Here is a 68,850-nt window from a genome sequence, read left to right as displayed (position 1 = left end):
CTGTTTCATGAAAGATGCCAAACCAAAAGAGCAAAACCGATAATAAAAATGACTTGCAAAAAAGCACAAGACTCTCCACACAGATTTCATCAGAGGCAAACTGTTCCAGTACAGAAGTCTTGCTTTGAAATATGTAGTACTCTGTTTTTATGACTCTTTTTATCCATTTTCCCTGTACATGGTTTTAACATTTTTCCATTACACCTCAATTTAATTACTGTAGTGACCTGGATTTTGTAGCATAAAAATTCCTCTGGATTTGTTTTTTTTTTTTTTTTTTTGAGACAGAGTCTCACTTTGTTGCCCGGGCTAGAGTGAGTGCCGTGGCATCAGCCTAGCTCACAGCAACCTCAAACTCCTGGGCTTAAGCGATCCTCCTGCCTCAGCCTCCCGAGTAGCTGGGACAATAGGCATGTGCCACCATGCCTGGCTAATTTTTTCTATATATATTTTTAGTTGTCCAGATAATTTATTTCTATTTTTAGTAGAGACGGGGTCTCGCTCAGGCTGGTCTCCAACTCCTGACCTCAAGCGATCCACCCGCCTCGGCCTCCCAGAATGCTAGGATTACAGGCGTGAGCCACCACGCCCGGCCTCTCTGGATTTTGATATTTGTTTTTTGTATACTGTGGTTTCCCCCCCCCCCCGGCCTTAAGGCCAGCAAGTTCATTTCTGAATGCCCCTCCTATCAGAAATAAGCTCTTCTAATATTTCGTCTTGATTTTGGAGCATTCAGTCAGGTAAAAAAAAGAACTCATATATCTTACTAGTTTTTGTGTATGAACTATTCACATGGACCATTAAGTTGCCTTATAGATCTTGGAGTTAATAAGTAGGCATTTTGGTAACTAAACCAGCAAAGGTCTAACCACAGACCGACATGAACTTGAGATGGCTGCGCAGGGCCTCAGCTCAGGTCAGCCTCAAAAAAAAAAAAAAAAGCTATTGATATTATAGTAAGAATTCTGCTTCTCTTTTTTCTCTCTTCTGAAAGCTTCAACAGATAATGTCTGTACCCAAACGAAAGAGAGGGAACCCACCCCAAATCATGCAGTGAAAATCCTTTGTTCAGAGGCCAGACACTAGATAAACCCAAGATCAGTGTTTATAATCAACTTGAGAGCTCAGTGTTTGATGCTCAGTATTGAGAGGCCTGTTGTTTTGTTGTTTTGTTTTAGTTTTTGTTTTTGTTTTTCAACCATAGCCAACCGCAGAAGCGTTTACAAACTGGAGAAAGAAGAACAAATCCCAGACGGAATGTGCATCGATGCAGAGGGGAAGCTCTGGGTGGCCTGTTACAACGGAGGAAGAGTGATCCGTTTAGATCCAGAGACAGGTAGTTCCATGGCACAGTGAAAAATCATGTCTAGGAAACACGAGACACTAGGGACCGGGGAAACCTCATCACTAATGAAGTGAGAGACAAATGCAGTGGTCTCAATTGAACAATTTCAGAAATAAAGACCACAGCTACAGCCCCAAACTTATAGTCAGAACTTCTTTTCCTATGGAGGTCTTTTTGCTCAAAATAAATTGTCAGGGAAGATAGGTTAAATATTAGATACCTGGATGAATTCTGACCTCCACGGTGTTCTTAGAACTTCCCTATTGCTCCACAAAGGGTCCAGATATGTTGCACGGGTTGGAAACTGCTAGAACTGAACTTTAAATAAAATATTTGGTGGTCTAGGGAAAAGACTTCAAACTGTGAAGTTGCCTGTTGATAAAACAACTTCATGCTGCTTCGGAGGAAAGGATTACTCAGAAATGTATGTGACCTGTGCCCGGGATGGGTTGGACTCCGAGAGTCTTTTGAGGCAACCTGAAGCTGGTGGAATTTTCAAGGTGATACAGCTATTTCTTTTATTTTGGTGGTCGGGTGGGGAAATCCTCTGTTAAGTAACAGAGTGATCGGTACTTTTGCATACTTCCAAAACATAATTCTATTTAGCATGTTAAGCTTATTATCCTAGACTTAAAAACATTTTATCTAGATTTTCTAGACTGTAAGTTATCTGAAGTTAAGATAATGTGTTTAGCCTACTTTGTACAATACTTTAATTTTTTTTTTTTTTTTGAGACAGAGTCTCGCTCTGTTGCCCAGGCTAGAGTGAGTGCCGTGGTGTCAGCCCAGCTCACAGCAACCTCAAACTCCTGGGCTGAAGTGATCCTACTGCCTCAGCCTCCCGAGTAGCTGGGACTACAGGCATGCACCACCATGCCCGGCTAATTTTTTCTATATATATTTTTTGTTGTCCAGATAATTTGTTTCTACTTTTAGTAGAGACGGGGGTCTCGCTCTTGCTCAGGCTGGTCTTGAACTCCTGACCTCAAGCGATCCGCCCGCCTCAGCCTCCCAGAGTGCTAGGATTACAGGCATGAGCCACCGAGCCCGGCCTAATTTTTTATTTTTTATTTTTTTGCTTCAGTAGTATTTGTTGAAATTCTTCAAATCAGTAGAACAAGCTTGGAAAAACAGTATATGAAGCATGTTTATAAGATCACTTGATTGTTTTGATATCATAAGAATACTTTCAGGTTTTTAAACATTTTTTGCAACAGAAAAAACGCTAATAAAAATTAGATCTTTTGAGCTTAAAAGAAATACAGAAATGTGGAAAGCCCTTTTTTAACAGATGGGAGATGATAGAAATAAATTCAGGTTTAAGTCCAAGTTAGTTGTAAATGGTTGCTAGCTGAATTATAATCTACGTGAATGATTGGGTTGGATCATAAATACCTAATCAAGTAATTCCTTTTTATGATAGGGAATAAAACAAGGATAGTAGGTGGCTAAGTATATTATTATGAATCATGAACGTGATTTTGAAGAATGCTTGTGAATTACCTTTTGCCAGAGTTTCGTTCTTTTCTGTTTTCAACAGATAACTGGTCTGGGAGTCAAAGGAATTGCCCCCTACCCCTATGCAGGGTGACAACAGGTCTGCTTTGCTGCCAGAGGAAGCTTTGAAGACAACTAGAGAATTCTGGGGCTAGAATTTCAATCTAGTTATAAAGAAAAGTGAAGCAATCATATTATTAACAGGGTTAAAATTTTAAATAATTTACAATTTTTAAAAGGCAGAGCATTTTTAACAAGAGGTGACAGGTGGCTTTGTTAACACACTATAAGGCTTCGGTAAAAGGTACTACAGAAATGCAAAAATTGTTCAACTGCCAACCAGCCTCTTGATTCCTTGAAAATTGCTTTGTGGGGGGCGCATATATCTCTTCTTTATTCTGCATTTCATACTATACCTAAAGCTTCAAAAAAACTAATAAATAGTAACCTGGTAATGACCTATTACAATCATGGTCCTGTTTTCTTTTCATCACAATCTTATAAAAATATATCATAATGCTTAACCTACTTTGATATTACACTTCCTATGTTATTTTACAAACTGAAAATACTGCTGGTGGATGAGGCGCAAATACTCTGGCAAAATCAATGGTTCCAACTGCCACCTAGTGGACATAAAAGAAATATATCACTTTGGGAAGAATATTTTTTTAAATAGCTTTATTGACTTATAATTGGCATATATATATATATTTGAGACAGGGTCTTGCTCTATCACCTGGGCTAGAGTGCAGTAGCGTCATCAGAACTCACAGCAGCCTCAAACTCCTGGGCTCGAGCTATCCTCCCACCTCAGCCTCCTGAGTAGCTGGGACTATAGGCATGCGCCACCACGCTGGGCTAATTTTTTCTGTTTTTAGTAGAGATGGGGTCTTGATTTTGCTTAGACTGGTCTCAAACTCCTGACCTCAAGAGATCCTCCCACCTCGGCCTCCCAGGGTGCTAGGATTACAGGCGTGAGCCACCTGCCTGGCCCCACTATTTCTTCAAATACTTTTTCTGCCCCACACTTCTCTCTTTGAGGGACTCCAGTGACTTGAATATTAGACTTTTTGTTGTTGTCCCACAGGTTCCTGAGGTGCTTGTTGTTTTTCAATCTTTCTCTGTTTTTCCAGTTGGATAATTTTTATTGATATATCTTCAAATTCACTGGCTCTTCCCTGTCATCTTTATTCTGTTATTGAGTCTATCCAGTGATTTTTTTTTTAATTTTATCTTTCAGCTCTAAAATTTCCATTTAGTCTTTATGTCTTCCCTTTTCTATTCCAATACTTTTCATTTTAATATTTGTTTCAAGAATTTTCATAATTGCTCAATATTTTTTTTTTTTGAGACAGAGTCTCGCTCTGTTGCCCAGGCTAGAGTGAGTGCCGTGGTGTCAGCCTAGCTCACAGCAACCTCAAACTCCTGGACTCAAGCGATCCTCCTGCCTCAGCCTCCTGAGTAGCTGGGACTACAGGCATGCGCCACCATGCCCGGCTAATTTTTTCTATATATATTTTTTAGTTGTCCAGATAATTTCTTTCTATTTTTAGTAGAGATGGGGTCTTGCTCTTGCTGAGGCTGGTCTCGAACTCCTGACCTCGAGCAATCCACCCGCCTCAGCCTCCCAAAGTGCTAGGATTACAGGCGTGAGCCACTGCGCCCGGCCAATCAATCATTTTTATAATAGCCACTTTATAGTGCTTATCAGATCATCCCAACATCGCATCATGTCATTCTGGACATCTCTTGGTTGTCTTTCCCCATTTGAATTTAGCATTTCATTGTTCTTTGCATGCTGAGTAATTTTGGGTTGTATCCTGGACATTTTAAATATTACAGAATGAGACTCTGGGTCTTGTTTAAAACATGTGAAGAATGTTGATATATTGGTTTTAGCGGGCAATCTATATGGTTATGTTCAGGCCACAGGTTCCATCCTATCTTCTGTGGGTGTGGTTTCAATGTCGCTCAGTTTTCACAGGCTTAATAGTGTTATTTGGGTCTGTCCCATGTGTACCACCCAGTGGTTAACCTGGGAGTCGGACAGAGGTCTAGCATTAGTCAGTTCTCAGTCTTTGGTATGTAAATCAGGATCAAATCTATAGGCACGTAGGTCAGGAGCTGGGAAAAGTGACACCATAAAGTTGTTTATGAATGCCTGGGCTCAAACCCAACCTACAAAGCTGTTTTTATTGGAGCTCTCCAGGGAACATGGTGGATATGAAGCCCCAGGCTGGCCTCCTCCTGCCCACCTCCAACCCTCACCGCAAACCACTAGCTGTCTTACATCGACTGGGTTCTTTCCCATCCCCATTTCTCGACTGATGGAGTTTGGAGAGCAACAGGGCTGGCACAGGGAGGTTCCCAGGGCTCCAAAAAGGATATAGAGGTCTTTATCGTGGACCCTCAGAGAACCAGGCATGATCTGAAACCTAAAATAGGGCACCTCCCCCTCCAATATAGCTGGCCAGCCTCCGAATCCGGTCACTTCCAGCCCATTTCTCAATCCAGGTAGGTGGGAGAGTAGTGGAATGGCTAAGGAGCTACAGGGACCATGGTGGAGAGTTTTGAGAACTCTGAGGGGGGATCTCCAGGGATTTCAAGTGATCCTAAGCCCGCAGTGGGGCTCTCCTGCCCTCTCTGAGTCCCCTGGGTCTGGGAACTCAATCTAGTGGGACACAGGCTGTAGCCCCATTCCCCAGTGACAGAAGCCTCCCCGATGACAAACATAAAACACCCTGCACTATCTGAGTTTTCTCTGGGCAATTGCCTAAATAACTATCTAGTCAACCAAACTTCTTTTTTCTTTTTTTTTTTTTTTTTTGAGACAGAGTCTCACTCTTTTGCCCTGGCTAGAGTGCCGTGGCGTCAGCCTAGCTCACAGCAACCTCAAACTCCTGGGCTCAAGTGATCCTCCTGCCTCAGCCTCCCGAGCAGCTGGGACTACAGGCATGTGCCACCATGCCTGGCTAATTTTTTCTATATATATTTTTAGCTGTCCATATAATTTCTTTCTATTTTTAGTAGAGACAGGGTCTCGCTCTTGCTCAGGCTGGTCTCGAACTCCTGAGCTCAAACGATCCGCCCGCCTCGGCCTCCCAGAGTGCTAGGATTACAGGCGTGAGCCACCACACCTGGCCCAACCAAACTTCTAAAAAGAACATCTGGTTGACAGTGAATCAAGATATCTGGTCACCCTGTGAACCGAGACTTAAGGTCAACTCCCAAATCAGAACATCTTGTCAAATCACAAAGCAGGCCATCTGGTCAACGTGACTTACCAAAAGGCAATCTGCCATAGTTCCTGAGGGTCCCTGCACATTCTTCGGCGTGCCAAGAATGCAAGGCTCTGACCATTCTTTACATGGCCCACTTCTCAGTGAGCTGAGATAAAATCTCCTTCCAGACAAAAAGCAGGCTTGTTACTGCTCATTATAAAAGCAACCAATCCCCCACACTCAGCGCCCCTCTCCTATAACACAGCCCATGCGTGACCAGGCATGCATCTGGAGCCACCCGCATTACTTCCTTGAGACTGGGGGGCATGGAGAACCAGTCCAAACATCATGCTATATGCTCCGGTGTTGAGCCTAAGAATACTGAGTTATAGAAATGCCCCCTGTATTTCTGGAGACAAGATTTGATTTCAGAAGTCAAATAAGGCTTTGCCTTAAAGAAAAAAATGTGTTAGTTCAAAAGCTGCCTGTCTCAGGAGGGCGTCTCCTTGGTCAGTAATAGCTGCACTTCAAAGAGACAGCTGTAAACTGGGCCTATGGTTCTCACCTGTTTTGAAAGACAAGGCAGGCCTCTTCCTAGAGCCATGGGTTGCCGGAGCTGACAAGGACCCCCGGAGATGAGAGCTGATCAGAGAGATATGCTAATGGCCAAGCCGGGCCCAGACGGAACCATGCGGTTAAAGTAGTTAACACAAAGCGCAGCTCATGTTGACTTCTGAGATCATCTCTGTCTCCAAGAACACAATCACCGGAGCCAAGATGGCTCTGTTTTTTGCTAAAGTAATAGCCTTATCAGAAAACTTAGAAGTTTGCCCTAAGAAGATTTTACAACTCATTGTTCCCCTAGTTAGAGTTAGTTAAAGGATCTGTAGTAGCCTTTTAGAAGACTTTGACCCTAAAGCAAACTGCCTGTTAGTATGTAAATCCCGTTGCCCTTGGCAACAGGAGCTTGTATCTACCCTATATCATACCTGTGTGGATTTTAAGTTTTGGATATATTTTTGGTGGGAGGAAATATCCCCATCTGGATACCCTCCTTTATCTATTTTCATAAACCTTTACTTTATAAACTATATCTTTGGCTCTGTGTATTATTATTATTATTTCTGTTTCCTACTATTTTTTCATCCTTTGCGATGACCCCTGCCTGAGAGACCTGATCGGAAGAAAAAACCTCTTTGCTGGGAGCGTAGCTAACTCCCTGCAAACTGGCGTGGTCAACTTAGAGACCTGATCCGAAGAAACAGAAAAAAACCTCTTTGTGGGGAGCGTAGCTAACTCCCCGCACTCCGGCTACTGCTTTTGCTGGAAATAGTAAAGTCCTTTATCGCTGACTGAAGAGTCTCATGTCTTCCACTTGCATCCACGAAACAGGTTAGCTTATTAGCTTGCAAGTAGGGTAAAATCTCAGACCTTTTACAGTTCGGGACATTGATCCTCACCCATCAGACATTGAGTCCAAGGTCTTTGGGCCAGGCATTAACAGCAGACTCCTCATACCAGGCACTAAGTCCGTCTTCCTCCTGCCAGATTCCAACTCCCAACCTATGCTGCCAACTACTACTTCCCCAATTCCCAGCCCCAAGAGGCTGACTCCACACTAACAGCTCTGGAGCTTAAGTCCCCCTTTTGCTACCAAGACTGAGTCCTGACCTCTCCTGCCAGAAATCAAATCAAGATCTCTGCCTACAGAGGATAAGTCCCAACTTATGCCACCAGCACTAGGTTCCCGGATTCCCCCTTCAGAGGCCAAATCTCTTTTCCCCCTCCAGATGCTAAGTCCTGATTTTTCAGCTCCAGAGTCTAAGTCCCCACTTCACAGTCCTGAGATGAAGTCTGCAATTTTCTTTGCAGTGGCTAAGTCCCAACTTTCACAAGCCATCACTGAAGCTGTCTAACCACCCAACCTCACCCTGGGCATTTCATGACCCCATTTCTCAGGCAGGAGAAAAAGAGGGGGACTGGAGAGGTAGCCCTGGAGACTGCCATAGAGGATGCAGAGTCCTTTTGGAACAGAGCCTAGGGAAAGCAGGAACAAATAAGGTGGTTCCTGCTCAGGGACCACCTATCCTCTGTGTCTGGTTGGTCTTTATTTATTTATTTTTTGAGACAGGGTCTCGCTCCATCACCCAAGCTGGAGTGCAGTGGAGCGATCATAGCTCACTGCAGCCTCCAACTCCTGGCCTCAAGCAATCCTCCCACCTCAGCCTCCCAAAGTGCTAGGATTACAGGCATGAGCAACTGTGCCTGGATGGGCTGGTCTTTAGATAATGACCCAGGCACCTGGCGGCCCCATTTCTTGGGTAGAGAAGTTTGGAGAACAGCAAGACTGACACGGGAAAACCCCAGCTGTCAACACCAAGGGTGAAAAGGCCTTTTTAGGAAGGGCCCACTGGAGAATAGAGGCAAACCCAAATACCAGCACGTGTTCCCCCAACAGAGTTAGCTGGACGTGCAACCAGAGTCTGGGCACTTGGGGTCCCTATCTCTTGGGCAGGGAAGGAAAGAGTTGGGGAGAATGGCACAGATCAGGGATTCATGGCAAGTGCAGTGGCCTTTCAGGAGGAACACTATAGGAAACCGGGGATCTGAAGCCCCCCTACATACTCCATGCAGCCAGCTGGCCTTCCAATAACTGCTAGGGACTTTATCCCAATGTATGATGTGGAGAGATTGACGAGTGGTGCAATCCCATGGGATGACACCAGGGGCCAACGTGAAGGATGCAGAAAGCTTTCAGGGAGAACTTCTGTTGAACAAGGGCTATTTGAAATTCCATCTGAGCTCCATCCTCTTCAGCCATCTGGCCACCTGACATTGTCCTAGTCACTCTCTGATGCCATGGTCTAGAAGGTTGATTGACTTCCTCAGCCTCCGGGGGCCTTCACACAGGGTGCAGAGGCCTTTCTGAAGATACCCTGTAGGTACCGAGCTCTAGCAAAAGCCCCAGAGAAAGCTCCTCACACTTTAGGAAGCTAATTGTTTGACCCTAGCCCCATGGCTTTCCAGCTCCATTTCTCAGCAGGTGAGGTTGGAGAAAAGTAGGACAGACTTGTTAGTCCTTTGGAGGCTTCCATGGAGGATAGGAGGGTAGGCTTGCTGTGACCCCAGGCTCCTTCCTCTGCAATTGGTGGGACCAGCACCAGCAGCCTCTGGGGCCTCTGCAGAGGGTACAGAGGCCTTTTGGAGGGATGACCCAACATGCAGGGCTGATCCCTACCTCCAGAACAACTCCTCCAACTGCAGCAGGTTAACCATGCTGCTTCAATCCAGTGACTTCCCAGCCTTGGCCCTCAGCTGGGAGAAATCAGATAGCACCTGGAATTATTTGATGAGTCCCCGAGGGGCTCTGCAGTGAAGAAAAAAGCCTTTTGGGGGGATTATAGTAGACCAGAGGGCCATCCACAGCCCCACACTGTGGTCCCCCATCTACAGATAGCTAGCTGTCTCACATAGTCTGGGTTGTCCTCCAACCCCCATTCTTAACCTGGGGAGGTCAAGGAGGGGAGGAACCAGCACCAGAAGGCCCCAGGGACCTGTGCTGAGGGTTCAGAGGCTGTTTGTGGGGAACATCTCTAGGAAGTCCATGGAGGCCAACACAACCACAGAGGGTTCAGAGGCCTTTTAGAAGAAGTCTTCCATGGAACTGGGGTGATCAAAATCCCCAGGATATGCTCCCCCAATCCCCACTGTAGCCAGCTAGTTAATCAACCTCAAGTAGGGAACCCCAGCCTTATTTCTAAGCCTTACCCAATCTTGACCCTGATCCTGAAATCAAACAATTGAACACTGACCTCAACCTAAACTTAACCCTAACACTGACCCTAACCATGAACCTGACCCTAACACTAATCACAACCCTAAACCTGATTCTAAACCTGGCTATAAACCTTAACCTTGAAGCTAACCATAAACTAGATCCTAAACATTACTTGATCATAACCCTGACTCTGACCCTAACCCCTAACCTAACCCCAAACTTGATCTTTTTTTTTTATTTCAGAATTTTATGGGGGTACACGTTTTGGTTACATAATTTGCTTTTGTACAGTTTGAGTGAAAGTTACAAGTGTACCCTTCACCCAGATAGTGTGCACTGTATGCAATAGGTGTGAATTTACCCATCCCCTCCTCCAACCCCCACCTACGTGATTTCCCTTGAGTTTTACTTCCATATGTGCACATAAGTGTTGATTGATTAGTTCTAGTTTAGTATTGAGTACATGTGGTATTTGTTTTTCCATTCTTGTGGATAATGTTGAGCATTGAAATGGCCTCCTCAAAAATGGTCACAAGGATTTCTTTCAGAGCCTGAGCAAAAGCAAGACTTCGTCTCTACAAAAATTTTTATATGTAATTCTGTGCTTTTTTGTACAGACAGCTTACTTTCATCTTCATTTACTCTAACTCTCCAGAAGATATTACTTTTGAGTAAAATTTGTAATTCTGAGTATGTTTTCAAATAAAGCTCTTAGTTCTACCTAGATTTACTTTAACTCACTCTCTCTCTCCAAGGAATGAGAGATGGGAAACAAAAGGGCTGAAGACTGATGGTTCAGAATAAGCTCAGAACCTCACATTCTTTGCCAAGGAAACTAATTCCTGAAAGTTACAGCAAATCTGGATTAATCTAAGCATTATAAGAGGCTCTGAGCGCATCCCAGCTTATCTCTGCTGGTCCTTGTCAGGTGTCTTGTTCTGTGCCCAGTGTCATTCGTGAAGGGAGGCAGAGGGGCAGTGTTGGTTGTCAGGACTGTGAGTGCCCGGGGGGGCGTAAAAAACAAAAAGCCTCAATCTTTGTGCCGCCGCAGTACCAGTATGGGAAAACAAAAACCTTGGGACGGGTCCAAAACACTTTTTTAAGATTAACTGAACGCGCTGCCGTTTTGGTTTTCTCCTGTAACGCTTAGAGAGTGCCTTTCATCCAGACCACCCGGGTTGAGTGGCAGACAGTATGGTAAATGTTACTCTGTGTGTGTGTGTGTGTGTGTGTGTGTGTGTGTGTGTGTGTGTGCCCACACGCGCGCGATTTTTTAAAATATATATTCAAATTTGATGAATCAAAAGCCCTTTTCAGGATCAGATCCCAAACCGACCCCTCTGAGCTCATTTTTTCGAAATGAAAGCTTCCACAAAGAAGCCACGTTTGTAGGGCGAGTGGAAGTTTTTGGAAAAGGGAGAAAGCGGATTCCGGGGGAGGACAATGGTGGCCCCAGAGGTCGCTATGACTTAAGAGTCTTGGCGGAAACAGAGGCTGGAAGTGCGACCAGAGAGTGGTTTTCATTTAGGTGGCATCTGTTCAAATCCTAATTTGGAAAGGTGCAAAGGTTGCTGCGCCTTTGTTTTTAATATTTTAGCTTTTTCATTTTCATTTTCATTTAGTTTTTATCTTATAAATTTAATTTTGCTATTTTACCATTGTATTTTTTTATGTTTTTAAAATTTTTTGTAATTAAAAAAAATTCATTGCTGCTGGCTTTTTTTTTTTTTTTTAGACAATCTCACTTTGTTGCCCGGACTAGAGTGAGTGCCGTGGCATCAACCCAGCTCACAGCAACTTCAAACTCCTGGCCCCAATTGATCCTTCTGCCTCAGCCTCCCGGGTAGCTGGGACTACAGGCATGCGCCGCAAAGCCCGGCTAATTTTTTCTATATATTTTTAGTTGTTCAGCTAATTTCTTTCTATTTTTAGTAGAGATGGGGTCTCACTCTTGCTCAGGCTGGTCGAGAACTCCTGACCTCGAGCGATCCACCGACCTCGGCTCCCCAAAGTGCTAGGATTACAGGCGTGAGCCACCGCGCCCGGTCCCTGCTGCTGGCTTTTTAAATTAAAATTCCAAGAAAATTTATTCACTCCTCTGGTGTTAACAGGTCTGGGGTCATACAATTATGATACTTTGGACCTATTTGTAATCTATAGAGTATTTATTCATTAATTCATTCATTCTAAAAACCCAGGCCGGGCGCGGTGGCTCACCCCTGTAATCCTAGCACTCTGGGAGGCCAAGCCGGGTGGATCGCTCAAGGTCAGGAGTTCGAGACCAGCCTGAGCAAGAGCCAGACCCTGTCTCTACTAAAAATAGAAAGAAATTATCTGGACAACTAAAAATATATATAGAAAAAATTAGCCGGGCATGGTGGCGCATGCCTGTAGTCCCAGCTACTCGGGAGGCTGAGGCAGAAGGATCGCTTAAGCCCAGGAGTTTGAGGTTGCTGTGAGCTAGGCTGACCCCACAGCACTCACTCTAGCCTGGGCAACCGAGCGAGACTCTGTCTCAAAACAACAGCAACAACAACAACAACAACACAAACCCTGTTATATGTACCCCCAGAATACTAAGGTCTGGTAGGAGACATAAATAATAAATAGTGATTACTAAGTATTAATAACAATTGATGAGAATAAGATAGAAACTCTGATAAGAGATTCAGTGAAAGTGCTGTGTTATTTTGTGTTGATTATGTCTGCCAGCAATATTCATCATGTACTGCATAGAACCGTGATTATCTTTTATTTAAATTTTTGATTATTATGGGTACATAATAGTTGTATCTTTTTCTTTTTCCTCCTAGTTGGTTTGTGAGAAAGTTGTGAGCAGTTTTGCACATGGAGGCTTCAATGTCTGACTAACATTTACTGACTGTATCTTCTAGGAACAGTTCTAAATGCCTTTTACATATGATCTCATTTAATCCTCACAAATAAGCACCTTTATTATGCCCATACTACAGATGGGGAAACATCTGTGAGTGGCAAAACTGGGATTTGAACCCAAGCAGTCTTTTAATTTTTTCTTTTTCTGAATGGAGAGTTTTTTCTTGACCAAGCAGCCTTAAGGGCTGCACTGGAACAGTGCTTTTTTGTTTCCCCTCTGTAAAATGGGGGTAATAATACATGTATGGTGATCGGGACATATAGTTAGCTCTGAATACATGACAGCATTTATTGCTATTATAGCCGTGGTTAAGGCTCTTAGCCACCCTGTAAGTTAGGTACTAACATGACTCCCCTCTTCTTCAAGAGGAAATAGGTTATGACAGAGTAAGTGACTTGCCCAAGGCCACTCAGGTGGTGCGTGGTCTAAATGGGCTCCAGCTGTGGTCACTTTCCTGCTATAAACCCTTCCCAGGTTCCACACCCACCTCTAGATAAAGTCTTGGCATGTCAAGGCATTTGATTCATAAAGTTTAAATATATCTGTAAACACACACACACACAGCTCAAACCCTGTGTGATCTGACCCCAATCCACCAGTGCTGCTTTATCTTAATGAGTTTAGGGTTTTTAACGCCTCGCCTCTTCTCTCTTCTCTTCTCTTCTCGTTCATTAAAATAACATTTTTTAAATTCCTGGTACCATCACGATAATTAAAAGGACAACACACCTAATGCATTTTGTGTGTGCTATGGAGGGAAAAAACTCAATAATAAATATAAAGAGGCCGGGCGTGGTGGCTCACCCCTGTAATCTTAGCACTCTGGGAGGCTGAGGTGGGAGGATTGCTTGAGGTCAGGAGTTCGAGACCAGCCTGAGCAAGAGCGAGACCCTGTCTCTATTAACAATAGAAAGAAATTATATGGACGGCTAAAAATATATATAGAAAAAATTAGCCGGGCATGGCGGCGCATGCCTGTAGTCCCTGCAACTCGGGAGGCTGAGGCAGAAGGATCGCTTGAGCCCAGGAGTTTGAGGTTGCTGTGAGCTAGGCTGACGCCACAGCACTCTAGCCCAGGCAAAAGAGCGAGACTCTGTCTCAAAAAAAAAAATAATAATAATAAAGGAAGATTGGGAGGGAGGATTGGAAATTTAATTAAGGAAATCCCCTTTGAGAAGTTGTTCCAAAGACTCGAAGGTGAGGGAGTTAGAAAGAGAATAAATTGATAAGCTATAGCATTGCACAGCCCCCAGAGGTATACCTCAAGTTACACCTCACTGCATTCATCAGTGGCTGCTCTTTTCTTACATTTCTGCTAGAATCCTGAAACCTCATTCTACCCTGGCAGAGTTTCCCAGATCATCTCTACCTTTGAGACAAATGACTCCAAGAACCCTGCAGCTTTTCTGACAACCACTGCTAAAGGCCTGGACTGGCCTTTTTCAAACGTTGTCTCAAAGAACAACCACTTTCAGTACCAGATCCAAAACCTTGCAGTAGTGACTGCCAGGGTTCCAAAACCACCTTCTATCTTGGGTCCACAATGTGAACATTCCCAAAACCACAGATCCCACAATTTCATTTTTAAGAACGAATGGGTGGGAAATTCGTACATGGGCAAAGAAAGATTTCTCACACAAAGATTAAGATTAAAAGTAGTAAAAAGTTTATTTTTCTGAGAAAGAAAGAAAGAGAGAGAAAAGGAGGGAGTGGCTATGACACAGGGAGGAAGGAAGGAAGTGCCAGGCAGCTGAGGAAAAGCTGTTCAGAGTTTTTAAAGGGTAAAAATTCATTTTTTTATTCTCTGTGTCAACAGAGTGATAATAGAAGTAGCTGCAAAATTGTTGCAGGTGTTCTTTATGTTTTTTTCTTTTTTCTGTGAGGCCAGCTTATCTTAGTCCTTGAAATGTGTTTCTGGCAGGAACTGAGGCAGAGAGGTGGAGCGGTTAGCTCACACCCCGACTGTCCACTTAGGGCTCTTCAAGGCTGAGAAACAAATTCTTAGAGATAATGAGTTAGGCCACAGGTGTTTAATTAAAACAAAACATGAGTTCTCTCTTCAAAGGGGCAATTACATGCTGTGAGTTTTCCCCCTTACTTTCTGTTAGATAGTTTATTTTCCTCAAGATAGGTTATTAGTAAAGCCACCTTTCATTTCCCCCCCTCTCCTTGGTAAAAATTAAAATTCTTTTTAAGGAATTCAGAAGCTGAGGAATTTGGATGGAGGTCTCATTTTTTGGAACTGCTTTCTGCTGGACTCAGTCATAGAAATGCCCCTATGGAGAGAGTTCATTTGGGTCATGAAGGGTTAGGGGTTGAAAATGGATAATCTTAAAAGCAAGATTCAAGGCAGAATGGGGGTTTCTCTGGAGAGAAACCACTACCGCTTGAATTTGGATTTGTATGAATGTTACCAGACAGCAGAGAATGTAGGGTCTGAAAATGAGTACCAAAAGCAGAGCCATTAGGGGTCTTAGGAGGGGTGTTAGTAAAGAAAACTAAGGCCACACTTGGCGAGAACAGTTTACAGTGCTAATTAGAGTTCCCAGTATGGGCAAAGGACTGACCAGCCTGGTATGTAAGCTAAGCTGTTGGTGACATTCATGGAATGACACAAGTATAAATAGGAGGAAAAGGGCAATGAGGAGTCATATATACCACAGCATATTTAAAACTCACAGTTTTAAGGCTTTTGCCAAGTTAATTGGAGTCTGGTATCCGTGATGGGCTGGCAGATATAAGCCGGTGGACTTTTAGGGAGTTTGCCGTGGGTGAAAGTAGGTTTCTCTGGAGGATCCAGGACAGAATTTTCAGAAGCTTAGTTGTAGTGGGAGTAGTGAGAATTATTTAAAAAGGGCCTTTTTATGAAGGTTGGAGGGGTCCCAGTTTGTCCTGGGAAATCCTTGAGTAAAATTCAATCTCTAGGCTGTAAATGGTGTGTGTTTTTTTTTTTTTAAGAAGTTGTCAAGTGAGTTATATTGTTGGCAGGTAGGCGCCAAGTGGGAGTGGGGAAATTGAGGAGAAAGACTATAGGGGAACAGCATGCCCATACATAAGTTTAAAGCAGTTAGGAAACAAAGTCTTCTTAGGGAGGATGTGTAGTCTGAACTAATTTCATCCCTCGGCCCTTATAATTTCACATGTTTCTTTTGTGACAGTCCCTGGGCCTAGAGAAAGAATGTTTGTAGTTTTAGTAGTAGTGAATAAGGTTGGGCCAGGCAGAATTTAACAGTTTGAGATCCTGGAGATATCAGATACACTTTGCTATTTATGTAATATTTATCATGACTCTGGAAAACAAAGCAAGAGAATTAGCAATGTTTCAAACAAAAAGACATTAATATATATTAGGTCTTTTATAACATTTTTTTAAAGAAGCAAACCTTGGACTGTAGTTGATTATAAACTGTTGTTTAAGAAGAATTAAAGTAAAATAATAATTGCCTGTGGATGATAAAAAGTCTTATAATAGCCATGGTAAAAGATGCAAAGGAGATCTGGCCATCTCCGTGACACACAACAATTGAGTACATAATTATTATTGATAATATAATACCAAGGCATATTAGGAGATTTTAAGAATCTCATACAGTTTTTGAATAGATATTTATATTTATACAAATAAACCCAAAGAAAGTTAAACACCATTTTATATTTGACAATGGTTTTCTGTATAGTTTAACATATCAGTAAGCCTAATAAGTTTTTGCTGGACTTCCAGTGTCTCCACTATTAAAAGTTAGTTTGAATTTTCCCAACCCCTTGGGTAAATTCACACCTAACGGGTACAGTGCACACTGACTGGAACACTTATAACTTCAACTCAAACTGTACAAAAGCAAATTATGTAACCAAAATGTATGTACCCCTGTAAAATTCTGAAATAAAAAAAATAAAAAGGTTGATAAAAATTTTTTAAAAGTTAGTTTGAGGTTAAAAGAACTGAATTAAGAATTCTGTGTTTGGAAAGCTTGTCAAACATTACAGTTTTAAAATTGTTGTTTAAATAGAATCACAAGTCACTACAAAACAATGACCTTCATTTAATTAAGAGTGATAGCTGGGCACGGTGGCTCATGCCTGTAATTCTAGCACTCTGGGAGGCTGAGGCAGGAGGATCACTTCAGCCCAGGAGTTGGAGGCTGCAGTGAGCTATGATCACACCACTGCACTCCAGCCTGGGCGACAGAGCAAGACCCCCGTCTCTAAAAAAAAAAAAAAAAAAAAAAGTATAATTACACTTAAAAGAAGTTCAAAACCAGACCATAGTAACCTAATGTTAGAAGTCAGGAATGGTTACCTTTGAAGGGGGAAGGAGGACCTGAAGGGAGCTTCTGGGGCTTGTTCATGTTATGTTCCTTGACCTGGGTGCTGATTAATGGGTGTGTCTAGTTTGTAAAAAAGTAAATGAGCTTTGTACACTTTATGTACATTTTAATTCAACAACTAAAAAAGAGCCAGGCTGGGAGTGGTGGCTCACGTCTGCAGTTCCAGCACTTTAGAACAGCAGTCCCCAAACTTTTTGGCACCAGGGACCAGTTTCATGGAAGACAAATTTTCCATGGACGGTGGGGGAGGGTGGTGGGGGACAGGCAGGGTGGGGTGGCGGGGGAGGCCGAGCTCAGGTGGTGATGCTGTCGCCGTTTTCCTAACAGGCCACGGACTGCTACCACCCAGGCCCAGGAGTTGGGGACCACAGCTTTAGATGGGGGCATTCCTAATGCTCTGGGAGGCCAAGGCGGGAGGATCGTGAGCTTTGTTTGAGGTCAGGAGTTTGAGACTAGCCTGAGCAAGAGCGAGACCCCGTCTCTACTAAAAATAGAAAAAATTAGCCAGGCATAGTGGTGTGCGCCTGTAATCCCAGCTACTCGGGAGGCTGAGGAGGGAGGATCGCTTTAGGCACCGCACTCCGGCCTGCATGACAGAGTAAGACCCTGTCTCAAAAAAAAAAAAAAAAAAAAGAAAAGAAAAAAAAAAGAGGCAGCCAGTGTGGCTGGGCCACAACGAGGGAGGGGAAGGTAGTATTGCTGCAGTCAGAATGAGGGCCAGGGCATGGATCTTAGGATTTGGTCTAAGTGCAGCCTGTGGTTTTTTTTTTTTTTTTTGTTGTTGTTTGTTTGTTTTTTGACCAGAATGGAGGCTTCTTGAGAGCCTGAGAGCTTGATAAGGCAGAGCTAGGGGAATGGGAAGTGTTTGTCCTCAGGAGCAAGACTCCCTCTCTTAAAAAAAAAAAAAAAAACAACTGTATGCCTGAAGGCATAGATGGGCAGGGAATATCACCTTTGGTATCGGTATCAAATGTTTATCAAGCACATGCTTTACCAATCACTGCTCTAAGTGAACAGGACATACCTGAATACCTGCCCTTCTGGAGTTTACATCTTGGTGGGGAGTAAGTGGAAGAAATGTGCTCTCTGGGCCACATGCTGCCATTCATTATAGGGGGTTTTACTCCAATATACTCAGGTACTTGGTGGCTGGGATAGCATGCCCCTTTCACTTTTGTAGTCCCGGTAACTGCAGGTTGGTGGGTGGAGAGTGCTCCCTTTCCACGTTATTATTCTCTGCTTTGACCCTTACGAGGAAGTACTGGGGGGAAGCATTTAGGGTTCTCTTCACTTACAGGAAGGCACTTGTGGATACGGCTCCTGCTTCAGCCACACCCAAGAGGACCCGGGCTCCCCTGGGACTCAGCAGCTAAGAGCAGGCCATCAGCCCTGGTGGCGAGTCCAGCAGGCCGGAATTCTTCTGGTAGCCCGTGGCTGGGGGCTCCTACACCCTCTGAAGCCCCAGGCAGGGACAAGTGCAGAGATGGTAGCAATGAGTACATGAGGTGGGGATCTGAATGTATGTGAATTGTGGAGGGCCAACGGGGAGAGGGCAGAGGTGCCAGGAGCATGAAGGGCTAAAGCCAGGACTCAACAGAAAGAAACAAAGACAGCCAGAGACAGAGCCAGTCCCTACTCCATGTGCCAGACTGAGAGTGAGCAAGACCCTGATGCAAGGAGACAGCCTATTTCCAGAGAGAAAGAAAGTGAGGCGGGAAAGACTTCTTATTGAGAGACACAGGAAGACAAAGAGGGAAGGGGCAGGGAGAGAAAGGGACACACACAGAGATGTGTGTCTTGAGTCAGACCATCCAGATTTGGGGAAGAAGGGAACAGAGAGACATCCAGACTCACCAAGACATAAGACAGAGGCAGTAACCCCAAAGCCTACAGAGAAGCAGAGAAAGCAAGGAGGGAGACAAACACCCACCCTCAGCAATAGAAAAGCCTTGTTCTGACCCTCCACCCTCAATCCCTGGTCACCCTGGCCCCTTTTCAAATGTAGGAGGTCCCAGTGAGGTGGCTTAGCTCTAAAGATGGCTGCCACTAATTTCTTCCTTCATGCTACATCGCCATCCAGAGGAGCCCTGAGCCACCATATTAAGAAGTGAAGGCTATTCTGCTGGACAGAGGCCACCTGGAAGATGACTGAAGTGCCAGACATGTGAGTGAAGAAGCCATCTTGGATGCCCAGCCCTAGCCACCATGTAACTGCAACTACCTGAGACCCCAAGAAGAGCCACCTCACTTAGCCCAGTCAACCCACAGGACCATGAGAGATAATAATGAACTGTGGTTTTAAGCCACTAAGTTTTAGGGTACTTTGTTACACAGCAATAGACAACTAGAACATGCAAGAAAGGCTACAGTGGCCCTTTTAAGGTTTCTGACACCCCCACCCCCATAGCCCCTTCACAACAACCAAAATCAATACTAGCCAGTTAGACTTTCAATCCCTTTAATTAGGTGCTCTGAGGAGAGGACAAAGTGGCAGACAGGGGTGAGGAAGGTGGTGCTTCTTGAGCCCCACTCAGCAACTGGTCAGTCCTCATCCTCTGGCAGCTGGATCTTGCTGGGGTCAAAATAGTTGGATTCCATGATAGGGAGGCCATTGGCCTCTCGGTATTTCACAAGCCTCTCAGCTTCCCGGCGGGACCACTCCTGCATCCTGGAGGCAGCAGCAGCAGGGGTAGATGTTGAGGGAGCTTCACTGGACACCCATCCCCCATTTCAGGTCCCCATTCCCCAACGGTACAAGGACAAGATTCCTGGCCAAGTCCCCCTCAACCTCCACCCCCACCTCCACCCCCTGCCCATCCTACTCTCTCGGACACCCATGAACCTGTAGTCAGGCAGATAGGCCACAAAGGTGCCACCAAGGACCATGACAATGGAGAAGCCAAAGAAGAAGACGACCCGCATGTTCCAGACGTCCAAAACAGGGTCCTTGTCATAACCATGGTAGTCTGGGTTCTGTGGAAGAGGAGAGGTCAGTGAGGGCTTCCTCCTGCTCCACAGCCTTATGCAGGCTCTGCAGAACCTAGTCTCCAAACCCCCTCCCTCATTAAATTCCTATTTCTATTCTTAGGATGTGTCAAGCTCCCTCCCACCACAGGGCCTTTGCACTTGCTCTTCCCTCTGCCTGAAAAGCCTTTCCTCCTGATCTAGTCATGGCTAAATCTGTCTCATCATTGAAGGTTTTGGCTTCATCACCACTTCCTTTAGGAGGCATTCCCGAGTCACGCTATTAAGTTGAACCACAGGAAACTGCTATTTTTATAGGTCAAAGATGGTTGCATATTGGCAATTTCTTATGGTGTAACCTGATAAAAATAGCCCCCTACATCCAAGTCACTCTTCATCCACTTATCCTGCTTAACTTTCTTTCTAGCATTTATTTGTTTACCAAAGTAGCACCCCAGACCTTCTGTACCACATTATTTTATGATATTATCTATTATATTATTCTACATTATTATTTTTTTTTGGTAGAGACAGGGCCTCGCTATGTTGCCCAGGCTGCTCTCGAACTCCTGGCCTCAAGTGATCCTCCCCCCTCAGACTCCCAAAACACTGGAATTACATGCATGAGCCACTGCACTCAGCCTATATTACTCTATATTATTGTTTTCTAATAGTTTACATGTTTATTTTCTGTCTTCCCCACAATCATGTAGGCTCTATGACAGCATAGGCCTTATCTGATTTTCCACATTGCTGTACCCCTAAGTCCCTGAACTGTACCTGGCATACAACAGCCCTCAATACATATCTACACAATGAACAAATACATGAATAAGCATCCTATATATCCAAGCCCCTTAACCAGAGGTTAGTTTTGATTAAGTAGTTACTATGTGCCAGGCCTTTTCACATACACAAACCTCACAATACCTCAGTGAGGTGGAACATGACAATAACAGACACCTTCTAATGCTGAGTGCTTATGAAGCACCAGCTGCTGTTCTGACCATTTTGACTCATTTAATCACATGAGGCAGGTGTGTAGTATTTTATTTTTAGAAGCTGTCCTATTGTGTGTGATTGGTACCTATCTTGTGTGATTGGTACACAAGAAAAAAAGAAACTGAGGCACCAAGGGGTTAAGCGACTTACTCAAGGTCACACAGCTGGGTAACTGTCAGTGCTTGGATTCCAACTCGGGCCACCTGACTTCACAGCCTATTCTATTAATACAGCACAGCAGACCTAGTAGCCCTAAATTCAAATACCGGTTCTACTACGTATTCAGTTATGTGAGCTTGGGCAATCCACTTAACATCTCTGTGCTTCAGTTTCCTCAGCTGTAGAATGGATATAATAAATAATAGTGCCTACCTCAAAATCGGGTTGTTTTGAGGATGAGTTAATGTACTTGAAGTGTTTAGAACACAGACGGCACAAAGCAAGTGCCTTATCAGCGTTTAGTATTATGGTTGTCGTGCTATAGTGCTTCTCATGTGTTTTAAGCGCTGCCCACTTCAAGTTTGATTTCTGTCTGCAAAATAAGGCCAATCCCACCTCTGGCCATGGACCAAAATCAGGGGACAAAGGAGGAAAACAAGCTATGCAAAATTCCCAGGTCTTCGAAGATTTCGCCAGTTGAGCAATCCTCAGCCACCTGAGAATGTCCTCTATGGTGCCCCGTCTGCCGGTCCCCGATTGACCCTTCCGGCGTTCCGTTCCCCCTCCCTCTCACCTTCTCGTAGAGGTTTTCGTCCTCGGTTTCTGGGTCCTCCTGCCAGCGCATGGTCGGTTCTGGCGGCCGCTTTCCCGCCACAGCGGACGGAGCGACCACAGCCCTGGAAGAACCGGATTGCCAGCGAACGCGGGCAGCCGGGAGCCCTCGTGACGCCACTGCCACCAAAAGGCGGCGAGCGCACAAACCTAACAGCCCACCCGCCATGACAGTGCTGCAGGGTTTCAGGGGCGGGACGGAAATGCGACTGTGCGCAGCTGCAGTTGGACCGAGCGCGATAATTATCGCTCCGCCTCCGCCACACTAAATAGGTCCTGGGTGTGATTTTGCTTTCAAATGAGGTGGGGCGTTTAGGAGCCCACTCTCCGTCCCGTTTTCATGGTTTCGCGGGACGAACCATTCTCTTATCCCCTCGGTCAGGCTGAGAAATCTCTTATTGATAGGTCTCCTCATTTCCTTGCTAGGAAGAAAGCGGTGACATTTGGGTGGATACAGTTCCTAGCCAGTGGCCCAGAGATTTCCCTTGCCCTTTGGGGAGAGAGGTGGAGCTTCCTGTAGTCTTTCATCTTCAAAGGAAGTCAGGCTTCTAAAAAGCGGGCCTTGCCGGATTGGCTAATAGCTCCCCTTGTTCTCCACTTGTGAGGCGTTTGCTCGGGCAGTGGGGAGGTGGCAAATGCTTGCCAATCAGAGCAGGCCAGGGCTGGCCAACGGCGTGCAGCGACCAATCGACGAAGCCGGCCAGAGCGCGCTCCCTTAGTAGGTGGATGGTGGTCGGAGCACCGGCTGCCTTCTCCTCGTCGCCATTTTGTGCTGGTGACTGCGGCCGGCTGGAAGTAGGTGGCAGAGGGTTTCTCTGGGAGGGCAGCGCGCTTGGCGCTTCTCCCCTCCTCCCTCCTCCCTCCTCCCTTCTGCCTCTAGCCTCGGACTTGGTTGTTCCGCGCACCGGCACCGGCTGAGCGGGGAGAGTTGAGGAGGTGGCGGCGGGCCGAGGTGATGTCTGGGAGCCCTCCCTTGACAGCCCGGGCCGAGAAGGTGAGCGTCGACGCTGGTCGTGGGGGCGGAGGTAAGGGGCCTGGGGCGGGAGGGCGGACTGCGGGCCGCTGGTGTGCGCGGATCAGAGAGATGCGTGTGCACTGTCTAAACCTGGGATGTGGGGGGGTGTCTTTTTTTTTGCGAGAGCAAAGGCGCGTGCGCGATTGGGACACGGGATGGGTGCACGCGGATTGGGGGAAGGGAGGCTACTCTTGTCCACTACAGCGAACTTTATCCGTGTATCCATGCAGAGGCAGGTGTCTGCGACTTTCGTGTGCTGACTACCCTGTTACTTTGGTGGTTACGGGGGAAATGTTCTGTGGTCTGGCCCCTATTCATGGGAAGGGGCGACAGAAGAAGAATGTATCACTCTGGTCTTTATCCTTGCGGCTGGGGCGGAGTGTCTATGACTCTGGTCCTTACCCATGGGCGGGGTTGGGGCAGCTGTCTCATTACTGGCCCTAACTTATCGGGTGGGAAGGGGAGTGCAAGGAATGTGTGTATGAATTATTGCGCTTTCTTTTGAGGAGTTCTTAGGTGTGATACTGGTGCTCATCCACTGAAAGGGGGCTCTGTGTGATTATGGCCCTTACTATGTGTTCCTTCTGTGATTTTGGCCCGTAGTTATTTGGGGCTTGTGTCTGTGGCTCTGGCTGCTTTGGCAGAGTCTGTTGAGGGTTTTGTATCTGGCTCTCAGCCACTGGGGCCCCTGGTTGTGATTATAACTCTTATCCATCTGGGAGCAGGTACCTCTGGTTCCCTGTGCCTTGAGGAGGAAGAGAAAATTGGTGTGTGTGCGTGTCTGTGTGTGTGCGCGCGCGCACGCGTGTGCACGTGAAAGAAAGGTGTGGTGGCAACCTAGGGTTGGGCAGGTCCTGTTACCGTCTGGCTTTACCTGATTCCCGTTCAGAGGGCGGGGCCTGAAGATTGTGGGATTCATCCTGACCCCTGGCTGAGGTCACAGGCCTCTCAGGACTCCCTTAGTTCTCATTGCAGCCCTGACAGTTGGATGAGGTGGCTGCCCCTCCATCCCAGCAGAAGAGCACAGTGGTTCAGAAGAGCCTCCCAAAGGGCCCCTTCTGCCTCTGGAAAACTTGGGCTCAGAGCCCCAGGGTGAGAGCCACCTTGGGAGCTGGCTGCACATAAGAGACAGGGCTCAGGGCTGAACCAGTTGCCATGTGAGGGCCAAGGCTGTGTTGGCCAGGAGCCCAGGGAGGTGGCAGCTGTCCAGTTGCCAAGTTCGCCCCTTCACACACCCCCAAGAGCCCTTCGGCGTCTTTTGCTGCCTTGTAGGGGGCAGCCAGCATTTTGCTGGGAGGATGAAATGGCATCTTGGAGCCCATGGAAGGAACCTACTGGGTGCCTGGGACTCCCACTGTTGTGAAGTCTTACTTTATGTGCCTAATCTCAGGCAAGTCATTCAGCACTGAGAGCTCCCCTGGGCATGCGGCCCCAGGCTTGAACTTGTCTACCAGTCTCTAGTGACAAAGCTCTGATCACACAGTGGGTGACCCCACCAGGTCTCTCTGCAAGATGCACCCTGTCTGATGAAGGCCTTGCTGTTTTCTAGGGCATTGGGCTCTAGCCTCATGTTTGTGTGGAAAGGAAGGGCTATCTTCTCACTATGATCCACAGGAGCATTGGGATCTGGAAAACAACATCCCTGGGCTGAGGAACAGCAGACAGCCTCAACAACAAGGGTTGCTCAGGGAGGGCCTCTCTGCCCCAACTCCCTTGACCCCTTTCTTCTTTCTGCTTTCCCCAGAGTCCCTGCAGGAGGCATCACCCAGGCTGGCAGATCATGGTGGCAGCAGCGGGGGTGGCTGGGAAGTGAAACGGAGCCAGCGGCTGAGGAGGGGCCCCAGCAGCCCCCGCAGGCCCTATCAGGACATGGAGTATGAAAGACGGTGAGTTATCTGCTCCCACCCCTCCCAAGCAGCCTAGGCTTGTCTCCGTGTGAGAATTGATCCACGAAGGTGCTAGCAGGAAGCTTCTGAGCAAAGGAAATCGGTCACAGATGATTGGTTCCTTTTCAGCTGACTTGTATTTGGTACTTGTTGTGACCCAGGACCTGTGCTAGGCTCTGGGAATACAGTGATAAATGAGACAGATAAGATTATAGCCTCCTAGGTACTCAGAGTTTCACAAGGGAGACCATGCGATTACAAAACAGCTTGCTGGGTACCATGGTTGGATGTGAGGGTGAGAAAGGATCGAGGGGGAAAAGTCAAGGCTGATGCCCAGGTTTCCAGCTTTGGTGACCCTGATAGATGTGTGGTGCCATTCACCATGAAAGCAGCCACTGGAGGAGCAGTAGGAGGAGAAGAGGCAGAGGTCAAGGTTGGGGCTGTAGCCAGGTTTTAGGGATGGTAGGGAGTGGCACCTTCAGAGTCAGAGTCAGGAATTTGCCCAGGACAGGTATGGGACAAGCCAGGTCAGATAGTGAGACATGCCAGGGACATGGTGGGCTGTAGTCAGCCTGATACTTGTCTTGAAATTGATACTCTTATACAGTTATTTTTTCAACTCTGGTATGAACAAGAAACAGTTGGGATGCCAGGTAAAATGCAGAGATCCTAATTAGAATTTGTTGCTTCCTCGCCATCCTGGTCGGTCACCCCAAGTGATCCTGAGGCAGGTGATCTAGCCATGACATCTTAAGGTTGCCAAGGAAAGCAGACCTAACTCTCCCAGAAAGCCTCTATTAAGAGTCAACAGATTTAAGGCTGGTTAGGGTGGCTTACACCACTAATCCTAGCACTTTGGGAAGCCAAGGCGGGAGGATCACTTGAAGACAGGAGTTTGAAACCAGCCTGGGCAACATAGCGAGACCCTGTCTCTACAAAAAATAAAGAATTAGCTGGGCATGGTGGTACATGCCTGTAATTCTAGCTACTTGGGAGGCTGAGACAAGAGGATCACTTGAGCCCTGGAGTTGGAGGCTGCAGTGAACTATGATCACACCACTGCACTCCAGCCTGGGTAACAGACAGAGACCTTATCTCTAAAAAAAAAATGAACAGGGAGAAAATAATTTTTAAAATGTTTTACAAGGGGTTTCTTCTACCACCACACCTTTTAAAAATATAGAATTATAACATTTTGTTTTCTGAAAAGTGAGTTCAAATTTGAGATATGGTCATCATCTACTGTTATTCAGTCTTGAGAATGTCTTTTAAAGTATATAGTGTTGTTTTGAGTGTCTGTGTTTTCAATTTACACAAATGACATAGTGCTAAAGTCTTTGTTCTGCTTCCTGAACTTTTTACTACTCAGTGCTGTGTTTTTAAGATCTGTCTTTATTGCCATGTGTATTTTAGTGCTTTGCTTCTAATTGCCACCAAGGGCACCATGGGGTGTGCCTATTGCCTTTTACTTAACTATTCCCCCAAGGATAGGTACTTTGATGTGCTAAAGTCATCCCTTTTTTTACCTTGTAAATTTGTGCTTTCAGAATCTTCTTTTTTCCTATCCCAAATCACAAAGATTCTTTCAATCTAAAGTTTTACCTTTTGCATTCAGGTCTTTAATACATCTAGAGTCCATTTTTTTTAATTTATAAGGAAATTTATTTCTCATAGTTTTGGAGGCCGGGAAGTCCAATACCAAGGTGCCAGCATTTAGTGGGGGCCTTCTTGCTGCCTTGCTGTGTCATCTCATGGCAGAATGCAAGAAGGTGAGAGAAGGAAAGAGAGAGGGAGAGGGGAGGGGGGAGACAAAGAGAGACATATTAGGTTCTGGTTTTATTTTCCTTCATATAGTGGGCAGTTTTTCCAGTACCACCTCCTAAATCATCCATTCCTTCTCTATTGTTTTGTGGTACCTCATCTGACTTCAAGTTCCCTTATGTACATGGTTTCATCTTGAGTGATATAATTTGTTCCATTGGTCTATTTGCTTATTCTTTTTTTTTTTTTTTTTTTTGAGACAGAGTCTCACTTTGTTGCCCGGGCTAGAGTGAGTGCCGTGGCATCAGCCTAGCTCACAGCAACCTCAGACTCCTGGGCTTAAGCGATCCTACTGCCTCAGCCTCCCGAGTAGCTGGGACTACAGGCATGAGCCACCATGCCCGGCTAATTTTTTTGTATATATATTTTTAGTTGGCCAGATAATTTCTTTCTATTTTAGTAGAGACGGGGTCTCACTCTTGCTCAGGCTGGTCTCGAACTCCTGACCTCGAGCGATCCACCCGCCTCAGCCTCCCAGAGCTAGGATTACAGGCGTGAGCCACCGCGCCCGGCCGTATTTGCTTATTCTTGTGACAGAACCTTATTTTTACTATTAGGGCTTTATAGAATATCTTAATAGTTCCCTCTTTGCTCTTACTTTTCGAAGTTGATTTAACCATTTGTGGAGCTTTATTCTATATAACAATTTTATCAAGTCCCTCAAAAACACTTAAGAATTTTGGTCGATATTTCATTGAATTTCTATATTAATTTGGGGAAATTTGTCATCTTTACAAGTAATAATCTCATCCAAGACCTGTATGGAGAATATTTTAAAATTTGTGTAAAGGGCATAAAAATCTGAATAAATGAAAATACAGATCTTGTGTATTCTTTGTTAAAGTAATCCCTAGGTACGTCAGTAATTTTCATTGACATCTTTTTTTTTCTTTTAATTTTTTTCATGCTGGTATTTGTTAGGGTAGAGGAAAGCTGTTGATTTCTGTAAGTTATCTTATTCCTGCTGTACTCTCTTATTATTTCTGATAGTTCATTGTTGATTCTGATGTTCTTTCTAAGTAGTTGGTCATGTATGCAAATCTATCCTGTCACTTCTTATTTTTTTCTTCACTTATAGCATTGTCCAGGACTTTTAGTACCATGTTAAATAGTATCAGTGGTACTGGGTGCACAAATTAAGATTCACTTTGGCTGGTTGTGGCTGAAAATCCAAAAAATAATGACTTAAACAAGATAGTTTGCTTTTCTTTCACATAAAATAAAGGCAATCTGCAGATAGGCGTTTAGTCCAGGGCTGATAGGCATCCCCTTCTGTGTAGCCATCCTCAATGCATGGTACTCGACACAACAGGAAGGAAGGGAAATAAAAGGGAATGTGTTTAAAGTTTCTTCATTAAGTATGACACGTGCAATAAGTTTTTAGAATGTAGCCTTTAATAAGTCAAGAAAATTCTCTTAATCTTAGTTTGCTAAGATTGATCATAAATGAGTATTAAACTTCAAAATCATGTGCTTTTTTTCCTCTTTTTGTGCATTTCATAATTTGTATTAAATTATGTTCTTGGCATTCTTGAGCTATACCCTACTTAATCATGGTATGTATGTATATTTTTATTGTAACTTATTTTGAAAATTCAAATTTATAGAAAAGTTGCAAGAAAGAATATAATGAACTCCCATATATCCTCTACCCAGAATCACTAATTGTAAATAATTTGCCACATCTGCACATTTACTTTATCAAACTATACCTTTACATACACATACACATACATACACAAACACACACATACACACACATTGTTTTTTTCTGAATCATTTGAATTAGTGGCAGACATGAATGACTCTTTAAGGTCCAGCAGCACGTATGTCCTAAGAACAAGGACTTTGTCTTCTGTAATCACAGTACACTTTCAATATCAGGAAATTTAACAATAGTATGATACTTTATCTTGTATAAAGCCCATATTCAGATGTCATCACTTGTCTCAATAACGTCGTTTCTTTTTTATTGTTGTTTTTTAGAGATGGGGTTTTAGACAGTTTTAGATTTTAGATGGTTTTTAGAGATGGGGTCTCACTCTGTCACCCAGGCTGGAGTGCAGTAGCATGATCATAGCTCACTGCAGTCTCCAAATTCTGGGCTTAAGTGATCTCCTGCCTCAGCCTTCCCAGTAGCTAGGACTACAGGCATGCCACCACCATACCTGGCTAAATTTTTTTTTTTTTTAGGGCCGGGCAGGCGGATCACTCGAGGTCAGGAGTTCAAGACCAGCCTGAGCAAGAGCGAGACCCCGGCTCTACTAAAAATAGAAAGAAATTAGCTGGACAACTAAAAATATATAGAAAAAATTAGCCAGGCATAGTGGTGCCTGCCTGTAGTCTCAGCTAGTCAGGAGGCTGAGGCAGAAGGTTCACTTGAGCCTAGGAATTTGAAGTTGCTGTGAGCTAGGCTGACGTCATGGAACTCTAGCCCAGGCAACAGAGCGAGACCCTGTCTCAAAAAAAAAAAAAAATTAGAAACAGGGTCTCACTCTGTTGCCCAGGCTGGTCTTAAACTCCTGGCCTCAAGCGATCCTCCCACCTCAGCCTCCCAAAGTACTGGGGTTATAAGGCATTAGCCACTGTGCCCAGCTAATAATATCCCTTATAGCTGGATTTCCCAGATATAGTTTCCAATCCAAGATCACATATTATGTTATGCTGCTTTGTATATTTAGTCTTTAATCTGTAACAGTTACTCAGTCTTTCTTGTTTTTTATGACCTTGATATATTTTTTGGTTTTTTTGTTTTTTTTTGAGACAGAGTCTTGCTTTGTCGCCCAGGCTAGAGTGAGTGCCGTGGCGTCAGCCTAGTGCACAGCAACCTCAAACTCCTGGGCTTAAGCGATCCTACTGCCTCAGCCTCCCGAGTAGCTGGGACTACAGGCATGCACCACCATGCCCGGCTAATTTTTTTTTTCTATATATATTTTAGTTGGCCAGATAATTTTACTTTCTATTTTTAGTAGAGACGAGGTCTCGCTCTTGCTCAGGCTGGTCTCGAACTTCTGACCTCGAGCGATCCACCCTCCTCGGCCTCCCAGAGTGCTAGGATTACAGGCGTGAGCCACCGTGCCCGGCCTCTTTTTTTTTTAATATAGGGTCTTGCTCTGTTTACCAGACTAGAGTGCAATGGCACGATCATAGCTCACTACAACCTCAAACTCCTGGGCTCAAGTGATCCTCCTGAGTAGCTAGGACTACAGGCACACACCACCACACCTGGCTAATGTTATTTGATGTAAGAAGTGAGGTAGATAAACAACTCTATTTTCTTGGGAGTCAACACATTTTTTTCTGTAAAGGGCCAGGTAGTAAATATTTTTGATGTTGCAGACTGTACTGTCCATGTTGCAACTGAAAGCAGTCATAGACAATATGTAAATGAATGGGTATAGCTGTGTCCAATAAAACTTTATTTAAGGAGACTGGATTTGGCCCACTGGCTGTAGTTTGATGATTCCTGGGCCAGGTAGTTACTGAATCTATTATTTATTGACTAATCCATTTTCCTGTTGTTGATTTGAAATATAACCTTTGGTTTATACTAAATTTCCATGTGTGTTTTTGTGTGCTATGGACTCTATTCTGTTTCACTGATCTGTCGATTCATGTCTTAATTGATCTACTTTTATAATATGTTTTATTTACATTTATTTATTTATTTATTTTGAGACAGAGTCTCACTCTCTTGCCTGGGCTAGAGTGCCGTAGCGTCAGCCTAGCTTAAAGCAACCTCAAACTCCTGGGCTCAAGCAATCCTCCTGCCTCAGCCTCCCGAGTAGCTGGGACTACAGGCATGCGCCACCATGCCCAGCTAATTTTTTCTATATATTTTTAGTTGTCCAGCTAATTTTTTTCTATTTTTAGTAGAGATGGGGTCTCACTCTTGCTCAGGCTGGTCTCGAACTCCTGAGCTCAAGCAATCTCCCGTCTCGGCCTCTCAGAGTGCTAGGATTATAGGCGTGAGCCACTGCACCTGGCCTATAATATGTTTTAATATTTGATAGAGGAGCTCTCTCCTTGTTAGTTTTTTTTTTTTAAAAACAATTTTCTCAACTTTTAAGTTGTTTCTTGTCCTTTGTTTTTTAAAACAGTACCACAATGAATAACATTTTTGTACATGTACATCTGTACATTAAGTTCCCAGAAGTAGAATTGTGGGTCAGAGGATATATAGATTTTTAGTTTTACCAGCTATTGCCAAATTCCCCTCCATAGGGATTGTTCCATTTTTTACTCCTACCAGCAGTGAGAGTGCCTGTTCCCCTACAGCCTTGCCAACAGAGTTTGTTGTCAAACATTTGGACTTTTGCAAATCTGTTAGGTTAAAAAATGTTCTGTCACAAATCTTCCTTACTGAAGAATTCCGAAAATAATAATTATTATTTAGTGATAATAATAATTACAAAATAATCATTTATAATTATAAATATAATAATTATAAATAGTAATCCCAAATAATGTAGATATTCCTCCCCCCAGGAGGTAGAGCTTAAGTCCTGTCCTCTTGAGTGTGGGCTGGTCTTAGGGACTCACTTCCAAAGAATATAGTATGGAAAGGGGAAAATAGACATTTTACAAGGCTGAAACCTGGCAGACACTGCCTGAGCCAGATGATCAAGGGTTAATATCACCATAAGTCACATTGGTATCATAAACTCTCTGCTATGATATGATCAGAAGGGTATCTCGCTTCTGTTGTGTGCTACTCAAAACAAAATAAAACAAAACAAAAATACCCCTGTAACCTCAAATCTAATCACAGGAACACATTAGACAAAGCCAAGTTGAGGGGCATTCTACAAAATACCTGACCAGTAATACTCTTCAAAACCGTTAAGGTCATCAAAACAAAACAAACAAGGAAAGACTGGAAAACTTTCACAGGCCAGAGAAGACAGAGGGGACAAGACAACTAAATGGTGTCCTGGATTAAATCCTGGAATGGAGAAAGGATATTAGGCCGGGCGTGGTGGTGGCTCATGCCTATAATCCTAGCCCTCTGGGAGGCTGAGGTGGGAGGATCACTTGAGCTCAGGAGTTTGAGACCAACCTGAGCAAGAGTGAGACTGCGTCTCTACCAAAAACAGAAAAAATTAGCCGGGCATGGTGGCATGCGCCTGAAGTCCCAGCTTCTCAGGAAGCTAAGGCAGGAGAAGTTTGACTTCATCAAGATCAGAAACTTAAATGTCAAAGGACACTTATCAAGAGAGTAAAAAGACAACCCACAGAATGAGTCACCATATTTACAAATCATATATCTGATAAGCGATTAATATCCAGAATATATGAAGAACTCTTATAACAACAAAACAACCCAATTCAAAAATGGACAAAGGACTTCAATAGACATTTCTCCAAAGAAGATATACAAGTGGTCAATAAGCACATGAAAAGATGCAAGATAAGTGTTGGTGAGGATGTGGAGAAATTGGAACCCTGTGCATTACCAGTAGGTAGAAATGTAAAATGGTGCCACTGCTGTGGAAAACCGTTTGGCAGTTCCATAAAAAGTTAAACATAGAATTACCATGTGATTCAGCAGTTCCACTCCTAGGTATATACCCAAAAGAATTGAAAGCAGGGACTCAGACAGATACTTATATACCAGTATTCATAGCAGCATTATTCACAATATCCAAAACAACCAAGAGGTGGAAACGATCTAAATGTCCATCAACAGATGAATGATAAACAGAATATGTGTACCGTGTTTATGTAGCCAGTGGGGGAAACTGGGTGAAGGGTACACGGGACCTCTCTGTAGTATCTTTGCAACTTCTGTTAATCTATAATTATCCTCAAATAAAAAGTTTTAAAGAACCTAACTATCCTTATTATTGAGGGTCATTATGCTGGACAGCAAGATTGGGCCTAAGCCTATAGGCTATTTAAAATACCAAATACTGGGCTGGGCACAGTGCCTCACACCCGTAATCTCAGCCTCCTGAGTAGCTGGGACTACAGGTGCACACCACCACTCCCAGATAATTTTTCCATTTTTCCACTCTTGTTCAGGCTGGTCTCGAACTCCTGACCTCAAGGGATCCTTCCGCCTCAGCCTCCCAAAGTGCTAGGATTACAGGTCCTTTTCAGCTTTTAACCTCTTTTCTTCCTTCCCTGTTTAATTCCTTTAGCTAGTGTCTCTAGAATAATGTTAAAAATGGTGTCGATAATGGACATGTTAGTGTTGTTCCTGACCATAATTGAAATCCTGTTAGTAGCATTCTTCTGTGGGGTCTGTCTTTTCTTGCTTGCTCATATTTTCTGTTTTTTTGTTTTTCTTTCTTTCTTTTCTTTTTTTTTAGAGGTGGCATCTTGCTCTGTTACCCAGGCTAGAGTGCAGTGGTGCAATCATAGCTCACTGCAACTTCGAACAAACATGTATTGGTTGCTTTTAGAATAGCTTTTTCATCATTATTTTATCCAAAACATAATTGTCGAGCACCTACTGAGTACCAGAAACTATGCTGAGCTTTGGGCAGTGTGGTAGTGAGCCAAGCAGCTATGGGCCCCTCATTTCCTGGAACCCATGGTCTTGGAATTCTTTTAACTCACCAAAGAAATGCAGATTAAATCAGCTTTGAGATAATTATTTTGTAATTATTGTGGTAGGAGAAGTTTTAACAAAGGAGCCTGCTATTGCTAGCAAGGTGACAATGAAACAGAGGGGTGGGGTGTGGTACACGATGGGGGGGAGCGGTTGGCAGAGACCTGCCCCCACTGGACCTTGCAGGCTTTGTGGGACCTTGGTGGGCATTTCGATGTTTTATCCTGAAACTAAGAAGGAGCCACCAAAGGGAATAAGACAGTTGGGTTCGATTGTCTTTGCCTTAGAGAATACTTACATTTGGGATTTGGGACGTAGGGACTGAACTGGGGAAGTCTGGGTGGAGGTGAGGAGACCAGTCAGGCCACAACTGAGGTGCAGTGTGGACCAGAGGGCACGGGGGAGGGATGCAGGAAGGCAGGTTGTGTTTGAGAGAGGTGTGGGGGCCATCTCCCTCTGTAGGGTAAGGATTTAGGAATCCGTGTCTGGGGGTGGGCCTGAGGGCCTAAAGGGAATGGACGGGTGAGGGTCATCCCTGCCTCTTGTACCTTTCAGAAAGGGCAACCCCTAATCCCTCCCTTTCCTTCTTCCCCTAGAGGTGGTCGTGGCGACAGGACCGGCCGTTATGGAGCCACCGACCGCTCACAGGATGATGGTGGGGAGAACCGCAGCCGAGACCACGACTACCGGGACATGGACTACCGTTCGTATCCCCGCGAATATGGGAGCCAGGAGGGCAAGCACGACTACGACGACTCATCTGAGGAGCAGAGTGCAGAGGTGAGGGCAGGGCTCCTGAAGGGCCTCTGTGTCTGGCTGCAGCACCGCGTGCAGGCAGCTCTCTGCTCCTGTGCCTCTTCAGACTGTGCTCGGTGGCTTTGCATCACCTGGAGAGCCTGTCCCTACTCCCCTCTCTGAGGACTCCTCTCCCAACCTGGGTCTCCCTGGCTTCCACACGCTTGGCTCTGTACTTCTGAAGGCCCCTGGCCACCACCTCTTTCCCTTTTTCCTGTTGTTTAGTTTGGGCCCATGGTTACTATGAGCCCTGTACTGCCTGCTCCCAGCTGACTTGGGGCATTCAAAGAGCCTCTTCCGTGGGACCCGGCGTCTGGGGTTGGAAGGGCACCCAGGGGCCTGGATAGCACCAAGCTGAGCAGTTCTGGGAGGCTAACCGTAGGCATTTCCAATGGTGACAGAGCCCCTAGACAGAAGAGAAGGACCCCTTGGGGGAGCCAGTGCCATGTTGGGTAGTTACCCTTAGGCTGAGGGGTGACACACGATGTTTACCATCAAGGAGCCCCCATGTGAGAGGAAGAAACAGCCTTGCCTTAGGGGAACCCCAGTTGGGGAGAGCAGTCAGGGATCTGGTCCAAGAAAGCAGGCAGATCTCCTGTCCAGCAGGGTGGGACCTGCTGCCCTCTGGAGGGTCCAGTGCAAAGATGCCTATAGTGGGCCACCAGCTTCAGTGGGGGACCAGGGGCTGAGGGCAGCCAGGCTTCCCCAGCTGTAAGCTATGCCTGGATGTCTTTGGGGGCACTGGGTGGGCCCTGGCCAGAGTGAGAGCAGAGCACCAAGTTATCTGGCTCTGGCCCCCTCTGCACGGGCAGGGTGTGGCCCCAGGCTTGGCCTGCTTGGTCCCAGGATGGATGGGTTTGCAACAACCAGAATCCCAGCAACCACACCCTGAGGTGTCAGACTGGTGGAGGAATGGCTGGGGCTGGGGCTCTGGCCAAGATCTAAAGCTATTCCTATGCCCCTAGCTTGGTTGCAGGGCCCAGATCCAGGCTGGGAACCATAGGAAATGTGTGGCCTTTGGTGGCACAGGGAACATTTGTGCACATACCAGCTGAGCTGGCGAATGAGGAGGATAGAAATCAAGGGCGGGGTCTGGTGTGCTGACTCCAGGCCATTTTGCCTCAAGGAGGCTTAAGCTGTGTCTTGTCACCTACCTTTGGGAGTTCCCCCATACTGGTACTGCCACCTACTTCTCCCCACCCTCTGAAAGCAGCCCCCAAAATATCCTGTGGAGAATTTGCAGCCCCCGAAGGGTTGCAGTCCAGGGCCTACCCACCTTGCCTGTCTGAGCCTTTAGCCGGAGCCCGCCCACCCCTGGCTTTCAGAGCCTGCTTGCCTCAGAGAGCCAGCGGCCAGCCCCTAGGCCCGCCCAGGCTGACTGCCTGTCTGGTGTCTCTCGTCTCATTCTGTCGGCCAGGATTCCTACGAGGCCTCCCCGGGCTCCGAGACTCAGCGTAGGCGGCGGCGGCGGCACAGGCACAGCCCCACCGGCCCGCCAGGCTTCCCCCGAGACGGCGACTATCGGGACCAGGACTATCGGACCGAGCAAGGGGAGGAGGAGGAGGAGGAGGAGGATGAGGAGGAGGAGGAGAAGGCCAGTAACATCGTCATGCTGAGGATGCTGCCACAGGCAGCCACTGAGGATGACGTACGTGCCCCCCCATGGCCCTGGGCAGGAGGCCAGGCTGGGTCTCCTCCAGGGCCCTCAACTTCTCCCCACCCCTCCCTCACCCCCAACCTCAGCACCTTTCATCCCTTCTCCCCAACTGGCTCCTGTTCCCCAGCACTGATCAGTCCTTTGTGGGCAAGCCCCATCGGCTCCTGGTCTGGAGGGAGGAGTGTCAGATAGGCCAGCTTGGCCAAGGGGTGATGGCCGTGGGTGTGGGAGGGAGAAGAGCAGTCCCGCACGTTCCCCTGGTCACCAGCCATTCTGCATGTGTGCATCGAGGGCCAGCTGCTCACTAGGCCCAATGCTGGCTATTGCCGGTGGCAGAGATGACGCCGGGACCCTGCAACCATTGGCCGAGGGCATGGGATTTTCTGGAATTTTATTCTCATTCTCCCCCATCCCCTTTTGTCAACAGCATCAAATCTCATCACTGGCCTGGCCACAGAGCCTTGGGTGGCTGCTAATAGTTTCCCCACACTGTTTGCCTTTGTGACATTTTCTCCCTTCCATCTTCCTCCCTTTATTTTCTTTTTCTTTTTTAAATTTTTTATCTATTTCTTTCTTCCCAAATGGGTCACTGGGAATGACCATCTTCTCCCTTTTCTCCTGTTTCCTTTTCATAGAGACTTCTCACAAGGAGCCACATTAAAACCCCAAGAGGACCATTACAGTAGTGTCCTTACCAGCCTCCCTGACTCTAGTCTTTCTTATTCCACTTCCCCCGTGAATTCTCTGATCAGCTTCCCTCTGTAATCTGCCGGCTACCCGTTTTGTAGCAGAGAAAATCCCACCTGTGTATTCGAGGGCTTCTAAAGTCTGGCCCACCTGCCCTGTTCAGGGTGAGACAGTAGCTGATTGCTAACATTGGTTGAGGATTTATCACAAGGTGGGCCACATGCTGGGTCTGATTTAATCCTTACAGTGGCCCTACAGGGAAAGTACTCTTTGTATTCCATCCTACGCATGAGGAAGGCAAGTGCCAAGCAGTGAAGTAACTTGACCCAGGTCCCACAGTAAGTGGAGGCTGGCGTCTGACCCTGGGCAGCTGGACCGCAGAGCCCACTCGCTTGCCACTTCCTGAGCCTTCCCTTAGTATTTGGAATCCTGATAAGCTCTTCCATGTATTTTTCCTTTTCGTGTGTGTGTGTGTGTGTGTGTGTGTGTGTGTGTGTGTGTGTGTGTGTATGTGTGTGTAAGGCTAATCTGTTTAACCTAATGAGGAAACTGAGGCCCACAGGCATGAAGAATCCTTCCCGTGAGTGCCTGGCATAGGCTCCCAGTCCTCCATAAGAGGCCCCACTGGCCTAGAGATGCTGCCTCACCTGGTCCAAATCCTAAATTGCCTCTGCAACTTCTCTCTGGCCTGCTTCATCCAGGAAGCTTTCCAAACCCCACGACTATGCCTTTTTGTCTCCACCCTAAGTTACTGCTAGACTGTGGTCTAGGACACACAGCTGGAATCTGCTCAGACTCCTGTCCTCCCTAGTTGGTATTTGTGTCATGGGTCTCTTTTGATGCAAGCTGGCGGGGTGGGGTGGGCAGTAATCCCCTTGCAAAGGGCAAATCACATCGCAGCTTTCCTTGCTTTGTGGCTGCCACCAAGCCCTTTGTCAGATCACCCTGCCCACCCTTCTTGAGTTGCTGGCTCTCTGGCTCTCTTACTGTTCTCTGTGCCCGCGAGGGTCATCTTGCTGCCATTCTTTACCTTGCTCTGTGCTCCTTTCTTCACTTTCTGACTCACTTTCTGCAGGTCTGGGGCTGAAAGCCAAGACTGGGTACTGGTGTGGGTCTGGGGCTGTTGTCACTCAGGGAAAAGCTCCAAAAGAGGCAGAGGAGACTGTGCACATCACTAACAACCCCTCAGGGTCCAGAGGCCTCCAGCCAGCCTCGGATACGGAGCGGCCTCATGCTGAGCCTGCTCCACTCTCTGTCTCCATATAGATCCGTGGCCAGCTGCAGTCCCACGGCGTCCAAGCACGGGAGGTCCGGCTGATGCGGAACAAATCCTCAGGTGAGCTTTTGTTCCCAGTGCCCTTGCCTTCCGCTGGCCAGCCTCAGCCTCCAAATCTCCCTCCTGCCTCTGCCTTCTCCGTCCCCCTCCCTCCCCTGCCTTCCTGCCACAACTGGGAGTGGGCAGCTTGGGGGGTACCCTCTCTTCTTCTCTCCCCCTTTCCCCATTCCTCACAGCTCCAGCCAGCAGCCTCTCCCAGCACCCCCTCTTCTATTAGGGAGGGGGTGCAGCTCTGAGCTGAGCTGAGCACTCCTGGGGGCAGGGCCAGGGCCAGGCTCCAGGGAACCTCCTCTTTGGGACTCTGATGAGTATCTGAGGTGGTAACCCCCTCCCAATACACTCCCTTCCCTCTCCTTTCTTTTCCTTCGTCTGCCTCTTGCTCTCCCCTACATGTTTCTGGTAACAGCCTCTGACCAGAAAGTAGGTCTGACAGGGCCCCACCCATGTGTCCCAAGAGGGGAGGCAGGGGATGGCTGTTTTCCAAGGGTGCATCCCAAGGAGCAGCCAGGACTTTCTGGCCTCATCTGTTCCCTCCCTCCCTCTTACAGGCTGCTTGGAGCTGGCCTGAGGTTAGCAGGGGGTGGGGTGGGGGGGGGTTGTCTCTGCAGGACCTCTGCCCAGGCTTCCCAAGGCAGGCACAGTGGGGCCTCACTCTGCCTGGGCTTCTCTCTCCATCTTTCAGTCTCTCTCCTCCCCACACGTCCACATATATCTCTTTCTCTCTCTTTCTCTCTCTCTCTCTCTCAGCCTCTCTCTCTCTCTCTCTCTCTGATTATACCATTCCATCCTCCTATGCATCTCAACAGTCATTTCTTTTGGAGATCAAGCATGCCCCCTAATCCCTGCCACATTCAAGCCCTCCCTGTGTATCCACCTCTGAAGGAGATGCTTTCCTGAGGCCTCAAGCCCTGAATCCCTCTCCCAACCCTGGCCAGGCCTGGAGAGTCTCTCTTGGTTGCATGTAGGTCTTGCTCTGCTTCAACCCAACTAGACCACACACTGACAGATTTTGGGTCTGTCTCTCTCCCCAAGGAGGTGTCCCAGGTGCAGCCTCTCGATGGCCCTGGGCACCTCTCCCAGGTACCCACTGATTCTTACCTTTAAGGTCCTCCTGGCCAATCCCAGCCTCCATTCTCCTTCTGTCTAGGAGGACCTGGACCGTTGGTGGCTGTAGTGTCCCCCCTGTGGCCCTAATGTGGCTCCCTAGCGAGGCTTATCTCCCATGCACTGTTGTGAAGCTGAGATGAGATCTTGTCCCTAACCACCCCCAGGTCCCAATGGGCCAGGAGCCTTCCTGGCCTCACAGAGCAGCCTGGCCCAGCTTCTCTTTGGCTCCTGTGATTTAATGCCTGCTACAGGACCCCTCCTCAGTGCCCCTGGCCTTGTGCTAGGCCTGCCCTTGAGTTATTTATTCTGGCCCATGTGGAGCCAGCAGCCTGCCCACTTCCCCCTCTTTCCTACTCTGGAGGCAGAGCTCTCCTTGTACCCTTTTCCTCCCTGCTGTTTCTCTCCGTCTCTGTCACCCCAGACTGGCAGGTCTGCCTAAGCCCCATCTCTCTGTCTCTCTTCCCAGTTGGTGTGTGTGTCTCTCCTCCCACCCCAACCTCTCTCCTCCTCTGTTGTTCTCCCTCCCTCTTCCCTCTTTTCTGCCCTTCCTGGCCATCTACTTTGCCTCCTCCACCCCCTAGTCTTTCTCTCTCTGATTGCTTCTTTCTCTTCCTTTCTTCCTTTTTCCTCTTCCCCCTTCCCTCTCTGCCCCTGGTCCTCTCCCCTCGGGTCCCGCCCCCGGGAACGCCGTGTGTCCAAAGCTGTTGACTAACCCACTGCGTCTGTATCTGAATGCTGTCTCCAGGTCAGAGCCGGGGCTTCGCCTTCGTCGAGTTTAGTCACTTGCAGGACGCTACACGATGGATGGAAGCCAATCAGGTTGCTTTGCCGCACTTGAACCCCCCCCCCCCAAACAAATACTACTTTGTAATCGAGCGCTCCCCATCGCCTGATTCTTACGGACACAGTTCCCTGCCCTGTGGCCCTGTGTCCCATCCCCCCTGCCCCCTTTCTCCCCTTCCTGACCCTCACTATCTCCTCTTCCCATCTCTCGCCACCCCACTGGGCTTCCCATCCAGAGCCCACACTCGCCACTGGCCCCTTCCTACAGCCGAGCACTAGTGCTGCCTCTCCACCTCGCCCAACTGAGCTTTCAGAGAAGGAGCTGCCAGGGTGGGTTCTTTCACTCAGCTTCCTACTACCCAGGGGACAGGGTGGGTCCCAGGGGGACCGCCCTGCTCTGGGCTTAGCTGGAGCTAGGATTTCGTTCTGCTCTCAGGACCACTGGAAGTCCCACCACTAGGGAACTTAGCTGCTGGCACACTAACTAGCAGGACCCCTTTTGTCAGCCCTCTCCCTGAATGTGAATGTGGCCCTTTGATTTCCATGCAGGGGGACAGCACTGCTCTGTTGATCTAAAGTACCAGTCGAGTGTGATAGTTTCGTTGACAGCATGTACTCACTTCTCTCGCCCCTACCCTTCCCATTGCACCTCCGCACTCCAGGAGGTACCACCTCAGGCAGCTCGTCTTCTCGGTGAGGACCTGTGTGCAGTCAGCATCGGAGGGAGCCTGCTCCCCCCGCCTGGCACGGGATCCCAACCCAGCAGCTTTGGGACCTTCCGACACCCAGGGATCTGCTCTGGTCACCCACTCCCTGCCCACATTGTTGGTGTAGGGCACTGAAGAAAAGCTTCAGGGGAGGAAGAGACACCTGGTAGAGGCAGCCCTGGGACCGTCTCTGCAGGGTTGATAGGCTAGCGCCATGGGCCCAGGACCCAGCCATCCATGGGAAGACAGCCTCATGGCAGGAACTTCCGTCTGTTCGATATGGCTCTTTCTTTTTCCCCTTCTCCAGCACTAGCGCACCTGCGCGCTCTCTCTCTTCTTCTCTCCCCTCCTCTCCTGCCCCCTCCCTGTCTCCCCTTACCCCCAAGTGTAGCCTGTGTAGTGCTGGCCCGGGGTGTGGCCTGGCAGCGTCAGGGCCGAGTGGGGAGTTCTCCCCACTGTCCGGCAAGCGTTGGTCAGCCGAGCACTGTATGCCTGGTGGTGTGTGTTCACGTGTGTGCGTGCGTGTGCCCGGAAAAGCAGCAAACAGCTGCGCCCGAGAGCTGTGGTGCTTTCCCTCCCTCCCTTCCTTCTTCCCTCCATCCGTTCTCCAACCTCCCTCCGTTCCCTGTCCCTCATCCATCCAGCTGAAGGGCTCGCTCACTCTCTTCTCCTGTGCTGAAACGGTGCGTGGGGCACTGCTGCCTGGGCCTCACTGCACTCTGCTTTTTCCCACAGCATTCCCTCAACATCCTGGGCCAGAAGGTGTCCATGCACTACAGCGACCCCAAGCCCAAGATCAATGAAGACTGGCTGTGCAATAAGGTACAGGGGCGGTGGGCAGCAGTTGCCATGGAGAGAAGCAGCAACAGCAGTGGTGGCAACTTCTCTCTCTCTCACTCTCTCTCTCTTTCTCTGGGGCCTGTGAGGTGGTGTGGGTGTCGAGGCCTTGCTCAGCTCAGGTAGCCACATTCCTAGCCAGTCAGTCATTCACATATGTGGGCTCAGTGTCCAATTGGTGCCAGGCTCTGTCCTCATAAAACGCAGTCTTGCCTGGAGTCCCAGTATACTTCAAAGAAAGTATTTACATAGATGGCAAATTAGTGACAGCATAGGTATGGAGTGGTGTGTGGAGGGTGGGCTTCAGAGCCAGACTGGCTAGAATGAGACTATCCTGGGTTGGACTTGATTCTGGCCAGGTGCCTCATTTGCCTCTCTTTGCCTCATTTTCCCCATCTCTAAAATAGAAATACTAATGATAACCTCTCCCAAAAGGTGGTTGAGGGGATTAAATTGTATTGATAAGAGGGTAACACTTAGAATAACACCTGGCCCACAGTTGACACAGTCTGACAGACCTGCTGTCTTGAAGGAAAAGCATGGAGTGTTCTGAGAGCTCATATCAGGGAACTCAGCCTTGAAGGCCACTCTGACAAAGCCATGTCAGACCTGAGACTGGAGGGTACAGGATGTAGATTTTGTAGGCACCTCTGTATTCCCCAAGAGGAAGCTGAGGCTCAGAGAGGTGGGACTGTGGGTGAGCCTCTAGCCATGATTTGCTCCTGATCACAGGGACCACAGATGCCACAGTGGATCCAGGTCTGCCCTCGGGGCCAGCTTTGCAGTGCCACAGACCCACTTTCCACGGGCATCTGTCAGTCCTGAAACGTAAAAGTTCTATCAGAAGGCGGGTGCTCAACATGTCTGGAGAAGTAGGGACAAAGTGACAGTGGAACTCCGTCCCTCCTGTATTTCCAGATAGTCCTCAAAACCAGGGAATTCTCTTCAACGCCTTCCCCTCCTTTATACCCCACATTCTGTCGGTCACCAGATCCTGTTGCTTCCATCATAGAAATGCCACCTTCCCTCCCTTGCCATTCCCACTGTTGATGCCAGTCGTCATGCACTCTTACCCACTGGCCATGGAGCCCTCTCTGGTATGCTGGCCTCTTGACTCTTTCTCCCACCCTCTCACCTGGAACATTCCTAAACACCACCTCTGACCACGCCCTCCTCTGCTTAAAAACCCCCGTGGCTCTGAGGTTAAGCATAAGATCCTCCCTCGCGCTGGCTTCCCTCCCTGTCGTGGATTTTGCTTCTCCCCTTACCCTATACCAGCTGTGGAAAATCCATTGTTCATTTTTGCTGCTAGGAATCCCTTCCCAGCAAAACTAAACTAAAACTGTGCTTCCCAGATCAAGCATCCCTGTTTTTGTGCAGCCCTCCTTGACTGTCCCCAGCCCAGTGAGCTGTGCCACTTGCTGGTGGACAGTCCACACAGACTGACCTGTTCCTCTTCATGCTGTGTCTGTGCCCCTGCTGTCAGGCCATGAGAGCAGAGGCCACATCCTTACCACCTGGGACAGGGCCTGGCATAGGAACAGGGCTTTGTACCTGACTCTGGAACAGAGATAGAATGTAGTAGAAGCTGGGGGATCTCCGGAGGCTGGGATAATCAAGGAACATTTCTCAAGAGTAGCAGGATTGGCAGAGGGAGGGGTGGGAGGAAAATAAAATGGTAGCAGGATCCACCGAAGTCCTAAAGGTAAAGATGGGGGACGGGGGAGTTCGGAAAAAGGCGAAACGTTGAATAGAGAAACTCCTGAATAGAGAAGCAAGTTTTAGGAAGAACCATCTACTAAAGGGACTGTGGGGGTACAGTCCTGGGAGTTGGTGGCCCTGAGAAGGCAAAGGGAGGGGGGGAGGCAGTAGTTGTAACAGGTGGGGGAGTTGTTGATTCCTGAGCTGAGAGGGAAGCACTGAGGACAAATTTGAGACTGTAAAGGGAAAAGTCACAGGACTGAGAATGACAGCAAAAGTTCCAGAAGGCACCTGCCACCCCTCATCCAGGGACCTTCCTTCCTGAGGCATTGTGGGGTTCCTAGGGGAATCTCTGGATCCATCTTTAGAGGGTGCAGTGGAAAGCCCTGCCCCCTCTAACATACTGGCCTGTGTTTCACAGTGTGGTGTCCAGAACTTCAAACGCCGTGAGAAATGCTTCAAGTGTGGCGTGCCCAAGTCAGGTGAGGCCCACCTACCTCCCCCAACTCCACAGGACATGGGGGCTGGGAAGAAGGTTGAGGGGCCCGTGCTCAGGGGTTGGTGGGGGGAGGAGGGTGACCAGTCGTGGAGCCTCCCCCTTTGTCACCAGCATGTCTCCCCTCACCCCTGACAGAAGCAGAGCAGAAGCTGCCCCTCGGCACAAGGCTGGATCAGCAGACACTGCCGCTGGGCGGCCGGGAGCTAAGCCAGGGTCTGCTTCCCCTGCCGCAGCCCTACCAGGCCCAGGGGGTGCTGGCCTCCCAAGCCCTGTCCCAGGGCTCAGAGCCAAGCTCGGAGAATGCCAACGACAGTGAGTCAGTTGTTCTTCCTTCTTCCTCTGTGCCCTGGGGTGTCTGGGCTGGGCTCGCCAAGGCCAGAGAAATGATAGTGAGCAGGAGGACTTCGTCCTCACAGGTGTTTCCCCAATGGGGGTTAGATGCGTGATGTAGGGTGGGCAGGGGAGGAGCATCACCCGACTGGCTTTGGGGATGTGTTGGGAAGCTTCTTGGCAGATGAGCAGCTGGGCTGGCACCTAGACTGACAAGCAGAGTTTATCCAGGAGGAAGAGAAGGTGAGAGGGAGCCACGGGGGCAAAGGCATGTAGGCCAGAGGAAAGCGAGCAGTGGGGAGCCCCAAAGGGTGGGGCTGGAGCAGAATGTGGAGGTGCCCCCTAACACTGGGCCCCTTCCCACAGCCATCATCTTGCGCAACCTGAACCCACACAGCACCATGGACTCCATCCTCGGGGCCCTGGCACCCTATGCAGTGCTGTCCTCCTCCAATGTGCGTGTCATCAAAGACAAGCAGACCCAACTGAACCGTGGCTTCGCCTTCATCCAGCTCTCCACCATCGTGGTGAGGGCGGCACAGGGGGGGGCCGGGCAGCCGGGGTCCCGGCCCCCAGGGCGGGGAGGAGGGCCCTTCCCCCGTGCCCCACCGCGGCCCCAAGCCTGGAAACAGGGCAATGGAGCCGGGGGCCTCCCCGGGCCTGACCCTTCTATCCCTACCTCCCCTCCTCCTGTAGGAGGCAGCCCAGCTGTTGCAGATTCTGCAGGCCCTGCACCCACCGCTCACCATCGATGGCAAGACCATCAACGTTGAGTTTGCCAAGGGTTCTAAGAGGTCAGGGCCCCATCTGTGTCCCTTCCCGGTTTGCCCCCCAGCTTGGGGCTGCCACCTCAAGGCCTCCCATCTCACTCCCAGTCTCTAACATCCTCCTCAGGGACATGGCCTCCAACGAAGGCAGCCGCATCAATGCTGCCTCTGTGGCCAGTACTGCCATTGCTGCGGCCCAGTGGGCCATCTCACAGGTACTCAAACCTCCCACCACACCCTCCACTGACCCAAGACTTGGGCTCTGTCAACCCTCCTGCACCCTCTCTGCAAGCAGGAGGGCTGGCTTGCTATCTGTGGACATAAAACCCTGTCCCAGTGGCTGGCATGGTCCCCTCTACCTTGCTTCTGACTCTCTTTGACTCCCTGGTCCATTCCCAGTCCGTCCTCGCTGCAGTTCTCTTCCCAGCTGCCTCCCAGGCGTTCATTTGCAGTGCCATCGTGGCTGGGGTTCTGTTGTTTGCTGGGTTTTTTTATGGTCCTGAATTCGTACATGTTACATATTCCTTATGTGTACATATGTGTCATATGATAGTTGTACCATATGATATATGTATCATATATATGGTACACGTATCATGTATATGGTATAGTATCATATGTTCCTGAGTAAAAAAAAATTTATGAGTGGTTGAGAGAAATTGGGAGATGAGAATGAAGTGAGAGGATGGTGTCTTTTTGTCGGACACCCAACACAAACACCACACACACCAGTATCAGCCCTGGGAGCATCTTGGAGTGCATCTGTTTTTGAGTCTTGTTTTTGCCACTGCCCTTTTCTCATGGCCAGGCAGCTTCACTTAAGGCTGCATGCTTTTCTGTCAGGTAGAAACATGACCCCCATGTGTGGGACAGGTGCTTCTAGCAGGTTCCCCCTCACCACCCCCCTCCTGTTCTAATGAGCCCCTCCCACCTGCCCCTCAGGCCTCCCAGGGTGGGGAGGGTGCCTGGGCCACCCCTGAGGAGCCACCGGTCGACTACAGCTACTACCAACAGGATGAGGGCTATGGCGGCAGCCAGGGCACAGAGTCCTCCCTCTATGCCCATGGCTACCTCAAGGGCACCAAGGGCCCTGGCATCACTGGAACCAAAGGGGACCCGGCTGGAGCAGGTGAGCCCCAGCATCTCTCCTGTACCTGGGGCGGGGTGACCAGCAAGCATAGGGTCCCAGGCCCCGCCATTCACAGGCGTTCTTCTCCCTCCCTGTCCCTCTTTACAGGTCCTGAGGCCTCCTTAGAGCCCGGGGCAGACTCAGTGTCTCTGCAGGCTTTCCCCCGCGCCCAGCCTGGTGCTGCCCCTGGCATCTATCAACAATCAGCTGAGGCAAGCAGCAGCCAGGGTGCCACTGCCAACAGCCAGGTGAGTCCTGGGTATCCCGGGGAGGCAGGCAGGGGTGGCACTGGCAGACACTGAGCCCTGTTTTCCTGTCTGGCCCCATGACCAGTCATATACCATCATGTCACCTGCCGTGCTCAAATCTGAGCTCCAGAGCCCCACCCATCCCAGCTCTGCCCTACCACCGGCCACCAGCCCCACTGGGCAGGAATCCTACAGCCAGTACCGTGAGTAGCCATGGCCTGTGGGTAGAAGGTAGGGAATTCTTAACAAAGCAGGGAGAGCGTGACCTCCTCTCCCCTCACCCACCAGCTGTTCCTGACGTCTCCACCTACCAGTACGATGAGACATCCGGCTACTACTATGACCCCCAGACTGGCCTTTACTATGACCCCAATTCCCAGGTGATAGGGCAACCCAGGGAAGGGTCGGGTTGCGGGGTAGCTGGCCCTGCAGGTCCCCTTCCTGGAGTCTTCCCTCATGTCCCCTCTTCATTCCTCCTCCCCCAGTATTACTACAACGCTCAGAGCCAGCAGTACCTGTACTGGGATGGGGAGAGGCGCACCTACGTTCCTGCCCTGGAGCAGTCAGCTGATGGGCATAAGGAGGCCGGGCCACCCTCAAAGGAGGGCAAGGAGAAGAAGGAGAAGCACAAGACCAAGACAGCCCAACAGGTGAACACTAGGGTCCCACAGTCACTGGCTGGCACTTGGTACCTTCCACTGACTGCAACTGTGTCATCTCTTGCCCTCTACTGCTCAAGGGAGTGGGGCGGTAGGTGTTTTTGGACATGGGCAGTAACTGCTCAAGCCAGACCGGGCACCTGGCCCAGCTCTGCTCTTTGCTGCGTGGCCTTGGGCCAGAGCAGTCTCCTCAGTACATGGCAGGGCTGCCTACCTCTATGAGGTGGCTTGTGTCATCCAAGTGAGCCCTGTCGGCTTTCTTCTGTCCCACGGTGGGAATCCTCACACACTGCTGATGGGTACATATGTATCCCAGAGAAATTCTCACAGACCCATAGTGGGTGGGCAGGAAAGCCATTGCAGTGTTTTGTGATAGTGGGCAGTTGGACGGCACCTCAGTGTCTGTGGAGGAAGGGTACAACATTCTGGGTATAACATTTAAAACAAAACACCAGGTGTTTGCTCAGCAACCTATGAATTCTAAAAATGGTGATGTGCACAGGGCATAACACAGAATACAGAATATGGCATTGTGTCACATATATAAATTAACATTATGCACAGAGTCCAGTGCAGTGGCTTGAGCCTGTAATCCCAGCTACTCAGGAGGCTGAGGTAGGAGGATCACTTAAGGCCAGGAGTTCAAGATCAGCCTGGGCAATATAGGGAGACTTTGTCTCAAAAAAAATAAAATTGTACAAAGGTAAGCAATCCTGTTCATTTTTAAATGATAAAATGGAAACACAGCAAACATAACAACGTGGGTATCTGTGAGAATAGACATGCCATGACAATACCACAGACTGGATGATTCATAAGGAAGAGGAATTTATTTGGCTCACAGTTCTGTAAGCTGGGAAGTCCAAGACCATGGCACCAGCATCTGCTGAGGGCCTTCTTGCTGCATCATAACATGGCAAGAGGACGACAGAGTATGCATGAGAGAAAGGGACATCGCGCTAAACTCATTCTTTTTGTCAGGAACCCACTCTCTCAGTAATAGCATTAATCCCTTCGCGAGGACAGAGGCCTCAGACTTCATCCCCTCTTAAAGGCCCTACCTCCCAACACTGTTGCATTGGTGGGGATTAAGTTTCCAACCCATGAACTTCAGGGGACACATTCAAACCATAGCAGGGAGTGTGGCCAGAAAGGGGCTTGACACAGAGCACCAGTGACTGATGACAGAGAAATAGGAACTTGTACCTCTCACCTTTTGCTTGTTCTGCCTCAAACTCCCATTATCTGCCTCCCAGACAGGCTTGCCACTCTGCCCAAACTGTTTCTGCTGCCTCGTCATTGCAAACCAAAGGGGGTGGGGGCACGGGGATGTTCAGAGATGAGGTCGGTAGGGGCTAGGGTGCTGAGCGCCTTGCAGGCTGTGGTCACCAGTTTGGGTTTATTCTTGGTGTGATGGAAAGCCAAGGAAGGGTTTGGAGGAAGTTATACTGGGCGGGAAGTAGTTTATAGTTTGTGATAGAGTCCTCTGCTGTGACAGGTGTGCAAGAGCCATAGCCCAGACCAAGCGAAGCCCACTGTGGTGGTTCAGACTAGAGATGGTGGGCGGCCGTGCCGGTGGGCGGCCCGGGTTTGAGGTTGTGAGGCAGAAGCGTTGTGGGCTGCTGCAAGGGCAGTGGGTCAGCCGATGGAGTTGGTGGTCCTGGCAGCATGAGGGTTCTGGAAACCTCACCCCTACACTCACCCCCAGATTGCCAAGGACATGGAACGCTGGGCTCGCAGTCTCAACAAACAAAAAGAAAACTTCAAAAACAGTTTCCAGCCTATCAGCTCCCTGCGTGATGACGAAAGGCGGGAGTCAGCCACCGCAGATGCTGGCTATGCCATCCTTGAGAAGAAGGTGTGTTGTGGCCACCCACCTGCACCCTGCCCTTCAATCTTGTCCTTCCTCCGGGCCTTCCGTGGAGTCCCTGAATTTCTGTGTCCCTTCACTCCAGGGAGCACTAGCTGAGAGACAGCACACCAGCATGGATCTCCCAAAATTGGCCAGTGACGACCGCCCAGTGAGTCCCTGGGGCAGAAAGGGGCAGGGAGCTCTGATCTGGCCAGGCCTGACCACCCACCCTCACCCTCTGCAGAGCCCACCCAGGGGATTGGTGGCAGCCTACAGCGGGGAGAGTGACAGTGAGGAGGAGCAGGAGCGTGGGGGCCCCGAGCGGGAGGAAAAGCTCACCGACTGGCAGAAGCTGGCCTGTCTGCTCTGCCGGCGTCAGTTCCCCAGCAAGGAAGCACTTATCCGGCACCAGCAGCTCTCAGGGCTCCACAAGGTGACTGACAGGAGGGTTGGCAGGGCACTTGGGGCCTGGCCCACCCCAGCCCAGCCTCTTACTCCTTGTACTGTCCCCCTTGCAGCAAAACCTTGAGATTCACCGGCGAGCGCACTTATCAGAAAACGAGCTAGAAGCACTTGAAAAGAATGACATGGAGGTGAGGTGTGACCTGTTCCTGGGGTCCCTGCCCTCGGGTTCCTTCCTAGTCCCTGTCCCCTCAGGCAGCTGGACTTCCGGTTCTCATATTCTGTCCCCATGAGGCTTCTTCCCAGCACCCCCACCCCAGCCGCTTCCACCTACCATGTCCTGACCCTCAGGATGGGTCCCTGTTGGCCAGGTGGAGCTCCCTGTGGGACCCCAGCCCCATGCCCATGTTTCCTGAAAACAGCAGCCAGATCCCCAAAATTCACACATGCACACAAACTTTTAGCAAATGAAGTACCGGGACCGAGCAGCTGAACGCAGAGAGAAGTATGGCATCCCCGAGCCCCCAGAGCCCAAGAGGAGGAAGTACGGCGGCATATCTACGGCCTCCGTGTGAGTGCCCGGGGCCAGGTGAGGGGGCCTGGGGCCTGCAGGCCTACCACTCACACTGTACACTGTCCCCTGCAGAGACTTTGAGCAGCCCACCCGGGATGGGCTGGGCAGTGACAACATTGGCAGTCGCATGCTCCAGGCCATGGGCTGGAAAGAGGGCAGTGGCCTGGGCCGCAAGAAGCAGGGCATTGTAACGCCCATTGAGGTGAGTCTCCCGTGATCCTGTGCCTGTCCCCCAGGACTCCCCACAGCGTCCCTGCCAACCTGACAGAGCCTGCCTCCCTCACACAGGCCCAAACACGGGTGCGGGGCTCCGGCCTGGGGGCCCGGGGCAGCTCCTATGGGGTCACCTCAACCGAGTCCTACAAAGAGACACTGCACAAGACAATGGTGACCCGCTTCAACGAGGCCCAGTGAGCAACTGCAAGAACAACTTCTGTATACGTTGGGTGTTCATCCTGAGGCAGGGGAGGATAAAATGCTGGGTGGTCTGAGGGAGGCCCTGCTCCTGTTAGCCAGCCCACTACCCAGCCAGAGAGGCCCTGATCAAATCAAATTTTGAGTTGATGACTTTTGTTGGAAAATTGGGCTGGGATCGTGTTTTTTTTGTAATAAAAGCTGAAAAGTCTGCATCTTGCATCTCTTCTTTCTCATGCTCTAGCGTGGTTTATGGCCCACACAGAAACAGAGACACAAACATAGATGGACAGGGGCCTCATTAGTAGGCCTAAGCAGGTGTGGCATTGGTGGCATTCATGGTGTCTGGAACATAGTGCCAGAACATGGAGTTTTGACCTGTACCCTGTAAACTAAAATAAAATTTGAATTCTCACTCCCCCACCAGCTGACTGAATGGACCCCGTCGTGGCCAAAGAAATATCCTAAAACTAAATTGCCTGCCAGGAGGAGGGAGGTCAGACATGCCTTATCATGCCCCCTTCCCTCCTTGGGGACATCCCTTATAACCCATTAACAGGCCTAAGAGTATGCAAGACAAACCTACAGGTCCTCAATATACACAACAAATCTATGTCCGGTGGCTTATCTCTAATAAACAGCCACTATGTTAAAACACTCCAAGCCTTTAGACAAAACTTCATGTCTTTAACCAATTACAAGCCAAAGAATCTTTAAACCCACCTATAACCTATAAGCCCCCGCTTAAAGATGGCCCACCTTTTTGGGCCAAACCAATGTATAATTCCCACGTATTGATTTATGACTTTACCTGTAACCCCTGTCTCCCTAAAATATATAAGACCAAACTGTAACCCAGCCACACCGAGTCCACTTACTCAAGGCCTCTTGGGCATGGCTCCAGGTCATAATCCTCAAATTTGACTCAAAATAAATCTCTTTAAAAATATTTTACAGAGTTTAGTTTTTTTTCCATTAACAACTCCAACCCACAAGACTGTGGTCGTGGCCTCTCTCCTTTGTTGGAGTCCAACAAGTCATGCTGTAACAGGAAATTCAGCACCACCAGGCTTGAAATCTGGGATCAGAGCCAGGACTGGGAACCCCCGTTCCCCATCCTTGCTACCCCCAGCTGCACTTGGCCTGCAATCCCAAGGCTAAACTCCTGCATTCTCCCATCCCTAGGTCTAGGGACAGTGCCCTCAGGCATCTCCAAGACAACAGGCATTCAGACACCAGTTGGCCCAGGGCCCTCAACATGTTCATTACCCCAGAGGGATGGAGCTAGAGGGAGCTTGGTCTGTAAATCCCAGATCAGGTCCCAGAGATGCCCCCATGAGAACCATTCAGGTCCACCCTCATCCCCATCCTCTTGTGGCTATTACCACAGTGCCTCACCCCTCCAGTCACTGCAACCTATGACTCCCAAGTATGTGCATATGCTTGTGCTCTTGGCAGAAGTTCTGGATATAGTGGACCATGAAGCTGGAGCTGCCCTCTTCGAGGCCTTGGAGGGCCAAGAGTGAAAGGGAGGCAGTGCTAGAAAAGCAGCTGGTGCAGAGCCCTTCCCCATATGTTAATATGTGCTGTGACACTACCCTGCCATAAGCTGTGGGAGGCAAAGTTAGAAACAGACCCCTAGAGGTGGCATGGTGCTGATCTGGGTTGGGGGTGTTGCCCAGTGAAGGAAGGGGATGAGAGAGGGAAGAGGGAGAGGAGAGGGAGACAAAATAGGAATAAAAAGAGGCTGCCTGAGTGAGTCTCAGAATGGGTGTGCCTTTTAGCAGAGGTGCCGCCGAGTTCCACTCCCAGAAAACCAAAACAAGGAACAATTCCACTCTTAGATATTTACCCAAAATAAATGAAAACATCAACAAAAAGACTTGTATATGTATATTCATAGCAGCTGTATTCATAATAGCCAAAAAGTGGGAACAACTCAAATGTCCAACAAGAAGAGAATGAGTAAATTATGGTGTACGCATACAGTGGAACGTGCAACTCAGCAATGGAAAGGAACAAAATGCTGATAGAAATAACAACATGGATAAATCTCACAGACATGAGTGAGAGAATCCAGACCCAAAAGAGCACATACTGCATGACTCCATTTATATGAAGTTCTAAATCAGGCAGAACACAATTATGGTGATAGAGCAGGGTTGATGTGGGGCGGTGGTTATTCACTGGAAAGGGTTGCTTTCTGGAATGATGAAAAGGTCTATATCTTAATTGGGGTGCTGGTCACACATGTGTGTACCTATGTAAAAATCCAACAAGCTGTATAACTAAAATATGAGCATCTTGGCATAAGTAAAATATATGAGAAGTTAGGAAAAGACCACCAGAGCAAACTTCAATAAGTAAAAAGGAAGAAAATTAGCTGAGTGTGGTGGCCAGATAGCAACTTGAGAGGCTGAGGTGGGAGGGGAAAAAAAAACAGGCTGGGTTTCCCGTGGCCTTATAATCCTAGCGCTCTGGGAGGCTGAGGTGGGAGGATCGCTTGAGCCCTGGAGTTCAATTCCAGCCTGAGCAACATGGCGATAACCAAACTCTTAAAAAAAAGAAGAAGAATTAGAAACAGATTAAATACAGCAATTAGTAATAAAGAAATTGAAGTGGTAGTCAAATGCTTCCTTCTCCCCACCAAAAATAAAAGGGCATTCATTCTATGAAACTCCCAAGAACATTTCATTCCTATCATATAAAATTGTTCTAGATAACAGAGAAAGAACAAAAGATGTTTTAGAAGGCTAGTGTAAACTTGATCCCTGAAACATATGAGATAAAAAATTTAAAAAGTTTCACTTGTAGATGTTAAAATCCTTAATAAAATGTTAGCTAATGGTCAAGTTAGAAAACTATGGATGGTAAAAACTAGTGGGTTAAACTTTGATGAGGAACAGGATATTTATATAGACTCAAAGTACCTCCCCACTAAGTACTTATTAATTCTAAGGGGAAAAATAGTAACTTTATAGGAGAGAAACCTGGCAGACACCATTTTAATGAAGGAATCAACGTGAGTATCATTGGTATTAAAACCATGTGCCACCTGCTAGGATGAAATGACACAGTGTCGCCTCTGTGATCTTCCTATCCAAGGTGCAGAACCTGAACCCAACCGTGAGGAAACATCAGACAAACCCAAACCAAGGGGCAATCTACAAAACTACTGGTTTGTAATCTTCAAAAGTGTCAAGATCGCGAGGGTCAAGGGAAGGCTGAGGAAGCGTTCCAAACTGAAAGATACATGCCATCTGAATGTTGAAATGGCACCTCTTTAATGAGGCCTGCTCTGGCCACTCCATTTCAAATTCCCAACCCTCCCTATGCCCCTTGAATTACTTTTTATTTTTGCCCTTGCTTTTTATTTCATTGTACACAGTAGTAGTACATCACATTACTTTTCTCCGTAGCTACGTACTGTAACTTAACTTGCAACATGGTGCTTTCCTTATTTTTCTATGCTGCTTCTCTCCCACACTAGAACAAAAGCTTCAGGACAGAAGGGACTTCTGTCTGCCTTGCTCACCACTGTGTCCCCAGTGCCTAGAACAAGGTTTGGCACATAGACCTTGGAAGCAGGAATAAATGCACACACCATAACTGTCCAAATCACTCTCATCTTCAAGACTCCATTTTTAAAAAGGCTAATATATAGGCCTTCTCTTCCCGGTTCTTCCTGGAGTCGGGAAAAGCTGGGTTGAGAGGGTGCCAAAAAATAAATAAATAAATAAAAATAAAACCGCTAATATATAAAGAGTTCTTAAAATTCCATAAAAATCCATACCCTCAGTGAAGCTGCAAAAGGACAGGCACTCTCATACATGGCTGGAAGTGATGCAACATGGTACAACCCCTGTTCCACCCACCCTCTCCATCTCCTTTGTCTACTTGCCTGCTGCCACAGGTTTTTGCTCAAGTTGTTCCGTCCAACTGGAATGCCCTTCTCTATTGCTTGTGAAAGTACAAATCCTGCCCCAATTACTCCCACTGATACATTTGAAGACAATCAATTCTTCAGAGAACTTGGTCACACTCATGGCTTCAGTTGCCACCTCAGATGATTCCCAAATCCATATCTCCAGAGTAGACCTCCCCACCCCCTGAATTTCAGACAGTCCCCAACTATTCACTCCACCAACATCTCTACTTGGATGTCTAACAGGCATCTGAAATGTAACATGTTCAAAAGCAAACAAACGCCTGATCTTGCCCACATCTGCTTCTAATTGAGTATCTCCCATGTCAGTTCCATCTTTTCTAGCAGCTCACGCTCAAAACATGGGGTCAGCTAAGACTCCTCTCGATTTTTCACACCCCACATCTGATCTCTTGGCAAATCCTGGCATCTTTACCTTCAGAATCAATCCAGAATCTAATTCATTCTTACCACTTCCACTTTCAACCGGGGCTGATCCTCTATCATCACTTCCTGGACTCTTGCAGAAGCCTTTCCCCCTACAGTACATTCTCTCTGCACACAGAGCAGCCAGACTATGTATTCTAAAACATAATTTATATTATGTGACTCCCCATGGATTTAGGATTAAAAAACCAAACATGTAGCCTACCTTACACTGCCCTACTTAACCTGGCCCAGTTCTCATCTAATGCTCTCTCTTCCTCACTCCTCTCCTACTAGACAGACTGACTGCTCTTCCTCAAATGTGCCAACATCTCTCCAAACCTCAAGGCTTTGCACCTGATGTTCCCTCTGCCGGCAATACTGTCCCCCATGTCTACACATGGCTCACTTCCTCACTTCTCGCTCACTGCTCACATACATTCCCTGACCACTTTAGATGAGTTGCCAGGGAAGGTCTCTCCGAGGTAAAGCAAGGGAGAAATAGGAAGGAAAAGATCTGAGAGAAAAGCGTTTTTCTTGACTATTGCAAGGGTAGTCAGCCTCCTTGTTATGTTCCTTCCTATGTCCCCAGTGCCCTGCACTTGGTAGGCACTCAACAAATCTTTTTCAAATGAACAAATGTGAAGGTTATTGGCATGATATGAGATACAGATTTGGGGGTAAGGTGCTAAAGGCATTTTGTGTTAAACACCTTTGTTCAAACATCACCCTCTCAGTCAGCCCTTCCTTGACCACACTAACAAAAGCTGCAGCCTCCTTTGTGCTGACATAATTACAAGAAAAAGAAAAGAAAAAAAAATTGCAACATGTCTCTACAAATTTCTCCTTACCTTGTTTTATTTTTCTCCATAGCATTTAGCAGTTATCCTATACATACACAATACATATTTACTTATATATTAATATTTCATTACATAATACATATTCACATATTGATATATAATATACATAATATATTAAAATGACATATTTACTATATACAAACAGATGCAAATTAATTACATATTGACACTAGTATGTTATATAAAACATGTAGTCCTTACATGTACATTTTATTACAGTCATGCTCGCTTAACACCAGAGATACGAAGATACATTCTGAGAAATGCCTCGTTAGGCAATTTTTCCATTGTTTGAACATCATAGAGTGTACTTTCACAAACCTAGATGGTGTAGTAGCCAATTGTGCACCTAGGCTATAATGGTGTAGCCTCTTGCTTGTAGGGTACCGTACTGAGTACTGCAAGCAACTGTACCATAAAGATATCTGTGTATTGGCCGGGCAGGGTGGCTCACGCCTGTAATCCTAGCACTCTGGGAGGCCGAGGCGGGCGGATCGTTTGAGCTCAGGAGTTCGAGACCAGCCTGAGTAAGAGCGAGACCCTGTCTCTACTAAAAATAGAAAGAAAACTATATTGTTAGAGCCGGTTCCCCTCGGCCCCGGGAACAGAAAGACTGAGGCTGCAAAGGCAAAGGAGTTTTAATTTGACTAGCTCGAGCTAGGGTCCAGGTCCCAGAGCACCAACGCAGTGGTCTCTTTACGAACCAGGACCCCGCCCTGGGGTAAAAACAAAGCTTTTATACTTTTTTTTTGCTGGAGTCTGTTGCTAGTTATTTTTGATAAGAGACTCTTTTCCAAGAGATTCCCTCCCAGGAGATTCTCTCCCCAAGGACACTCGCCCTGCACAGCCGGCCTCCCTATCAGGAAGCCACCTGCGGTGCGGTTTTTTCTTTTTTTTAACTGCATTTGAGGATGGTTTTAGCTCTTTATCGTAATCAAGCAATAAGCAAGCAAGCTTTGTGTACAGAAGCGGAATTTGGCTGTTAGCTAAGAGCAAAAAAACAAGTCTCCATCAAACAAACTAAAATATTGTTTTAGTCCTACTCTACAATATGGACAGCTAAAAAAATATATATAGAAAAAATTAGCCGGGCATGGTGGCGCATGCCTGTAGTCCCAGCTACTTGGGAGGCTGAGGCAGTTGGATCGCCCGGAGCCCGGGAGTTTGAGGTTGCTGTGAGCGAGGCTGACGCCACGGCACTCACTCTAGCCCGGGCAACAAAGTGAGACTCGGTCTCAAAAAAAAAAAAAAAAAAAAAAAGACATCTGTGTATCTAAACGTATCTAAACATAGAAAAAATGCAGTAAAAACAAAAAAAAATCTGTGGGTTGAGTGTCATGGCTCACGCCTGTAATCCTAGCACGCTGGGAGGCAGAGCCCGGGAGGATCGCTTAAGGCCGGGAGCGTGACACCTGCTGAGCAAAATGGCGGGACCTCTTCTCTGCCAAAAAATAAAATTACCGGGGCGCCGTGGCAGGCGCGCGCCTATTGTCCCAGCTTCTCGGGAGGCTGAGGCAGGAGGATCGCTTGAGCCAGGAGTTTGAGGTTGCAGTGAGCTATGATGACGCCACTGCACTCTAGTCGGGCGACAAAGCGAGACCCTGACTCAAAAAACAAAGAGAAAACATGGTGGTATATGCGGTCCCTTGTTGACTGAAACATAGCTGCACTACATGACTGTATATATAATACGCATTACTGTGTATAGTCACAGATATCTAGTATAATACATATTTATATGTGAAACTCTACTTTTTACTTATTTGTTATGTTTATGGTCTGTCTCTCTCGCTAGAATGTGAGCTCTATGAGGGCAAGGAAGAATTCCTAGCGTCTGGGCCACACTCTGAGCTCCACGAATGTTAAATGAATGAACTCCTTTGGCCTCCTGAGCTTCTGTCTCCCTATCTGTAGGATGGTTGTGCCGTTCCATCTGGAGGGACTACCGCATTCCGTTCCCTTTTTCCACTCGCCAGAGCACGGCTCCCGGAATGCCAGAGCCCGGGTTTACATTTTCCCATATTCTGGGCACCGATGCCCACCACGTGCACCAGGCACTAGCCAGACAGAACTACCACCCCCAGCATGCCCGGCGCAGTCCGGACGTACCACAGTCTGTAGGGGTATCTGGGTCTGAAATGAGCGCCCGTGGCGCGGGAGCAGGGGCAGGGCGTCCCTTTGGCAAAGCACCCGTGGTACGTCCCAAACCCGTGGGCCCTCCAAGGCCCCGCGCTTCCGAACTCCGCGCAAACGCTCGCTCCTGTACGGCGGAGGAGGTTTGCTCTTCCGTTGCTCCGTGGCTTCAGCTCATCTCCAGCAGGAAGGCGAGGCTTCCGCCCAGCACACGGGGTGAGGTAGAGCATCGTGCCCCCAAAACCCTGAACAGCATTTGGAGGAGGGCACTCCCCTATTCCCAACTTTGGGGATCCCCTGATGGGCATATTTGGAGGCTCCGGGCCCCGGGGCAACATTTACGGGGTGTCTGCTTTTGAGGAGACCCTTAGGAAGTGGCGTTTGGGGACTCCTGGGTGGGATTTGGGGGTCCTTTTGGGGGAGTACTCCTCAGAAGCAGGTTTAAACCCCTCGGAGGCAGGGCTTGGGGGGTTGGGGAGGCTCTTAGCGTCCGTGTATGGCTACTCTGTCCGTGGGACAGGATTTGAATTGTTCAAGGGGAGAGGCGAAGTTTGAGGTTACTAAAGTTAAGGCGGAATTTGGGGAGGGCTTGTTTCAGGACGGGTCCTGGTGACAGAACATTCGGCACCGACGTGGCATTGTGAAGGTGTCTGTGGTTTTCGTGACCTCTGGTTCTGTGATGAGGTAGCCCCCTTCCCCCGCCGTCCGTCGCTTGAATAGTTGGGACTGTGAGATATTTGGGACACGTCGGGGCCCACACGTTTTCAGGGAGAGGAGCCCCCAGCTCAGACTGGCGAAGGGACGCTGGAGCGGCGTCTCTAGACTCTTCCTGAGCGGACGCAGAACCGCCGAGCCTTCGTTGGCGGTGGCTTTATTCATTATTCATAAGGGGGTGGGGCTGTAGTGGAAAGGCGACTTTTGCCTCTTTTGCACCTGGTCCGCTAGGGGCATAGAGGGGCGGATCAGCGTGCTGAAGGGGCGTTCTCAAGTTTGCCGCACAAAGTAGAGTTCATTGATTACTCGCACCGGTGAGTGGCGCCCTAAGTTTTCTGTGGCTTTTCTAGGCTTTTCTAGTTGTGCATAATTCATGAGGGGCGTGGTTTTACAGCTTCATCTGCATGATGCGCGGTTTTCTTTCCCGCGTAGGCTCCAGGGTTTTAAGCCTTGTGGCAGGCGAAGGGATGACACCTGCAGTGTTCATTCCTCATGACCCGGTAATCCCAGATTCAAATCCCATGGATCCTTGCCGGTTGTGTGATCTTTGGCAAATCTTTCTGTGAGCCTGAAAAATGGGTATGAGAATAACGATAAGATTGGTTTACACTAATTTAGCCACTTAGTCCATTTAATCTTCACAACAATCCTAGGAGATAGGTTATTATTATCCCACTTTATAGATGAGGAAAGTGGGACACCAGAAGGCTAAGTAATTTGCCTAAGGTCACACAATCAGTGAGTGGCTGAGCCAGGATTCAAACCCAGTCAGTCTAGTTACACAGTGTGTAGTCTTAACCAAATGCCATAATGTCCCCCTCCCCCAATTTAATAGTACTACTACTGATGTTAGTCATATTGCACTTAGCATGTGCCAGGCACTCTGTTCGAAGTTACTGTTACAATTTCCATTTTGTGGATGGGGAAACAGTGGCCCAAGTTGGGGGTTTCTCTAGTGGCTGAGTATATCTTCACTCATAACTAATTTTATATTGATGTAAATATATATTTACATATTACCTTTATATTAATATAAAATATTTAAAAAAGTTAACAGTGCCTTGTGCCAGCACTGTTCTAAGGTTCATTTCATAATTCATATTCTCTGATTTTCATAATAACGCATTTCACCTCTATGAAGTGGATGGGTTCTATTACTATCCTCATTTTACAGTTGTGGAAACTGAGGCATCTACCAAAGCTATATAGTGAGTGTGGATATGGTTGGACCAAGGCATCCTGGTTCCTGAGTTGGGGGGTGCGGAGGGGGCCTAGACTCCCCCTGGATTTTCCCTGTGGTTCTGCAGCAGCATCTTTCATTGGTTATGAACAGGAAAGGTGTGCTTATATTGCTAGGCTATACTATCATAATCCCTATTTGCTGGTAGGTCTGTCTTTAGTGTTTCAGACCATCCAGCCTCATGCATAATTCATGAAGTGGGTAGGACCTTTCTTGACCTCTCTGTTTCCAGGTTGAGCTGCTGCAGGAGAATCATTCATTATTCAGGGGCAAGGGGAGTGTGTTTTCCCTGCAGTAGCCCTATTTCCCTGCTTACAGGGTATTAGATGCAGCAGTAGCGGGCTTGCCCCTTTTCTTCCAGCCCACTGGGCCTCATGCATTATTCACGAATAAGATGTGGCCTTGGTCTCCTTGGCTTCCAGGCCGCCGCAAGATCATTCATTATTCATGAACAGGGAGGTGTGGCTTCCATCTTTTAACATAGACTTTCAGTTTGCCAAATGCTAGCCAACCACCCGGCTTCATGCATAATTCATGATCAGGAAGCGCGGCCTCGCCATCCTTTCTTGGTTTCCACGGCAGCCTGGCTGCAACAATTCATTAAGTATTCGTGTGCCATGGGGCGTGGCCTCCGTTGTTTTACCTGTTTGCCTGGTTGTTGCCATATTAGCCACCAGGTGGTGCTGTTTTCCTTCTAACCGAATGAGTCACCACAGGGCAGAGAACTTTCTATATGATTCACGAGTGGGAGCGTCCCGCTTTCATCCGGGTTCCTGGGGGGTGGGGCCCAAGGTTTTGTTCCGGCCCCAGGCTCAGCAGCCGCCATCTTGTGTCGGCACTGGGGTGAAGGAGGTGGCAGGGACAGCCACAATCACAACGGCCGGGGGAGGAGAAGGCGGCGGAGGCGATTCTAGGCGGCCCAGGCGGCGGGGAGGAGGAGGAGAAGGAGGAGGGTGGCGGCCGGGCTTGGCTTCGGCTCCTTGAGGAGTTGGCGGCGGCGCGACCCGGGGAACCGGCATTGGTAAAAAACGGCATTTCTCGGTGCCTTGCCTGGGGCAAGGGTTTCGGGAGGCTTTGGAGGGTCCTGAGGCGGGCTGATGTCGGGGTGCGCCGCGGTAACTTGGACGCCTGGGATCAGCGGAGGGAGGGAGGGGAAGCAGATCCTGGGGCGGGGCCGACTTTTCCCATGCGAGACCACCCGCTTCCCTTGCGCTCCGAAATCTGACCTTGGGGTCGGACCTCTAGGATCTGCTTTTAGAGGCTCAGGTCCAACATCACTAGTCTTGAGACCTGAGCTCGTCCCAAACCTTGTATCTCAGATCAGAACTCCCCTCAGTCTTCCAGCAGAGGCTTAGTGTGATCAGCATTGCTGGTCAGAGCCCTCACCATTGTATGCCATTAAAGACCTGCCCGGAATCTCTCTTGAGACACCTCCTAGCCCCTCAGTATTTGCCTTAATGGCTTCCAAGAGGGACCAGATTCGGGGAGGGTCTATATGGCCTTCGTTTTGGAAAGAGCCTTCTCTAGCATTTTCTTTCAGACCCTCCTCCCCCTGCACACACTAGCTGCCCTAGGAGCTTCCACGGGGACTAGACTTGGGCTTCCCCGCATCTCAGGTCTCCCAACCCCATCATGGCCCTGGCATCTTCCAGCAGAGACCTTTCTGGGCCCAACATTTGTATTCAGAGACCCCCTTCTCAGCATCTGCCTTGAGAAACTCCTTCAATTCCTAGAATCTACCTTTATAGAGACTTTCTCTACTTTTAGGGAATTCCTTTTTCAAGCTCCCAGTATTATCTTCAGAGATTACTCACAGGCCTCCGCATCTTCGGTATCAGACACCCAAAACCCCTAAAGCCTCCCAGGGGACCAGACACCAGGGAGGAACTGTTTGGATACACAATTCTCCATCAAAGATCCCCTGCCCACATCTGCGCTTGCAGACTCTGTTGGCTTCTAGCCCCCTCCATCAGAGACTCGCCTCCCCAACCCCACCCTACACCCAACCTTTGCCTTCACAAGCCAACCAGGTTTCTAGTTTCTCTTTTCATAGATTTCTTAACCTCACATCAGGCCTGAGAATCGGTCCTCAGTCGGAAGCCCTCAGCTTCTGCTTTCAGCATTGTAGGACTCCGGTATCGTTGTTAAATGTCCCTTCCCCCAACAGGCCCACTTGTCTTCCATCAGAGTAGAAAACCCCTCTTCTCAGTATCTACTCTCAGAGCCTCTGTGGGATCCAAAATAATTGGTCAGAGAAATGCAACCCCAGTTGGGGACCCTAGCTAGTGTTTTCTTACTAACCTGTTTAAAGCCTGAACTATCTGGGCTCAGCTTTCCCTTTCTGCCCCCTCAGAGCAGCTGTGGTATCTAGCATATCCTGTTGGAGATCAACACAGGGCCTTTGTGCTCCAGTAGAAATCCCTTCCCAAGGGTCCGTCCTCAGAGACTTTTCCTAGCCCCTTGGCATCCACTGTCACAGGCTCCTGGGGCTCTCTAGCATGAATGTCGGAGACACCACTCCCCCTGCAAGCCTATGTTATTTTTGGTTAAAGATTTCTCTTTGCTACCAGCATTTGTCCTTACAGACCCCCAGGGCCCCAGCATCCTTGTAATATGGAATACCACTCATCCTAGACCGCCAGCATCTTCCAGCTGCCTCCTCAGCTTCTAGAATCTCCCATCCATTCCCTTTGCAGCTTCTGTGGGGTCCAGCAACTGTCCTCCTACCTCCTTGCAGTCTCTGGGGGCCTCCACTGCAGCCCTTCCCCAAAAGATCCTTTTCCACAGACCCAGATTCAAGTCTTCCCTAGCACCCTCACTCAGCCCTCCATTCCCCCCCCCCGTACTTCTAACATCCCCTTTCCTATCTTCCTCAGAGGCTCCTTGGGCTCAGACAACCACCTCCTGAATCCCCTCTCTTATAGTCCCAAGGACTTCTCAGTTAACCCCTCCCAGGAAGCATGACGGACCCCAGCCTCCCTTCTCTGTGGCCCAGCTTCTCCATCCTGATAACCTGACCCTGTGGTTGCCTCCTCTCAAACCTCCAGAACTCTTTCCTCAAACCATCTTCTCTGGTTTGGGGTAAAATGCTTAGGCTTCACAATCACCAGTTTGGACACCCCAGGTTATGTTTTGAAACTCAAAGCCGCAGTTCAGCTTTGCCAAACAATTCTCAGTATATGTGTCCTAATAGAAACTTGACCACTTGTTGAGAGAGAAAGGGTATAGATTTTTTTTCTACTGGAGATGGGTGATCTTTAGTTCTTCTCCGGGTTTTTGCCCCAGATCCCCTTTGCTTGCCTTGAAACAGAGCTGTTCCAAACCTTTACAGTTGAAATCCACTGGAACAATCATCCCAGACTTGCTTAGGCCCTTGCCGCCAGCGCTAGCGGTCTGGAGGTGAAAGGTCTAGATGTTAAAGAGCTCTCGGCCCTGGATCATCTCTGATTTAGGGAGTGAAGAGATGATGTGTCCCAAACAAACTGACCGATGACAAGGCAAGGAGATAACTAAGTAATGAAGTATGGAGGCCACTGCAGGTTCCCATGGAGGAACTCAGGTCAGTGAGTTCTGACCATAGACCTTGGCTTCTTTAATTCTTCCAGCAGCCCCTTGAGGATAGTTCGTGTGTCCCGGCATTTGACATGGGGCTCAGAGGAAATGAGATCCCTACCCTGGGTCAGAGAGTCAGTAAATGGAAAATATGGTTTGCCTTTGTTTCTCTACTAACTCACCAAGCTTCTTCATACCCAGGTTGGTTCTTAGCATTCCCAGCAATTTGCCTGGCTGTTGCAGTGGCCCTAGCCAGCCTCCTGCCTCTCTCATTCCCTATCCCTTTGCCGTCTGGGTGGGCCGTGAGCCCACCTGGCTCTATTCACTCAGGAGGCATTTGGCAAACTCTCCCACCAGCTGTGTGACTCTGGGCAAGCGAATGGAGTTCTCTGAGCCTTTGTTTTCTCATTTGTCATTTGGGCATAGGGTTATCTGCTTCCTGGGCATTGTTAACATCAGACAAAGTCCTTTACCTTGTGATTGACAGGCAGTAAGCTCTTGGTAGGTGGTAGAAAGCTCTTGTCATTATGGTTAGTGCTAGAGTGACAGGTGCCAAGATGGAATCTTAGGTACATAGGGGTACTTAGTGTCAGAAAAGGCTCAGTGTAGGAGGACTTGTGTGAACAGAAGACTTGGGTTTAAGCAAAGGCTTGATGTTTAGAAGAGCCTTAGGGGTGAGGAGACATGATTTGGGGTCTTGGCATCTCCAGCATCTGGATCAGTCACCTCCCACCACCAGGTTTTATTTTCACACCGGGCTATATTGTTCTGTGTCTGGGACCTAGTATGTGACCCTTGGCAAGTTACTTGGTCTCCTGAGCTCAAGTTTTCATATTTGTCCAGCAGGGATGCTAAACCCTGCCTTGCGAGGTCAGGGCCATTGAAGGGATGAAACACAATAACACTGGTGGGGGGTAGCTTTAAGCTTCAGAAACAGCAAGTTCTGGTCTGGTCCCAGCTCTGCCACTCACACTCTGGGAACCTTGGTCAAGTCACCAAACGTTCCCTGAGTAAATTTTTTTCCTCCAGTGTAACCTAGGTGTTATGATAGCTTTCCAAACCTCACAGGGGTGCCCTCAAGATGGAGTGAGACAAGGCTCATAAAGTGCTTAGTATGGCATCTGGCACAGGGAGAACTCATAATAAATATTCCTTTATCATTATTGTCAACTTATTTATGGGACTGCACATGCAGATGAGGCTTGGGAAGTGTGTGTGTTTTCTCTTTCTGCAACTTTTTTTATTGGCTTGGGTCGGTTTTCCCCTCCCAAAGCTGGGGGGAAGTGTTGGACTTTGTAAAACATTCCTCCCTGAGCTCCTCTGGGGACTGGGTTCTCAGCAAGGTATCTCTCCTGCTATCATGCCACCCTGATGGATGTCCAAGCCTGGTTTCCCTCCTGTACTCTCCCCTTCTCCACCCCCGCTGCCCCTGGGCTTAAGGGAGAGGAGAATGGCTCCTTGTTGTTGCCTATCTACTCTGTGCCAGGCTCTATGGTCTGTGCTATTTCTCATCTCAACAGCCCCATGGGGAAGGTAAGTGGTATTATCACCCCTATATTACAGGTGAGAAAACTGAGGTCCCTAGGGGTTAAATGTTGTCTGTCCAGGAATGGCAGGGCCAAGATTTGGAACTGGGTCTGTCCTGGATCCACATCCCTCCTCTGACCTTCCTATAAGTGCATCCTTGTTATTCCTCTTATCCAGTAGGATTAGAGTCTCTTTCTCTCTCATCATTCTGAGCTGGGGGGAAGGCAAATGACTTAGTGGTCAGATCTTAGCTCTGACAGCTGTGTGACCCTGGGCAAGTCACCTCACCTCTCTGTGCCTGTCCCCTCTTCTGTAAAATGGGGATACTAATACGTAAGTCTTCCCTTTCCCTGCAGTTGCCACTAACCAACAGCAAAACTTACCCACATGCCCCAGGCTCACCTCTGACTACTTTTTCCCTCCAGATGTCCAGCTCGCCGCTGTCCAAGAAGCGTCGCGTGTCCGGGCCTGATCCAAAGCCGGGTTCTAACTGCTCCCCTGCCCAGTCTGTGTTGTCCGAAGTGCCCTCGGTGCCAACCAACGTGAGTTTCTTCTCCCTAGAGACCGGCTGGTGGGGTGGTGGGTGGGAAAATCTTTTGTATCACAGTCCATCTGTCCGTGCCCCACTCTTGCATGTCTCCCTGAAACCATTCGTCCCCTCCATCCCTAGGGAATGGCGAAGAACGGCAATGAAGCAGACATAGATGAGGGCCTTTACTCCCGGCAGCTGTAAGTGGGGCTGAGGCTGGGATGGGATGCTGAGAGGATAGGATTGGGTGGGGCAGGCCTTGACCCAGAGTAACCCCTACCCTGACAGGTACGTGTTGGGCCATGAAGCAATGAAGCGGCTCCAGACATCCAGCGTACTGGTGTCAGGCCTTCGGGGCCTGGGTGTGGAGATCGCTAAGAACATCATCCTTGGTGGGGTTAAGGCCGTCACCCTACATGACCAGGGCACTGCCCAGTGGGCTGACCTCTCCTCCCAGGTACTTCTTCCCATCCTCCTTTCCCTTGCTAAGGAAACCAGCACCCTATGGGTGCTATGGCCACTTCACGTTTCCCCCTACTGCACCCCCTTGCAGTTCTACCTGCGGGAGGAGGACATTGGCAAAAACCGGGCTGAGGTATCACAGCCCCGCCTTGCTGAGCTCAACAGCTACGTGCCTGTCACTGCCTACACTGGGCCGCTCGTTGAGGACTTCCTTAGTGGCTTCCAGGTACCATGGGGCACCACCCAGCCTCCTGCCCAATTCTCCTAGAGCTCATGTCTGGTTTGTTCAGTATTGTTCAGTATCTATTTAATGGGTCAGTCCTGGATATTAGGTTTCATTCTGGAGGAGCCTAGAGGATGCAAACAGGATATAGACCCTGGAGCTGCCTTTTCAGGGGGAAGATGTGTATAGAGAGTATAGCACAGTGGGTATCAGCACAGACTCTGGAGCCAGACTGCCTTAACTATGAGCCTCCAGCTCTACTGGTGTGACTTCAGACAAGCCACTTAATCTCCTGTGCCTTAGTTTTCCTGTTTGTAGACTGGACATGGTAGCAGTACTGACTTCATGGAGTTTTTGTGAGGGTTAAACATGTAGGGTAGCACCTGGCACATGATAAGGACTGTATGAGTGTTTGTTAATTAAAAAGTCTAGGCCAGAAAGAGGAGCTCTGAGAGCTGAGATTCTGCCCTGGGGTATCCCAGAGCCAAGGCATTGCAGCTGAATCCTGATGTAGGAGTAGGAGCTCACCCTGGTGGGGAAGGATGGACATTCAGGCAGAGAGCAAAATCCTAAGGGTCATGGCTGAGCAGGCATTGTCTTGAGAATTGGGAGCAGATGGGTGTGGTAAGAGTGAGCTCAGACTTTGGCAGGGGACAGAGTTTTACTGCTTCTCTGTCTTCCAGGGCATGGTAGGCTTATAGGCAGACAGCAGTGGGTGTTTGTCAAATAAATGAGTCAGCTGTTCTCCAAACTGTGTTCTCTCAGCTACCTTTTTACCTTTCCTGGTACAGTCTAGGGATTCATTTTTCTCTTCACTGAGCTTCACCCTCGTGGCATCTGACACGCAGTAGGTACTATGTGTTTGTGACAGAGGGCTGAACCAGCAAAACCCCTAGACATCTCTGCCTTAAGGAAGGACTGCCTGAGTCTTCCACACCAGCATTCCTCCATTATTCTCTCCCCTTTACTCCAGTGTCAGTCTGGCCTGAGCCTGTCCCTCTCCACAGGTGGTGGTCCTCACCAACACCCCCCTGGAGGACCAGCTGCGAGTGGGTGAGTTCTGTCACAGCCATGGCATCAAGCTGGTAGTGGCAGACACACGGGGTCTATTTGGGTGAGTGCCACCCCCACCCCTTTTTTGCCCCAATCCCTACCAGACCCAGGCCAAGACCCCCAGGCTTTTGCTGCCCTCATTCCTCCTCAGCCACCCAGGCTGTGGATTCTTTGTGTTCAACTCTCCCCATGTGGCTCAAGCACCATCTGATTTCCCAGCAGTGATGGGCTGAGTTTGCTCAGCAAGTATCCACTGCATCTTGAGGGCCACATGGGGATCTGTATATGCGTGGGACTCATCCATCAGCCTTATTGCCTCACTCTACAGGCAGCTCTTTTGTGACTTTGGAAAGGAAATGATCCTCACAGATTCCAATGGGGAGCAGCCGCTCAGTGCTATGGTTTCTATGATCACCAAGGTGAGGAGACCAGCCTCAGGGGTCCTGGCAGGCACATGGGCAGCGTAAGTCTGTCTCGTCTGTGCTTGGTACCCTGAGCCTGCCTCTGAGGCTTATTTCTCCTTTAACCAGGACAACCCCGGTGTGGTTACCTGCCTGGATGAGGCCCGACATGGATTTGAGAGTGGCGACTTTGTCTCCTTTTCGGAAGTACAGGGAATGATCGAACTCAATGGAAATCAGCCCATAGAGATCAAAGTCCTGGGTGAGCTAGGGCCATGGGGGAATCAGAGGGGAGCTAGAAGATGCTCTGGGGTTCAGACCAAGGGGAAACACATCTTGAGTGTCTGAGATAAACCAGAATCCCCTGGGGTCCAGCCAGAACTTGTGGGCATGGGGGAGAGGGGCTACCCATGCTTGAGCTGTTCCTGGGAGAATGAGTCCCTGGTATCTGAGCTGACGGGGAAAGGTTTCTGGTGTCTGAACAGGACAAATCAGAGGATCCACTCCTGTGTGAGCTGATTTGGACACGAAGAAGAGAAGATCTTCCAGTATAGACTAGGGGCCAGGGACACAGGGTCTCATGGGGTCTGAGCTGGGCAGAAGGGAGATGGTTTCTGATGTCTAAGTAGAGCCTGGGGCAGAGAGGAGATGGCTCCTGATGTTTGAGCTGAGTCAGTTTTTTCCTTATCTCATAGGTGTGGTGGATTTTAGGGAGGGTGGGTAGACTGACAACCTTACCATCCACTATAGGTCCTTACACCTTTAGCATCTGTGACACTTCCAACTTCTCCGACTATATCCGTGGTGGCATCGTCACTCAGGTCAAAGTACCTAAGAAGATTAGCTTTGTGAGTGTGTTGGCGGGAAGCAGTGGGCTATGGAGGGTGGTTGTAGGCATTTCCAAGTTCTCCATTTCTCTTCTGGTTCTGATCCCCTGTCCCCTACAGAAATCTTTGGTGGCCTCACTGGCAGAGCCTGACTTTGTGCTGACAGACTTCGCCAAGTATTCTCGCCCTGCTCAGCTGCACATTGGCTTCCAGGCCCTGCACCAATTCTGTGCTCAGCACAACCGGCCACCTCGGCCCCGAAATAAGGTGGGTAGGTGGGTGAGCCAGCCAGGACAGACATCCTTGGTGCTGGAGGCCCATCATGCCTCTCTGCCCGTCCACTCGCCCTCCCCATACAGTGACCTGACAGGTCCTCTCTTGGTTCCCTCTGGCCCCCCAGGAGGATGCAACGGAACTGGTGGCCCTAGCACAGGCTGTGAATGCTCGAGCCCTGCCAGCAGTGCAGCAAGACAACCTTGATAAGGACCTCATCCAGAAGCTGGCATATGTGGCTGCTGGGGACCTGGCGCCCATAAATGCTTTCATTGGGGGCCTAGCTGCTCAGGAGGTCATGAAGGTTAGCATGGGTGGGAAGGGGCAGGGTTATGGGTGGGCCAGGTGCCTCGCTGACTCCATCACTTGCTGTCCATCTGTGTCAGGCCCCGATTAACCGCTGACCACCTTCCTCTCTCCCTCCCATCCCCAGGCCTGCTCTGGGAAGTTTATGCCCATCATGCAGTGGTTATACTTTGATGCCCTTGAGTGTCTCCCTGAAGACAAAGAGGTCCTCACAGAGGAGAAATGCCTCCCGGTATGTGAGTGGGGTCTATGGGGAAGGCATCACTGGGGGCATTTCTGGGAAGGCCCCTTTGTGATCCTCCTCCCATTGCATTCCTTAGCGCCAGAGCCGTTACGATGGGCAGGTGGCTGTATTTGGCTCAGACCTACAGGAGAAGCTGGGCAAGCAGAAGTACTTTCTGGTGAGTGATCTCCTTGGACACCTGCTACCTTCACCTCCCCTGGCCACTGCCCGTCTCTTCCAAGGCTTCCTTCTGCATCCCAAGGGAGGGTCTTTTGGTTCTTGTGCCCATATTACATTCCCTTTGCCGTTTTCATTATCTTGAAGGTAAGCCTGGTGTGTCCTTCTGTTTCCCCCTCTAGTACCTCCTTTCTCAAATGACTGTGGGTTATTTCTTACAGCCCTGGGACCTGAAGATGTGGCGTTAGACCTTCCCCTTACCTGCTGGCTCCAGGGCAAGTGAGGAGTGATGGGCAGCTTCGCACTAACCTGTGTCACCCTGACCAGCCTCTTTCTCTTCTTGGTTGCTTCTTAGGTGGGTGCAGGCGCCATTGGCTGTGAGCTGCTCAAGAACTTTGCCATGATTGGGCTGGGCTGTGGAGAGGGCGG

At 48.6% G+C, this 68,850-nt stretch overlaps 4 protein-coding genes across 15 annotated transcripts in view; 3 read left to right on the top strand and 1 right to left on the bottom strand.

Annotated features, from left to right (window-relative positions):
* Positions 1–3,307, top strand: part of RGN (regucalcin) — a 14,442-nt gene extending 11,135 nt beyond the window's left edge. For all 3 annotated transcript variants that reach the window (XM_045538526.1, XM_045538527.1, XM_045538525.1), the window contains 3 exons: positions 1,205–1,336; positions 1,691–1,845; positions 2,886–3,307. In XM_045538526.1, the coding sequence (XP_045394482.1) occupies positions 1,205–1,336; positions 1,691–1,845; positions 2,886–2,936 (338 nt within the window). In that variant the 3' untranslated portion in view covers positions 2,937–3,307. The remainder of the gene's footprint in view (positions 1–1,204; positions 1,337–1,690; positions 1,846–2,885) is intronic.
* Positions 3,308–19,509: 16,202 nt separating this feature from the next.
* NDUFB11 (NADH:ubiquinone oxidoreductase subunit B11) lies at positions 19,510–22,512 on the bottom strand. Its single transcript, XM_045538523.1, has 3 exons — positions 21,768–22,512; positions 19,911–20,041; positions 19,510–19,736 (listed from the first exon to the last, which is right to left on the bottom strand). The coding sequence occupies exons 1-3, from the start codon at positions 21,972–21,974 to the stop codon at positions 19,610–19,612; spliced, it is 465 nt and encodes a 154-aa protein (XP_045394479.1). The 5' UTR covers positions 21,975–22,512; the 3' UTR covers positions 19,510–19,609.
* A 71-nt stretch (positions 22,513–22,583) lies between these two features.
* Positions 22,584–49,782, top strand: RBM10 (RNA binding motif protein 10). 8 transcript variants are annotated; one of them, XM_045538519.1, is made up of 25 exons: positions 22,585–22,600; positions 22,686–22,830; positions 24,565–24,706; positions 33,680–33,863; positions 35,296–35,526; positions 37,489–37,558; positions 39,411–39,484; positions 40,891–40,977; positions 43,115–43,175; positions 43,328–43,504; positions 43,889–44,046; positions 44,219–44,316; positions 44,417–44,504; positions 45,232–45,418; positions 45,527–45,666; positions 45,752–45,869; positions 45,955–46,046; positions 46,152–46,316; positions 48,034–48,183; positions 48,281–48,346; positions 48,422–48,610; positions 48,696–48,770; positions 49,044–49,150; positions 49,226–49,355; positions 49,442–49,782. In XM_045538519.1, the coding sequence occupies exons 2-25, from the start codon at positions 22,761–22,763 to the stop codon at positions 49,565–49,567; spliced, it is 2,985 nt and encodes a 994-aa protein (XP_045394475.1). In that variant the 5' UTR covers positions 22,585–22,600; positions 22,686–22,760; the 3' UTR covers positions 49,568–49,782. The 8 variants fall into 8 exon arrangements, with proteins under 8 accessions (XP_045394472.1, XP_045394473.1, XP_045394471.1 ...); XM_045538518.1 differs by having other exon boundaries at positions 43,889–44,049; XM_045538516.1 differs by having other exon boundaries at positions 22,584–22,600; positions 45,232–45,666.
* Positions 49,783–56,978: 7,196 nt separating this feature from the next.
* The window catches only part of UBA1 (ubiquitin like modifier activating enzyme 1), a 22,118-nt gene continuing 10,246 nt past the window's right edge, over positions 56,979–68,850 (top strand). Inside the window, exons 1-14 of one of the 3 annotated variants that reach the window (XM_045538512.1) lie at positions 56,979–57,130; positions 64,373–64,489; positions 64,618–64,676; positions 64,765–64,933; positions 65,030–65,164; positions 66,169–66,275; positions 66,543–66,633; positions 66,745–66,877; positions 67,366–67,463; positions 67,563–67,709; positions 67,843–68,019; positions 68,149–68,253; positions 68,342–68,422; positions 68,777–68,850. The exon at positions 68,777–68,850 is cut by the window's right edge and continues 82 nt beyond it. In XM_045538512.1, the coding sequence (XP_045394468.1) occupies positions 64,373–64,489; positions 64,618–64,676; positions 64,765–64,933; positions 65,030–65,164; positions 66,169–66,275; positions 66,543–66,633; positions 66,745–66,877; positions 67,366–67,463; positions 67,563–67,709; positions 67,843–68,019; positions 68,149–68,253; positions 68,342–68,422; positions 68,777–68,850 (1,493 nt within the window). In that variant the 5' untranslated portion in view covers positions 56,979–57,130. Of the gene's footprint in view, positions 57,136–59,635; positions 59,890–64,372; positions 64,490–64,617; positions 64,677–64,764; positions 64,934–65,029; positions 65,165–66,168; positions 66,276–66,542; positions 66,634–66,744; positions 66,878–67,365; positions 67,464–67,562; positions 67,710–67,842; positions 68,020–68,148; positions 68,254–68,341; positions 68,423–68,776 lie in introns of those variants that run through there. The other 2 variants (XM_045538513.1, XM_045538511.1) reach the window with 2 other exon arrangements.

This window comes from Lemur catta, chromosome X (genome assembly GCF_020740605.2).
Source record: "Lemur catta isolate mLemCat1 chromosome X, mLemCat1.pri, whole genome shotgun sequence".
In the NCBI taxonomy this organism is placed as follows: domain Eukaryota; kingdom Metazoa; phylum Chordata; class Mammalia; order Primates; family Lemuridae; genus Lemur; species Lemur catta.
The sequence above is the reverse complement of the archived record's forward strand: the minus strand, read 5'-3'. Positions and strand labels throughout refer to the sequence as shown.

Excerpts from the sequence above, each read along its gene's own strand:
- NDUFB11 (XM_045538523.1), bottom strand. The coding sequence starts at position 21,974 with ATGGCGGGTGGGCTGTTAGGTTTGTGCGCTCGCCGCCTTTTGGTGGCA. Across the intron at positions 20,042-21,767 it reads ACGAAAACCTCTACGAGAAG|AACCCAGACTACCATGGTTA; the intron begins GTGAGAGGGAGG and ends CCTCTTCCACAG. Across the intron at positions 19,737-19,910 it reads GCCTATCTGCCTGACTACAG|GATGCAGGAGTGGTCCCGCC; the intron begins GTTCATGGGTGT and ends TGCTGCCTCCAG.
- RBM10 (XM_045538515.1), top strand. The coding sequence starts at position 22,761 with ATGTCTGGGAGCCCTCCCTTGACAGCCCGGGCCGAGAAGGTGAGCGTC. Across the intron at positions 24,707-33,679 it reads GACATGGAGTATGAAAGACG|AGGTGGTCGTGGCGACAGGA; the intron begins GTGAGTTATCTG and ends TTCTTCCCCTAG. Across the intron at positions 48,347-48,421 it reads TGGCCAGTGACGACCGCCCA|AGCCCACCCAGGGGATTGGT; the intron begins GTGAGTCCCTGG and ends CACCCTCTGCAG.